The sequence below is a fragment of the Gossypium hirsutum genome, chromosome D05 (assembly GCF_007990345.1).
Source record: "Gossypium hirsutum isolate 1008001.06 chromosome D05, Gossypium_hirsutum_v2.1, whole genome shotgun sequence".
Taxonomy (NCBI): Eukaryota; Viridiplantae; Streptophyta; class Magnoliopsida; order Malvales; family Malvaceae; genus Gossypium; species Gossypium hirsutum.
The window spans coordinates 36,840,725-36,912,813 of NC_053441.1; the positions used below are offsets into that span (position 1 = coordinate 36,840,725).

A 72,089-nucleotide genomic window follows, 5' to 3' on the forward strand; every position below is an offset into this window, starting at 1 on the left:
CTTCTACAATATCAACTTCACCGGAATTTTCTGGTTGTTTTCCCTTTTGATTTGTAGTCTCCCTTTAGATCTTGTTCTGTAGCTTATAGCACTCAAATTTAATGTGCCCTTTTTTCTTGCAGAAGTTACAAGTTTTACCTCTATTTGAGGACTTTGATCTACTCTTAGATTTACCACGAGGATTCTATTTCTGTGTCCTTCCACAATCATCATCAACATTTTTTTCTTTTCTCTCTCGAATAATGAGACTCTCTCCCTTAGAGTCGGGTTTAACCATAAGATGTTTCATCTTATCATACGAGGTCAAAGAATCATAAACCTCATCAATTGTGAGAGACTCGCGGCTATATAAAATCGTGTCTCTAAAGGTTGAATAAGACAGGGGCAACGAATAAAGTAGAATCAACCCTAGATCTTCGTTATCATACTGAACCTCTATGGCCTCCAAGTTTGAGAGAATTTCTTTAAACACTGTTAAGTGTTCATGCATAGACGCACCTTCCTCCAAACGATGAGCATAAAGACGCTGCTTCATATGCAACTTGATGGTTAGAGTTTTCGACATACATATTTGTTCCAGCCTCTTCCATAATGCAGCAGCAATCTTCTCATCCATCACATCCTGCAAAATTTCGTTATACAAATGCAGATGTAATTGTGTTAATGCCTTTCGATCCTTACACTTCTTCTCTTCATCTGTTAATGTCGAAGGCATCTTATCTATCCCTAGCAGGGCATCCTCTAGATTCATCTACGCAAGAACTGTTTGCATCTTAATCTTCAACAATGCAAATTTGGTGTTGCGATCCAATAGCGAAATTCTATACTTCAAATACGTCAATATCGTGATCGAGATGAACAACCCGGATGCTATGATACCAATTTGTAAAAATAGAACGTCGGTAATGAAAATATATTGCAAAGAAAAGATAAATAAAAATAAAGAACACAGATTTTTACGTGGAAAACCCTTTCGGGAAAAAAACCACGGGAAGAGGAGAAGAAAATTCACTATTTCGAATTTGAATGATTACAAGAGGAGTTTCGACTACATCTATTTATAGGTTGAAAAAACCTAATTCTAATCAAAGTCAAATATATTATGCTAATAAATGCTAAATATATTATACTCATAAATACTAAATCCTCTAGAAAGAAGATATATTTTGTTTAACTTGACTTGCGAGCATTCTCTTAGAGTTCGGGTCACACAAATCTAACATATAATTTGGCCCCTCATCAAATTATAAATACAACTTATGGTACCTACACATTATTTCTATGATACTTTAATACCTATGACACTTATAACATAATTGGCCACTTAATTTTGTATCACACTTTATAATAACATTATACATTATACATACGTGCCCATAATTGAGAATTTTAATCTAACATTATATTCATAAGTATTACGCAAATGTATCACTCCATCTTTTTTTAATTATTTATATAATTCATTTATGATCAATAAAATATAAAAAAATTACTACTGACATTGTTTGAGAGTATGTATCTAATATATTCAAATATACTAATTATACAAAATGCATATAATAAAACAATAAAAGGTGTTTGGAAAGGTTCAAGCATTAATCAATTTATTTGCTCAAGCAAACCTTAACATTAGAAAACAAAACCTTGTTTCAAATGGATTAATAAAAATACTTGTTACGCATATTGGGTTGTGCTATTAAGAGCTCTCTTTAATTGTTAATTTCATGTATAAAATTTGAAAAAAAAAATTGATGTATGGTTTTATTAAAATAATAATAATTTTTTAAGATATCAAATGATGTAACTAATTATATTATTACATAAAATAAAAATTATGATGTTCATGCATCATAAAATAATACATATCACAAAAAATTATTACAATGACGACTTTTATTATGGTGAATGATGGATTCAACATGAATCATGACCGTGTGCTCCATATCCTTAATGCATCCAATTAATTGTGAAAATTGAGAAAATAGAAAAAACCTGAGATGGTCGAGAAGATGTAACATGATCATTACCTTCTTTCATCGTCAAGAATTTTAGTAAGCCTCCAAATTCATACTTCAACCCTCCTTCCTGTTAAATATTTAACATTAATTTTATTAAATTAAAAAATAAATTATATATAATTATTGTTATTATGATTAAGTTTAAAATATTTTCAATTACTAAATCTTAGCTTTAGCCAACCTATTGGCTTAACTAACTATTTCAAAAATATAAAATATATTTACATTAAAAATTTCATATTTAAATAAAAATTCAGGACAAGTTATCTAAAATTTGTGAAAGATATTATTCATGGCCTAGCACGTATTCGTCAAGCCTATTGAACTAGGTAGGTCGTGTGAGCTTGCCTTTAAAGTGCTAATAAAGTCAATCGAGTCAACACTTAAAAATTCTTATGCAAGTTTAGACTCAAATTGGGTAATCATATCGGAGAGATAGTTTGATACTTAAATATATCTAATCGTAATATAAAAAAATGAAGTTAATATATATAACTAAATGAGTAAACATAAAACCTTGTTTCTAAAACTCCATGTTTCCTCTTTTGTTAACTTAATGTTTAACTCCTCAGCCAACGTTTTCATATGTTGTAAGGTTCCCACTGTCAGTATTATACCATCTTGATCTCCACTATAACATTATAATCATATTAAAAAAATAAAAATAGAAAAAAATCAATCAAATGGCATGGAAATTTTTTTTCAAAATTGTTCATTTTGATTCTTCATACATATTTAACTTATTTCAAGAAAGTATAGGAAAACAGTAAGGCATACAAATACAATACCAACCTGAATATTGTAATGGGAACATATTGTTGAAGAAGTTTTTAAGCGTAGGAAGCATGTCAAGGTCCTTATCAGCTTCGTTGTATTTAAAATTAGCTCTTAATAAATAAGAGTGACGTATAATTAAAATTTTAAGGTTAACCATTTTTACACAACATTCACCTCAATAAACAAGTAATTTATTTATTTTTCTTAAGAAAGAGGTGACAATATGGAGTCTTAAAACTTGAATTTAAAATAATTTCTAAAAAGTAATTATATGAACATATCGGGAAAAAAGTTCATTTTGTTTCAAATTTTAGGGGAAAACTTATGTGAAACAATTCTTCCATCTATATGACAAGTTGGTTCGATTCCCGTGGAAAGCCTTTTGAACTTTCGGGAGATTAAATTAAAATTGCACCTTTAATGGGAGGCACGTGTCTACTTTTGTGCTAACTATAGGAACCTGGACCAAAAAATAAATTTTTATGCTTTTGATATAACCAATAAAAGAAAAATAACACAAAATTAATTTTACTCAATTTATTAGTTAACTCGATTCTGTAGGAACTTATGTTATTTGTAGCTTCAAATTGAAGTAAGGTAAAAGGAATGTAAAGAAAGAAATGAAAACATATTTTCCTAAGTTCATATCTAGCTCATTTTCAGCACAAGGAGGGCGAAAGACATCAAAGAGCTTCTGTGGGGGGTAATTATCAGCATTGGTCTTGAAAGTAGCCAAATCAGCCTCAAACACAAGGTTTTTTCATTTTGCACTCCAAGTGGTTTTGATACTAGAAAAGTAATTATTTTCATCAATAGCATTGCATTCTTTCTTGATTTCATTATACAACGAGCTATTTATCATCTCCTGAGAGAAAATAAATCAATTTTTGCAATATCATCTATCTTTTTATGAACCAAATCAATTTTTGCAATATCATCTAACTTTTTATGAAGCATTGGGTTTCCCAACAGTTCAAAAATAGTTGCAATTTAAAAAATAAAATAAAGTTCACAATAAAATCTTTAAATTAATATTGAATTGAACCTAAACATGTTTCTTGGAGAGTTGAGCTGCAACACACTTTACTTTTGTTCTATCTAGGCCCAATAAAATTCCTAAAAATATTTCAAGATAATTTTAAATTTTTTATGTTAGTGTTGATACTTAATTTAAATTTAAATTTATTGTCTATGATGTAAGTAGTGAACAATAATCGAAGTCACAATGATTTTCCAAAACATAGAAGTTGGTATCCTAATCCAATCTAATAAATTTAAGCCTTGTTGGATTAGGCAAGTTACTCAACCATGAAAATTTCTAACTAATCCTTCTATGCAAATATATATATTAAAGTTACAATCAAATTTGATTAATTAGATACAATTTTACTAACAACCAATCCTTTGAGGTTAAATTTAGATTGCTTGGATTGCTTGTTGTCATCAAGCAAAGCATTAGCAAGATTTGGTACGAAGTGTCCTAAAAATAAAAATCCACAAATTTAATTGAAGTAATGAACATGTTATATTGTTTCTATTGTTGCATAGACTTATCCATAACTGGTATTAAGTCGAGACCATTTGATTGTTATATTTCTATTCAATAATTAAATTGACATATTCAATTCAAGAGGTATGTTACAAAAAATAATTTATGAAATAATTTATATATTTTAAAATTTTTTAAATTGTTAATTTAATAAGAAATTTGATTATTGATTTGGCTTTGAATCTAAAAAATAATGTTGCAACCTTGATATGTAAATAATAAAGTACAATATATATTAAAGAAAAAAAAACTATATGCTAAAGATCACATATTTTGTTTAGTTAGTCATTAAGCATATCTTGGTGTATTAGAAATATGTTGATATACAACCAAATGAGAGAAAAAAAAAAGAAGAAATTGTTCACCTGCAAAACTTGATCCAACTATATATAGATCTTTGGACTTGAAGACAAGTTGTTTTTTATACCATTTTTGCATGAATGTAAGTAATATTTTATCTGTACAAAAACAAACAATTGAAAAATATCAATATATATAAAGACAAAAAAAACATCAAAGCTAAATTAAATATCCTTCAACCCAAGGTCTCGAAACATAAGGGTTAGTATCTCGAAAAATTTATGTCTCGAGACATGGTCTTATTGTCTCGAGACTTCAAACTTCAAAGAAAAAATAGACATTCAAGGGAGGCATCTCTCGATACATAGCATCACTATCTCAAAACATTGTCCTTCATTTATCCATTTTAACTCAAGATTCGTAAGTTGGCCCCATTTTTTTTACTGTCTTTGACCTCGATTTATTGTATATGGGATTTTTTTTTTTGCATTTATGCACCTGTGCCTCAATCAAACCAAGAGCATGTCGACATATCTCGAGACCATAAGAACATTTTTAAACATTTCATGCATTTCTTGGTAGAGATATTGAGACATACTAGGCTTTTCTTGAGACATAGAGTGTCAAGTCTCTCTCGACACATGGTCTCCTTGTCTTGAGACAAAAAAAAATCATCAAAGCTAAATTAATGATCCTTCAACCCAAGGTCTTGAGACATAGGGGTTAGTATCTCAAAAAATCTATGTCTCGAGACATAAGGGTTAGTATTTCAAAAAATATATGTCTCGAGACATGGTCCAATTGTCTTGAGACTTCAAACTTTGAAGCAAAAATAGACATTCAAAAGAGGCATGTCTCAAGGCATAGCTTCACTATCTCAAGACATTGTCCTTCATTTAGCCATTTTGACTCAAGATTCGTAAGTTAGCCCTATTTTTTACTGTCTTTGACCCTGATTTATTGTATATGGGATTGTTTTAGTTTGTTACACATGTATAACATGTTTTAATAGAAAAACTTAATATTCTTTAGCTTCATTAGTTATTTGTTTTTTTTAGTTGCTCGAGCAATAAAAGCTTCATTACTTAATTGACTTTTTTTGTTTTAGTTGCTCGGGCAACGAATGTGGCATCTTGCATATGGATCCTTTGATTAGGTCGAGTGTAGGGTGTTACATCGAAGGTTTGTAATGATCCACTGAGTTCACCAATCCTTATTGTGTTAATTTTCTTGGCTTCCTCTATAACAGTCACCTTGATTGGAAATTGTTCAGATAAAGACCTTAGGACTTTTTTGACCAGTTTAACATATTAGTACTTTTCTCCAAGAGCAAATGCTTGGTTTGTAATTCCACACAATTTGACATAGAACTCCAATAAGGACTCATTATCTAGCATTCTTAGAGTCTCAAACTTTATGGTTAATGTGTTTGAAGCTTTGATTGCTTCACAATATTTGTGCCTTCATGAGTACTCTCAAGAATGGTTAAAGCTTCTTTAGCAACAGTGCACTTGGAGATATGCTTAAACTCTTGGGGATCCACTCTATTAAAAATTGCGTTGAGGGCTTTCAAGTTAGCATTAACCAACTTGTCCTCTTTAGTAGTCTATGTAGTTTTTAGCTTAAGAGTCTTTATACCACTTTCATCCACTAAAGAAGGCTTAGTCAATATAAAAACCCATGTTCTCTCATTGATGGGCTTCATAAAATCTTTCATTTGTTCCTTCTAGTACGCATAATTTGAGTCATCCAAGGGGTCTTGAGAATGATGTTCCTTCCACCTCTTTTACAATAAAATGATAGGATCTTTACTTAGTTTGTCAAATATCTATCTTTGATGCCAATTGAAATTTAATTGAATCTTTTTATCAATTGCACATTCAATTACAACTGGCTTTACTAACTGAAAGAGTAAAATAAAAGCACACAAATTTTGTTTATGTGGTACGAAAAAACTTCTTCTATCTATAAGGCATTGCCTAAATAGTAATCCACTATCACTCTACAATACACGATGTGATTTAAGTTCAACATACTTAACAAGTTTTAACCTCACTCTTATACATTAACTAGATCAATTTTCCCACTAAGACTTTCCTTTTGAAAGCTTTCTTACAAACTAACAAAAAAGAATAGTTTGTTTACAACAAGTTGCACCAAAATAAATTCCTCACAAGGAACAAGATAAGTACTCTCAATCTCGTACTAATTACTATAACAAACCTTCTTTTAAATAGGCATATATTGGCTTGTCAAATCTTTAATCAACATGAACTTCAAACTCCTTCAAAATAGCTCAAGTAGGTCTTTAGTAAAGGAACAAATATTAAAGATTTTATAGGAGTAGTCTTCTTTTAGAAAAAAGATCTCTATGTTAGAGTTGTGTGACCCGAATCCTTGTTAAATAAATACAATGGTAAAATAGGGAGATCTATGTAATTAAAATAGAATAAGGTTTTTAAATTTAGTTTTTAAATTTAGTGAATTTCTCCTCCTTTCCCCGTGGTTTTTTTCCCAAAAAGGTTTCCACGTAAAATCTGTGTGTTTTATTTTTCATTTCTTTTTGCTTTGCGATCGTTCTATATTTCCATTATCGATGATAGATTTAAAAACTAGTATCAAAGCTTTTTGGGTTGCTTGTCTCAATTACGGTAATGGCAAAATGAAGTATGATATTCCGCTGTTGGATCACAACACCTGATTCGCGTTGTGGCAGGTAAAGATGCAGGCAATTCTTGCCCTGCTATGATCAGATAAGATGTCTTTGTCATTAACAGAGGAGGAGAAAAAGCGTAAAAATTGAAAGACTTAAACACAATTACCTCTACATTTGTCAAATGAAATTCTATAGGTCGTGTTGAAGGAGAAGACCACAACTGCATTATAGGCAAAGTTGCAGTAGCTATGCATGTCGAAAACCCTAACTAGCAAGTTCCATATGAAGTAGTGTCTTTATGCTCATCGTTTGGAAGAAGGTGCATCTGTGCACAAACACTTAATTATGTTTAAAGAAATTCTCTCAGACCTAGAGGCTATGGAGGTTCAGTATGATAAAGAAGATTTAGAGTTAATTCTACTTTGTTTGTTACCCCCGTCTTATTCAACATTTAGAGATATGATTTTGTATAGCAATGAATCTTTCACAGTTGATGAAGTCTATGCTTCCTTAACCTCGTATGACAAGATGAAGCATATTGTGGCTAGATCCGACTCTCAAGGAGAGGGTCTCATTGTTCGTTTGAGAGAAGAACAAAATAATGATGATAATCGTGAGAGAACACAAGAATGAAATCCTTATAGTAAATCTAAGGGTAGATTGAGATCTTTAAACAGAGTTAAAACCTGTAACTTCTGCAAGAAGAAAGGGCACATTATTCTATTGTCAATCGAGGTAAGTCTGAGTTTTATAAGTTGCAGAATAAGATCAAAAGGGAAGTAGCGAATCAAAAGGAAAAACAACCAGAACAATCTGGTGAAACTGATGTTGTAGAAGACTACAGTGATGGTGAACTCCTAGTTGCTTCTACGTACAAATCGAAAATGGGGGAGGAGTGGATCCTTGATTCTGGTTACACCTTCGATATGCGTCCCAATCAAGATTGGTTTACAACATATGAAACAGTGTCTGAATGTGTAGTTTTCATGGGAAATAATATTTCATGTAGAATCGCAGGTATTGGCACAATCAAAATTAAAATGTTTGATGGAGTCATTAGAACACTTAGTGCCATACGAAATGTACCAGAATTGAAGAGAAATTTAATTTTGGTGAGTACTCTTGATTCGAAAAGGTACAAGTACATAGCTGAAAGTGGGGTTCTAAATGTTACAACCTATTTTTCAATGGTTTTGGGACCACAATTTCAGTTAGTGAGTTTATTTGTATTATTTAATTTAATAGAAATGGTCACATGAAAGTCATATAAAAATCTGGTTAAGAAATTTTAATGTTTAGAAAATTAATTAAGTAAAAAAGACTAAATTATAATGGTTGTAAAAGTTAGTTGTATTAGTGAAATGAGTTAAATAGTTATGGAAATAAAAACTAATGAACTAAAATGGCAATTAGACACATTTGAATTGGGTAGATAGTTATGACTTTTTTTTACGGGAATTTGATTAATTATCAAAGGTTAATTTAGTAATAAAAAAATAAACTTGAATTAAAACAAAAGTAAAGGAACATCATCATGTTCCTTAGGGTTTTGACCGAAAGGAAGAAAGAAAAATTTTAGCTTTGAGAAGTTTAATATTCGGCTAATTAAGGGGTTGCATATTAAGAATCAAGTAGTTCAGAAGATAAACACGGGAAAGGAAAAGCAGTTGAGTAGATGTTGTTGGATACTGGTTGTCACTACACAGGTAAGCTAGTATGATATTGAATTATGTTCTAATTAAATTCCCTAATATTTGTTGTACATTAATATATGTAGTGTTTATAATTATCAGATGTTGATTTGTGGAGATTAATGATGAAATTGAGTTGTACTAGATATATATTACCGGACCAAAACTCTAGCAGGTTTAGTACCGGTGAATTGAATCAGGCCATTAAGCATAGCAGGCTTAGTGTCAATGGAATGAATTAGGGTTTGAGCCTAGAAGGCTTCATGCTGATGAATTATAACAGGCCTCGAGCCTAGCAAGTTTTGAGCCAGTGTAACCGTATCAGGTAACTTGTATGGAAAATACTATTTCAAGTAACTGGAAAATTTAAGAATGTTTACAACCTTATAATCTTATATATGGTGTATCAGTTCATGGCTTGGTGATTTTTAAACGATGTGGATTTTATAGATTAAACTATCTTGGTTGTTTGAGATAAGGAATCATGATACGTGGTTACATTAATGTACTTAAATTTATGAGTATAATAACTTAACTTCAAGAACTTACTAAGCTTTCCTTGAGCTTACTTTGTTTGATTTAATTTTGTAGGTCCTTTGGAATTTTGAAGTCGATTGGATCAACTAAGAAGATCTCACACTATCCACTATATTTCCAGTAGTCATTTTGATCATTCTGAGGTTCGTTTGAAGTGGCATGTAAATAGGGTATCTAGATATATATGTTTTAAACTTTAGTCGATAAACAACTTTTGTTGAATCAGTAACTTGTATATGTTATTTTGGTGCTTGTTGGATGTGGTTGATGTTTTGCAATGGTTATATGTAGTTAGCATTAAGTATCATAACGAGATGGAAATGGTTATTATATGTATGAGTAATATGGTATTGGTTGATAGAATAGATGTAAAAAAGTTGGTATGTTTAAGCTAGTACAAGGTATGTGAACATGGTAGCTGTTATGTTTTGAACTGGCCTTTGAATTGTGGTGCCAATTAAAGCATATTGGTTAAGCACATAGGTTGTCGTGATTTGGCATAATTTGGTTGTTTTGAATGTGTTTAAATAGGGTGAAAGTGTCTTGAATTGATTTGGATTGGTACCCAAGCAATTGAGTTGAAATGGCTTGTTTTAGGGGTTATTTAGGGAGCACACGGCCTGGAACACGGGCTGTCACATGGTTGTGTGCCACACATGGTCACACGACACAGTCGTGTGAATCAACATTGAATGTACACATGGTTTATGACACGACCATGTAGCCCTTTTTCAAATACCCACATGGGCTGGGACAAGGCCATGTGTCCAGTCTTCAAATGCACACATGGTTTGGGCTATGTCACACCCCTGTTTGTGAAATTCTCAACTTTATCCTGAATTTTCTATTTTGTTTCGAAATGACCCCTGGATGTTTTCAAACTATTTTTAGGGCCTTATAAACTCGATTTAAGGCTCGTGAATGTGCTTTTGCTATAATTAACATATGTTATTGAATGTTATCAATTAATTGGTAAAATTGCTTCTAGTGTAATTTAAATATTATATTTGTACTATAATGCTCCATAACTCTAACCCATCTCTGTCATCGAATTAAGGCTACAGAGCATTACTGAATAATTGAAACATTTAGACATAATATATACTTTAATAATTTAATCATATCATAAGCCGTTCATATACAAGCATATTGTCTCTAAATTGAGCCCTCGAGGACCTAAAACTAGCTTAGAAGCAATTCAAGACCAATTTGAAACAAAATAGAAGTTTAGGAAAAAGATGCAAAATTTGCAAAACAGGAGCCATACGGCCGTGTGGCAAAGCTGTGTGACTCACACGGCTGAGACAGACGCCTATGTCTCAGACCGTGTAACCTTCAAACTAGGGACACACGGCTGTATCGCCAAGCCGCATCTCTCACCGGCTGTGTCACCGGGTCGTGTCTCACACGGCTGAGTCACACGCTCATGTTTTAGGCCGTGTGGACCCAAAATGTACCTAAAATCAAACTGTTACAAGACCATTTTAATCCTTTTCACTTAAACCATATAGGCACACATAAAAGGGTTTCAAACACCAATCAAACATATGTAAACATGCCATTTCATTCATCTTAAATCACCTAACCAATGTACCACTCATAAGCACCACAATTTCATCAAACATCATTTACTAAATCAAGTTAACCTTACCTCATTTCTTGCAGAAAGACCTAATTCAAATAAGTGCCAAAACGCACCACAAATGACCATTAACAAGCCATTCAAACATACCAAAATAACCTTATTTACAAGCCTTAACAAATGACCAAAATGACATAGCTTAGCAAAGATTACCAATCCATCAACCAAACATAATCTTTAAGCAAAACATGCCAAATCACCATTACATAACATCCTATACATGTCATTATAAACCTTGGCCAAAAAGGCTCAAAAACTATTGAATTAACTGATGGATAGTGTGATAGATCTCTAACAAGCTTCCAACCAAATCCAGCTTTCCAATGATCTACAAGAAAAGAAAACAACTAACGTTAGCAATAAGACTTAGTAAGTTCGTATAAAGGCAACTTAACTACTGAATATATTAGAATAAACAATTAAGCATAATTTTCATCATATCTTAAGCTAACTTTCATTTTCTATTCACTACACCTCTCAAGGATAATTGGTGTAGTCTTGCATATACATACATGTATTTTGCCTTATAAGCATTTCATTTAAACATTTCTTCTTACCATAACACTTACACACCTAACATATAATCATTCTGTAATTCATCTTTCATCTCAAAATTTAATATAAACATATCATCCCGGAATCACTTACTTTCACTAAACAATGTGAAAACTAAATAAATATTAATCATACATATTAACCATTTACGAAGATCTTATAAGATTAGTACTAAAAATGGTTCATTGTATGCTTCCTATACTATAATAATTCAATCCAAACTCATTCATATGTGTATAAATGTCTATCTTTAACCGTATAATAATCAATATAATTATACTCAAATATGATCAAGTAATTCATCGAATATTTAACATTTACTAATATCTTGACTATACATTAGCCTTTAAGCACATAAATAATTTTATAAATTCCATTAACATTCAGCCTGATGAACTAGTAACTTGACTCGGATACTCGGGTAACTACACCACACTAGAGGCATCGCAAATGCATACAAAGAGTACCGAAGTGCAGACAGGGACACAAATGTGAAAATAGGGGCACCGTAGTGCGAATAGGGACACTGAAGTGTATACAGGGGCACCGAAGTGCAAATCTCGTACAAGCGCGCATACTAACCCTATTAGCAAGCCAATCGTATCCTAATCATTTACTATGTCCAAACTGGCATTTTAACAAAATTATAACTTTCATGAATCAGAGGCACTTCCATATTTGTCAATACACATGTTGTAGCAATTCATAATCATTCCAAAATCACATATAACATATTTCATAAAGATTCAGTAGCTTGCAAATAAATCCTTTCTCACCTTATATTCAGTTATAGTATTTCGATTTCCAACTCACATATTAAACATAATATATATATACATTCGTAAATCAACAGTAACATTATGTATATAAGAATATGCACAAATCAATACCTACGAACTTACCTGGCTAAATTGCTGCAATGACTAAGTATAGGGGCTATTTGAAAATTTTCTCTTCTCCTTGATTTTCCACTCGTTCTTGATCTAAATTAATAATTTCATTAAATTCATTAATTCAAGTAGTAAAACCAATTCATTTTATGCAAATTATTCCCTTTTTATAATTTTGTACCCTTAACTTTTCATTTTTATTCAATTTAGTCCTTATGTCCTAATTATGCACATAAACCAATTTTATTGAAAATCTATACCACCTGAATGTTAATAGCTTCCATTACAACCCATATTTCTAACAATTTCACTTCAAGTCCTTGAATTAGTACTACTTTAGCAATTTAATCTCTAAACATTTAAATCATTAAAATTACTTTACAAATTAATCAAATTTAAAAACAAATCTTTATAATCCTCCATAAATAATAATAATAAAACTCAAATCTTCAATTGCAAAAATTTTAAAGTTTAACAGGTTTACGAATTGATCCTCGAGTTAGCTAGACCTAGTTACAACGATCTTAAAAACATAAAAATTACTAAAAATGAACCTTAATAGCACAACCATGCAAGGAAAGAAAACCTGCCGAAACTCCATGGCTCCTTCAATGGTGTTTCTTCCTTCTCTTTTCGGTGAAGGAACAAAATAATATAATATTATCCATTTTACTTTTGTTTTAATGTTTTAATACTTTAAACATTAATTAATAAAACAACTCAAATAAAAACTTAATAATCAACCACATTGACATCCACTATCACCAATTATCATTAATTTTCCATATTAAACCATCCATTTATATTCATTAAGTCATTTAGTCATTCAAATCTAATAGTGATCAAGTTTTACATTCTTTACGATTTAGTCTTGTTTTAATTAATTTACTATCTAAACACTAAAATTTTTTAACGAAACTTTAATATGACATTAATAACTCTCCATAAATATTTAATAAAATACTTATGGCTCGATTTATAGAAATGAGGTCCCGATACCTCATTTTCTAAAACAATTTGACTTTAAGGTCATACCACTTGAACCTAATTGTTCCCTCAAATAGCATAAATTACCAATTCAACATTTATTTTAATACCATATTTGATTAGAAAATATTAAATAATAATATTTACAAACTCGCTCATCAGATTTGTGCCCCTGAAACCACTGTTTCCAACACCACTAAAAATGGGTTGTTACAACTCTCCCCCTTACAAAAATTTCGTCCTTGAAATTTCTCACCTGATAATGGTTATTCAGATCAAGTCTTTCTTTCACCTTTTCAAGAGTAGTCCAATAACAAAATCTATCATAACCCATTTCCAGTCAGACTTCATACAAAAATTTGATACTATACCTTAACTTATAGACATAACAGATATCTCCAAATTAAATTTGAAATTTATCTTTCTAATCATGTATACTAGTAACCTTCTCTCAAAACGTTATACACTTTTGTCGTTGTCTAATGTAAAAATAAATAAACTATGAACTACCTCATATAAGATGTATCATACATCCTAGAATTATTCGGTGCACAAATTTGAATATTTTTCCCTGCATCTTAAAATTCTCTAAAGAATTAACGATTCTTCATGATATTCAACCCACCTTAATTCAAAATCATCTGAATGAAACGTTACTATAAAGAACAAATTCTTCTCTAGTAGGGGCTGAAGTAGATACTGACTTAATTGAACAACTTTTATGTTTTCCTGTCATAACTTTACCATTAGTAGTATAACTACCGAGAAATTCACAATAATCATCTGCCGAAGCATAACCAAAAAAAACCTAGATCATTAGATTCCAGATACATTAGACAATTCATAGTGTTTAGCTAAAGTTTGTAATTTTCATAACAAACTCTAACTGATGTTTCTGATACATCTGCATCTGTAACCCATAATAATATTTCCCAATTATCACTGATCTGGTTGATATATTCCTGTATCATGTCTTTTAGAATATAAATTTCTCGTTTTGACTGTCTGTCTATTTACCAGTGAATTCACAAAAAAAAAATTTATTCTCGAACCTAGGGATAAACTCAAATGCATACAACTCAATTGACTTTTCAAGTGAATAATCTATTCTGACTAAAACAAATGAGTCAATCTTATCAACTTGATAATAACAATTCAGAATAATTCTTTCTTTTTGTTGTCAAGATAACCTGGACATACAATCTATTGTAATTCCCTCAGAATACCAACCAAAGATCACCACAAACTGTATTAACTCATATGAAATATGACATCCAGTTTTGACTTGTTGATATAATTCGAGATTACCTGAGTAATGAGAACCAATATACGGGATTAAGCTCGATCTTCCATCATCTATAATTTTTTTATTATTTATCCCCTTCATGAAAGCTAGAAATAGGATAATTAACAAAACTATTTCAATTATTATCATCGAACCGGAGCCACAACCATCAGATGAATTAGAAGGATTATTTTACTTCTTTCACGAATACTTTCCCTCAGATGGACCACAATGTTCTAATAAGACTGGCATTATAACCATATAAATAGAACAATACTTCAAATATCAATAGTGCACTCCGAAACAAAAGAGAAATAAAACCGAATAAAGTTCCAGTAACAACCAGTGTAGCAACACAACCTCTATAAATCTGATATTTGTATCAACATGCTCCCATGATCCAGCCAAGAATTATAACCATAATAGATATAATAATCCCAAGTTAATGTATTCTTTGCAGATAGACCATATTTGATAGAATAGATAATAAGAACAATAAGAAAGCCAAAATAATGAAGTCCAAGATGTAAAGCTCTACTGAATTTTTGAGAATATAACACATATTGATTGTTAAAGAGATCAATGATACCCTAAAGAAAATCCAGAAGGAGAATATCACTCAGACGCACTGGAACCATCTGTGACAAACAACACCAATTTCATATGTATAAAGCAAAATAACAACCAGTAGAAGTAGAAAAATAATAACTTATGAATTTTGTCATCGAGTCCTCTACCAAAATATAATGGAATAGAATGCCAAAAAAAAATAGAGCAATGTGATCATTAATCAACAGATTAACAATATCTCTGCCTAACTTTATGATTAGCAACCATTCCCATATGATAAGAACCACATTTGAAAATAAACAATCGCATATATCTCTGAAGATAAAAGAGCACATAGAATACCCAGAGAAGATCGCTGTAAGATACTCGACTATAACAGTAACATTCAGATATTTTACAGTTTGAACACTACCCAGTTGACTACTAAAGTTATCGGTGATCCCACATTATACTAATCCGCTAAAGTAATCAATTTAGAAGAAATCTTGGCTAACCCGTTTTTTAGATACCATGGAAGTTAAAGTCAATTAGCGGTGAATAATTTCTTCTTTCCACAATGATGTTGTGCATCCCAAATAATCTTTAGTAGGACTTAATATCTCAACTAGAACTCTATTTTCTAACCAACCTTTAACTCTAGCCATGTTATTACTCATTCAACCACAAACTCTTCAGCTTCAAACTTGTGGGTTTTCCACAATAGAAATACTATAGACATTTCGTGATATAAAATTTTGAAGACGAGGGGGTAGAGATCGTATTGCCACAAAATTTAATTCTCATGTATACACATCAAACATAACATTCATTATTAACATAAACACTATAAATATCTACTCTAACCTTTATAAATTATGCACATCATTTAAAACTTTTTTGATCGTAGGCTTGAATATTACTTTAAGCATCATCAAAATTAGCTTGATTGAAAGACATCTTTATCTATATGAAAACATAATTCATTTTGAGTGAGGAGATATCATACTATCATAGGTCATATAATGGCATGTATTCCTAAAATCTATATATGCTACATTCAGTCCTAGAACCGACTAAATCGTAGCTTTGATACCATTAAACCCTAAACTCTAAACCCTAATACCACTAAATCTAACACCCCTAACCCGTCTCCATCGCCTGATTAAGGTTACAGAGCATTACTGAATAATCAGAACATTTAGATATAATATCATTCAATAATTTAATCACATCATAAACAGTTCATATAAATGCATTTTGTCCCTAAATTGAGCCCTCAAGGCCCAAAAAATAGCTTAGAAGCAATTCGGGACCAATTTGAAATAAATCAAAAGTTTAGGAAAAGGATGTAAAATTTCAAAAATAGGGGTCACACGGCCGTGTGAATCACACGCCCGTGTCTCAGACCATCTAACCTTCATACTAGGGACACACGACTATGTCACCAGGCCATATGTCTCACACGGCTGTGTCGCCAGGCCATGTGTCTCACACGGTTGAGTCAAACGCCCGTGTCTCAGGCCGTGTGGACTCAAAATGTACTTAAAATCAAACTGTTACAAGACCATTTCAATCATATTCATTTAAAGCCTATACGCACACATTAAAGGGTTTCAAACACCAATCAAACATATGTAAACATGACATTTCATTCATCTTAAATTATCTAACCAATGTACCATTCATAGGCACCATAATTTCATCAAATATCATTAACTAAATCAAGCTAACCTTACCTCATTTCTTGCATAAAGACCTAGTTCAAATAAGTGCCAAAACACACCACAAATGACCATTAACAAGCCATTTCAAACGTACCAAAATAACCTTATTTACAAGCCTTAACAAATGACCAAAATGACATAGCTTAGCAAAGATTTCCAATCCATCAACCAAACATAATCTTCAAGCAAAACATACAAAATCACCATTACATAACATCCTATATATGCCATTATAAACCTTAGCCAAAAAGGCTCAAAAACTACCGAATTAACTGTTGGATAGTGTGATAGGTCTCCGACAAGCTTCCAACCAAATCGAGCATTTTGATGATCTATAAGAAAAGAAAGCAACTAACATAAGCAATCATGCTTAGTAAGTTCGTATAAAACCAATCTATTTTACGCAATTTAGTCCTTTTTGACATTTTTATAAAATTACCCTAAACTTTTCATTTTTATTCAATTTAGTCCCTATGTCCTAATCATGCAAATAAACTAATTTTATTGAAAACCCATACCACAAGAAAGTTAATAGCTTCCATTACAGCCCACATTTGTAACAATTTCACTTCAATTCCTTGAATTATTATTACTTTAGCAATTTAATCCCTAAACATTTAAATCATTAAAAATTACTTTACAAATTAATCAAATTTAACGACAAATCTTCATAATCCTCCATAAATAATAAAAAAACTCAAATCTTCAATGGAAAAAATTTAAATTTTAATATTTTTACGAATTGATCCTCGGGTTCACTGGACCTAATTGCAACGATCTCAAAAACATAAAAATTACTAAAAATGAACCTCAATAGCACAACAATGAAAGGAAAGAAAACTTGCCAAAACTCCATGGCTCCTTCAATGGTGTTTCATCCTTCTCTTTTCTGTGAAGGAAAAAAATAAGATCCATTTTCACTTTTGTTTTAATGTTTTAATACTTTAAACATTAATTAATAAAAAAATTCAAATAATAACTTAATAATCAACCACATTGTCGTTCACTATCACCAATTATCATTAATTTTACATATTAAACCATCCATTTATATTAATTAAGTCATTTAATCATTCAAATCTAATTATGATCAAGTTTTACATTCTTTACGATTTAGTCCTTTTTAATTAATTAACTATCTAAACACTAAAATTTCTTAATGAAACTTTAATACGACCTTAATAACACTCCATAAATATTTAATAAAATACTTACAACTCGATTTATAGAAATAAGGTCCAAATACTTCATTTTCTAAAACCACTTGACTTTAAGGTCATGCCACTTGAACCTAATTGTTCCCTCAAATAGCATAAATTACCAATTCAACATTTATTTTAATACCATATTTGGCTTGTGAATATTTAAATAATAGTGATTTTTGGGGACCAGCTAGAGTGTCTTTGAAGGGTGGCACTAATTATATGTTGATGATCATTAATGAATTGTGCAAATTAGAAGAGATCGTGAGACACTTGACAATTCGCCATACTCCACAGTAAAATGACTTTGCAGAATGGATGAATAAAACAATCATGGAAAAGGTTCGATGTATGTTGTCGAATGCTTGTTTACCAAATTCGTTTTGGGCTGAAGCAGCCTTTACTACATGATTTCTGATTAATCGGTCTCCATTTGTTGCCATCAAGAAAAGGACTCTACAAGAGGTATAGTCTGGTAATCTTGTTGATTATTCTAATTTGAAGATTTCTAGGTGTCCTGTGTATGCTCATGTTGATAATGGATAATTGGAACCTAGATACATTAAATGTATTTTTCTTGGTTATAAGGTTGGTGTTTAAGGGTATTAGTTATGGTGTCCTAAAACAAGGAAAGTTGTAATTACCAGAGATGTTATTTTTTTACGAAACTGTTATGTTGTCTAATTTATCTCTTAAAGACCAATAAAGACCAACAAAGTTGAAACACACATGTGAAGCAGGTAGAGCTTCAGATTGATCTAAGATCTACAACGAAGCCTACTCCTCAAGTTAGTACAGAAACTTAGAGTAGAGTTGCTTCTTCACCATAATATTCTATTGCCAAGAACAACCTAGAAGAGAAATTGAACGTCCAAAGAGGTTCGCCGAAGTTGATCTAGCTGCTTATGCTTTAAACGTGGCTGAAGATATAAATGTAAATTAAGAGCTATCTATTTATTTTGAGGCAGTTAGTTGTGAAGATTCAGGAAAGTGGATGTTTTCCATGCAAGAAGAGATGGAATCGCTCTATAAGAATAAAACATGGGACCTAGTGAAGCTTCCTAAGGGTAAAAAGGTTGTTCATTGTAAATGAGTGTTTAATAAGAAAGAAGGGACTCTAGGAGTTGAAGAACGCAGATATAAAGCAAGGCTAGTTGCAAAAGGTTACAATCAGATTCCAAATGTAGACTTCACAGATGTGTTTTCTCCAGTTGTGAAGCATAATTCGATTCAAGCCTTACATGGAATTGTGGTCATGTAGATTTTGGAGCTTGAGTAGTTAGATGTAAAAACAACATACTTACATAAAGAACTTGAGGAAGATATTTACATGCAACAACCAGAGGGTTTTTTAGTCTTAGAAAAAAATGACTATGTTTGCTTGCTAAAAGAGTCTATTTATTGGCTGACACAGTCATCAAGCCAGTGGTATAAGAGGTTTGATTCATTTATGACTACTCGTGATTTCAAAAGAAGCAGCTTTGACAGTTGTGTTTATTTTAAGAAAAACAGTGATGGTTCATTTGTATATCTACTCCTTTATGCTGATGACATGTTGATAGCAGCCAAAAATAAATAAGAGATAAGAAAGGTAAAAGCCCAGCATAGTAAAGAATTTGACATGAAATATTTGGGAGCAGCAAAGAAGATATTTGGGATGGAGATTCGCAAAGACAGAAAAACATGTAAATTAGATGATGAGATTGACTAAATGCCACGTGTTCCATATTCTAGTACAGTGGGATCTCTCATGCATGCTATGGTTTGCTCACGTCCAAATTTATCATATGCAGTTATTGCAGTTAGTAGATACATGGTGAATCTCGGTAAAGAACAATGGAAAGTAGTTCAATGGATTTTTCGATACTTACGAGGTACTACTGATGTTTGCTTACAGTTTGGAAGAACTAGAGAGATGGATTCATTAGGTACGTTGATTCTGGTTTTGCCGAAGACCTTGATTAAAGAAGATCTCTCACAATGTATGTCTTTACTATTGGGAGTTGCGCAATCAATTAGAAAGCCACTTTGCAGACTACAATTGATTTGTCTACTACTGAAGCCGAGTACATGGCGATTACTGAGGCCTGTAAAGAAGCTATTTGGTTAAAGAGACTCTTTAGTGAAATCAGTAAAGACCTTCAAATCAGTATGGTATTTTGTGTTAGTCAGAGTGTCATTTTCCTCACGAATGATCAAATGTTTTATAAGAGAACAAAGCACATTGATGTTCGATATCATTTTGTGTTTGATATTATTGCTCGTGGTGATATTGTTGTGAGCAAAGTTAGTACTCATGATAATCCTGCAGATATGATGACTAAGTCACTTCCTATAACTAGCATTGCTTGGGCTTGGTTGGTGTTTATTATTGAATAATACCCTTTTAGGGGTTTTGTGGAAGAGGTGGAGAACTTGTTCATTGAGAGTTTATGGTGAAGAACTTATTCGTTGAGAATCCGTGTCAAGATGGAGATTGTTATAGTTGTCTGACCCAAATCCTTGTTAAATAAATATAGTGGTAAAACAAGGGGATCTGTGTAATTAAAATAGAATAAGGTTTTTCAACCTTTAAATAGATGTAGTTGAAACTCCTCTTGTATCATTCAGTTTTCAACATTAGTGAATTTCTCCTCCTCTACCCATGGTTTTTTCCCGAAAAGGTTTCTACATAAAATCTGTGTGTTTTATTTTTCTTTTCTTTTTGATTTGCGATCGTTCTATATTGTCATTATTGATGTTAGATTTAACACTTTATAATCAAGGAAACTCGATCTCGTTAAAGGTATTCGAAAGAGTCGTTGCTTGACTTTAAATTCAACATAGTCCAATCTAATAAAGTGTTGTTAAAATCTTCTAAAATATATATGAAAAAATTCAAAATATTTTTTTAAAAAAAGATGTCAACAAATATGACAAGATTCATAGTAATTCAATTATAAAGCAAGTTGCAACTAACATTACATCTGAAATATGGAACTGACACTAACAAAGTTAATATAAAAAAACATTCACCTCTTACAACATTCCTCTTGCCTACTTGAAAAGCTCTTGTGAACCACCACTACTTATAGATTGAAGAGCATTCCAAAGTCTACACCTTTGATTGCTTACATATTGAAATACACCTTGAAACCCAAATCAAGCACTATTTCGATCTCCTCTATGCTTTGTAGGTCAAACCAAATCTTTTCTTATCAATTTCATTAGTTTAATCTCCTTCCAACAGATAATGCATATAATATTCGATAAATAATTAACTTATTTCTTTATCAAGCTAGATAAAAGAAGAGGAACAAAATTTTGAATGACATAATAAAATAAAGTTTTCTTTTTCTAATTTTAGGATATTCTGTATTTTAATTAATATACAAAATCAGGAGAGATCAATCATGGAAGGCTTACCAAAATTCAGGCAGAAAATAAAGTCTTCTCTAGGAATGACTAGAAAGACTTCTTGTACGTCACTAATCCTTGCTTCTTTGACCTTTAGAAAAGCTGCCACAAAGGTAACAGTGATAATCAGGTTTAAAATTAGCTTGGTTGTTTATGAATATATCATATAAAAATAGATTACTAAATATCAAATATGAAAATTAACAAATATTATTTTTTAAAGTTTATAAGAAGTAAATGAACTTAATCAAAGATTGTAGTTTCTAGTTGGTTGTCGATTAAATTCAAGTTTTACTTAATCATTCAAATAATATATTTTTCCTGTATTTATTTATTTGATAACTTTAAATAGACATATTATAGGTATCAATATTATAAAAATAGTTAAAATACAATATAGAGTGATACTATATGATATAATTTTTTTATATTTTAAAAATTTAATGCATTAATTATATTTTGTATATATCACCTTAATTATTTTAATAAAAATAATATCAAATTTAGCCTTCGACATTTATATCATTTTTCAATTTGATCCTTATTCCTCTTTTTTAGTTAAATTTGACTCTTAACCTTTTAAAAAGTGTCAAATTTAATCATTAAATTTTTTTTTAAAAAATCAAGTTGTTGTTTTCTTTAATGAAGATATAGACTAAAATATTACATTTTTAAAAATTTCAATTGCAATATTACAATCCACATGTATTCCATGCTATTTTTAAAATTTTAATGAACATTTTATTTTTTGAATATTTTTATAATTTTCAAATTATTTATTGACGTGATATATAAAACAAATAGTATCATATCAACATAAAGTATATATGGACTGTCACATAGGTTACCTTTCCAATATGGTTAAAAAATAATGCTTTCATTAGCAATTCTATTTTTTTTTCAAAAAAACGAATTGATTTTTTTTTTAAAATTAATTATTAAATTTAACTCAAAAAAATAAAAGTTAAATTCACAAATATATAAATAATGAAGGTTAACTAAAAATTTTTATTACGAACAAACAGATTACATAACTAAAGCATAATATGAACATAATGCGAATGGAATACATAGAAATAGAAGCAAAGAAGAGATCACGTGAGGAAGGGATGGGATCAGGTGGGTGTGGTCTGCATTGCCTGAATATATAATAAATACATGCAAAATTACTGTGAGAATATGAAATAATGGATGTTTTGTTTTCATGTAGAAGGGATGTTCTTTTGTTTCTGTCCCATGCCCTGTGCGAGGGTTTCCATTATAAGTTCGTATAGTATTTGTAAATTCTAACTTATTAATACTCTTATCATATTTTATATTATTTTTATTATAATATACGGAATTTTATATAGTATAATCGTATCCAAAGTTTTATAACACCTGCCTCAAGCCCTCTCGACCATACCTGCTAATGGTGGGGGTCAATGAAACACAAAAATACCAGTAAAAATCAAAAGAAGGATTGCAGAAAGCAAAAGCTTTTCATCTTCTTCTTTTCTTCTAAATATAAGCTTTTTTTCTTCTTTATGTCCTTTGTGTTTATCAAAAGCTGAAATTTGAAGCCTTTTTTCCTTTCCCTCACTATTCCAAGCTTTCCACCATTTTTACACCTCCCAAAACCTTTGATGAGCTTGGTTAAACAATCTCCAATTAACATAAATAGTCTTTTTTCAAGCAAACAATATGTTGGGTTACACCACAAGTGCTTCTGCACTTCCATCTTCTTCATCTGATCCACTCAGTCCTTTAGAAAATGGGGACACTCAGAAAAGAAAAAGAAAGCCAGCAGGCACCCCTGGTATAAACAAACTTTACCTAATATTACAATTACAAACATAAATATAAACAATACCCTTTTTCTTAATTGAATTGATTTTTTTTGTATGTTTGTTAATTAACATAGATCCAGATGCGGAAGTGGTTTCTTTGTCTCCAAAAACATTGTTGGAATCTGACAGGTATGTGTGTGAGATCTGTAGCCAAGGGTTCCAAAGAGACCAGAACCTTCAAATGCATAGGAGAAGGCACAAGGTGCCATGGAAGTTGCTGAAGAGGGAGAACCAAGAGGTGAAAAAGAGAGTATTTGTTTGCCCTGAGCCAAGCTGTTTGCACCATGATCCTTGCCATGCTTTGGGAGATCTGGTTGGGATAAAGAAGCATTTCAGAAGGAAACACAGTAAGCAAAAACAGTGGGTTTGTGATAAGTGCCGCAAAGGGTATGCTGTCCAGTCTGATTTCAAAGCTCATCTCAAAACCTGTGGCACCCGTGGCCATTCTTGTGACTGTGGCCGTGTTTTTTCCAGGTCAGTTTGGCTATGAAAGCCTCCCCACAATTTCCCTCTTTTTCATTAACAACAAGCTACATGTTTTTTTCAAGTAATTATGATTAGTTTTTGTTTTTCTTATTCAAACCCTACATATTCTCTTGTTCTTGTTGGATTTCTAAAAGTTTCAGTTTTTGTTCGGCTTAATTAAAACCCAATTACCAAAACAGTTATTGTGTGAATTTTAGTCACGTAGTCCATATATATTTATGTACTTAAATCAATTTCATATTGCTTTGTTTTTTCCCTTCTAACCCTACATCATGAAGAAGCTTTGATATCTTCCTTGACTTGGTTAGTTTCAGCATTTGATACTATATTATGGTCTCTTTTTAACTCAATTTTTCGTTTCAGAGTGGAGAGTTTCATTGAGCACCAAGATTCTTGCAGTGCTCGGCCAATTCAACCGGAATTACTGACGGCGGTGATGCCTTCCTGCTCTTCTCGAACAGCTCCAAGTACTAGTCCATCAAGTGATACCAACTTAAACTTTAGCATAGCCCCGACGGGGACGCCGTTGCCTGGATTGCCAATGCCAAGGTCAACTGAGCCTGTTTTCTTGTACAGTCAGGCGCCTACTCTCGACTACCACCGGCACCACCGCCTTCTGCAACATGATCTTGAACTTCAACTTCTGCCATCCTCAAGCGCTCACTCAACATGGTGGAATTCAGATGAGAATGAGAACCGCGCAACTAATTTGAAGCTATCGATAGGGTCAAGCGAGAGTGTTGAGAAGATTGAAGCAAACAAGCTTGCTAATGCTACAGAAACAGCATTGGAAGCTTTGAAAGAGTTGGCCATTGCGGAGAAGACTTACGCCGAAAAGGCTAGAATAGAAGCAAAGAGGCAAATCGAGATGGCGGAGCTGGAGTTTTCAAGTGCAAAGAGGATAAGGCAACAAGCGCAAAGTGAACTAGAGAAAGCTCAAGCCTTGAAAGATGAAGCAACAAAGAAGATAAATGCTATAATCATGCAGATCACTTGCGGAGCTTGCAAGCATCAACTCCGAGCAGCCACAGCTGATGATGAGACCTCACTTGCAATGAGTTACATGTCTTCAGCCACAACTGAAGGGGAAGGAGAGTGACCGCAACTCCATCATAGAATTATTTCCCCAGTCAAACAAAACCAACTTTTATTTTCACGGTTTACAAGAATCAAATCCTCAAATTTTATTTTAAGGGTTCTAATCCTCATTTGTAAATCTCCTTATTTTTGAACTGCATGATGAGTTTCTTTTTGGTATAAAAGTCTTTGTAAGCGGTTTAATATGATTTTAATATACCCTTATTTGATGAATAGAAAATGGAAAAAGCAATTTAAGTTCTTTTATATCTTTCAAGTCACACATAACAGCACATATATTGAGGATGATGAGTTGAAAACCTTTTACCAATAAACTCAATGCTGAGTTTCATGATTCAATTTAATTAAAATGCAATGAAGTTCAGTATCTCAATTTCCCATTGCAAAATCATGCCATGTGTGTGATTGTTTTTTTTTTTAATATTAAGGTGGGATGAAAGTGATGATTCGAATAAATTTTAAAAACGAATGTAAACATTGATATACTCAAAATTTAAGGTTAGAAGGCAGGCACTTGGCCGAACCATATTTCAACCGCTATTTATTTATTTATTTATTTTAGTTTTTTTTATATAATACAATTAAATTAAGTATAGATGTATGATTAAGTAACCACTAAATATAAAATTAAATGATTGCTGTAAAACTAAATTACGAATTTGAACAATTCTTAATTGCACTAAAACATATACTGGACAATATAGTTCATAGTGAAATTTGAATATCCACACATTCAATTCATATTGTGGATATCGGATTTTCTAACTTTTATCTTTCCTATTTTAGGCCTGAGGATACTTTTACCTTCTGTCACGACCATCAAAACAGTGAGGTGAAAACAATAGGAAGATGTAGATTATTCCAAGGAAGACGTACATTTCTTGGGGCCTCTTTTAGCTAGAAAATAGGAAGAACAGTTGAAAGATGCAGGACCTATGGAATTCATCCCCAAATTCAATGTTTGGAGAGAAGAAATTTTAAATCCAAAAGGAAAAAATAATTTAAGGGGAAAGTGGACAGAAATGTCGTTATCATAGCATTTGTAACACTTTAAATGGTTATAAAAACACCATATTTTTCAGTGCCAAGGTTTTGAAACCATAGTCCCATCTCAAACATAAACAATATACATACACACATGCATTTTACATAGATTCATATTAAAAGCACAATCTCTCTCTCTTTAACAGACACACACCCTTTTTCAGAAGAGGTTGCAGTTGCAGTGTTAGCAGAGGGAGGGACACAGTGCCTTTTTTATTAAATTTCTTTTATCCAAAAATAAATGACTACCAGTTGAACAAACAACTAATATATACCCTTTCTTTTGTTTCCTTTTTCCTACTATATACTTAAGAAAAAATATATTTAATTTATATTAATATGCTAGAAAAAAAGTTATTCGAGAAATTAGGTTAAAATTTTAAAAATTTATTGATTTACGTTATTTTTAGAGAGAGACAAAAAAACACGTCTTGTAAGACGTGTTTTTACTATCACATAAGTGAATTTCTTCAACGTTACTATTCCAACGGCTACTAGGGCCTAACAGACATAAAAATTCTTATAACCCTTCAAGCATTCATTCCTTTCACCCAAATACTCCACATTTTTTATTCCTAAATTCTCAATTTTCAATCTCCAATTTTCAATTTTATATTTTCAATCTTCAAATTTAAATTTTTAATTTTCAATCCTCAATCCTCAATCCTCAATCTACAAATATTTTTTAAATTCTTTTTGTTGAATTTTATTCTCTTATATTTTATTCTTTTCTTATAAAATTTTAAATGGCAAATCAACTTATTCGTTTGGATGACAAGCATATCTCCAGTGTTCAATTACAAATGGTAAGTAAATTTATTAAATTATTTAAATTTAAATAATTAATTATTATGTTGTTTAGATTATTAAAGATTTGTCAATTTATGCTATTTTTGAAAAGAGAAAGGACAATATGTCCTATAGAGCACGTTTTCACTGCCACATCAGTGAAAACGCGCCATGTAGAATGTGTTTTCAGGAGAGAGAACAAAAGCGCATCCTACAGGATGCGTTTTCATTGCCACGTAAGTGAAAATGCGCTGCAAGACACGTTTTCCTTCAACAGTAACTTTTCCAACGGCTACTAGGGTCCGACAGCCATAAAAATTCCTATATAAACCCCTCAAACATTCATTCTTTTCACCCAAATATTCCATACTCATTCTTTCTTCCTAAATTCACAATCTTCAATCTTCAATCTTCAATCCCCAATCCCCAATTTCCAATTTTTAATTTTTAATTTCAATCCTCAATCCTCAAATATTTTTTTAAATTCTTTTTTTGAATTTTATTATCTTCGATTTTTTTTCTTATAAAATTTTAAATGGCAAATCAACTTATTCGTTCGGACGACAAGCATATCTCTGGCGTTCAATTACAATTGATAAGTAAATTTATTAAATTATTTAAATTTAAATAGTTAATTATTATGTTGTTTAGATTATTAATTTTTTATGTTTATATACTCAGCCCGAAGATCGAATTTTAGAGACGTACATAAATAACTTAAACAAAGATACACCGGAGGTCGTTCATGGACACTTGTGAGATGCAGTCTTTTTATTCGCAGCTCGCATGCTCAGGGGGACTAAATTGGATCCCCAGCTCATCAATGCTTTCACTAAGAGATAGAGACTGAAGACACACACGTTCCATCTCCCCTACGGTGAGTGTACAATTACACTCGATGACGTCAGTTTACAACTAGGTCTACTGATCGGTGGGGATGTCGTTACGGGGCTAGTTGTTAGTGTTGATTGGAGTGCAACATGCGAGCAACTATTAGGGAAGGTGCTGAACAAATTTAAGGGTAGCTGGATCGAGATGAGATGATTGGAGGACAACTTCCAAACTATCAAGGCTTTAGTGAGTGACATCAAAAAGGAACAATTTACACGCACATTCATCTTGAGGTTGATTGGGGGTTTGCTAATGTCAGATAAATCTCACAATCTAGTGCATTTAAGGTGGCTACTAGTTCTAGCCGACTTGAGGGAATCGAGAGTTAGGGGTCAGCGGTGCTGCGACATTGTACCAAGAAATGTGTTGAGCCACGATATAGAATTAAGCCAAAATCAGCGGTCGTATGCTCCTTCTCCAATCGTAGGCATGGTATCGGTTACCATTTTTACACCCCCGAATGCAACTCCCTTATAAATTCCTACTTGTCATATGGTAAAAATTCATTCCACAAAATCATTACCATTTTTATTTTTCATTTCTGTAATTTTAAAATAACATATTATTTGAATAGGTGGAACAACCCCGCAAGACGCAAAGGTATACCAACCGACCTCGAGGATATCTGACTAGATCTAGATTAAGAAATCGAAGACGAGGTTAGTTTATGGATTTCAAAGTTATATAATATGTATCTTAGCACTTGAAATTAAATATTACACACATACTAAAAATTATAAATTCATAATGCAGTTTGTATGGATGCCATATGTGAATATGAGAATTCAAGAATGCGTCCCAAACGAATTTTTGGTTAATCGCAATATCTGGAACGTCAAAGTGTCATTGGTAGTTTTTACAATGGTTAAAATGCACGAATCCAACCGAGTTATGCGGTAGTTTGGGTGTATGCAACGTATTCGGCCGTCACCCCAAGAGCTCAATGAGCTAAACAAGATCAACTTGTGGGGGAGACTCGAGGAAGATTGGTCGTCCTTCTACAAGAAGTATATCGAGATGTAGGAGCGTAGGTACAAGTTCTTGCCAACGCGTGAACCATTTCTCACACCAAAGTTAGCAATGTCTCTAGATTAGATGGGTTGGTTCAGGCTTAACGCAAGTTGTATCTACTATTGGATTTGGAGAGGAGTAGGCAATATCGACGTAGAAAGCCAAGACGAGGGCCTATCAATCCTAGGTCATGAGATGAAGATGCGGCAGAATCGACATCTACTCCATCTGCATCAGAGGGCCCGATTGTCATACAACCTCTCAGCCAATGTGGTTCATTTATTTTTACTTCTAACCCAGTTTTTTTGTTACAACCATCACAATACATACACTCATTCCCCACATCATCACATTTAGTTCTAGTTTATTTTACACAACCACCACAACACTCAACACCAGTTTATTTTACGCAAGCACCATAGCATGCCCCACCATTCCCTACATCAACACCTTCTCCAGGGATATACTATGCACGACTGTCACCCACCGTGCCATATTACATGCCAATCTCGCCAACAATACCGACGCAGCTAGTATCACCTTCAATTCCCACCTTCTATCCTTATGCAGGCCAGACAACACCATATAGTAGCCCATCAATAGTGTCGCAAACACTCCTAGCATCGTTGTTCTACTTAGGTAAGTCATCCTCGCAACCACAGACTCAGCCCAAGGGGATCCATGATAAGCAGCTAGGACACGATCGAGTTCAACCACAAAGGAAGGAGGCGAAGTCAGCGATCAACCCCGACATCCATGTCAATGTGAAGCCAAAGTCGATGAGCAGTCACCAAACCAAATAGTGCGGCAAAACCCTAGACAATTTATTAAATTTGTTTGAGTTGTATGCAATCAAGTTGTGAGTTTAAAATTTACAATTCGAGTTGAATTTTACAATTTTAATAAATAAAATAATTCAAATAGCAGATTTTATATGTAAAATTATTAAAAAAAATCTTAAAAAATTCTAAAAAATATACAAAGAAAGTTTAAAAAAATCAAAAACTTTCTAAAATAATAATTTTGGGTGATCTAACTTAGTTAATTAACGATTCAAGATTATCATACTAAAGTATTTTTTTATTTTTCTTTAAAAAAGTTTTCAAATATATATGGTTTCAAATTTATGTACTCTAACATGTAATTAGCTATACTAGCACAAGTTTTTAACTTGACATGTTGAATTTTTTAATTTAACTCGAACACTTTCACTCGATTTGATTCGAGTCGACTCAAACTTCATTTCACTTTACTTGATTCAGAAAATTTTCATGTCGAGTTAGGATGATAAACTAGGACTCGTCGGCTCGATTGACTCAAATTTTTTTCACGCAATTCAATCGAGTTAGGATGATAAAATAGGACACGTGCGATTTCTACATTTTCCTCGATCAAGATGATCCCAGGTTGCAGAGGCTGAGAAGCAATCAAGTTGTATGGTTGAAATGGCCAAAGAGAAAACACTCCTTACATTGGACGTTTTCATCTAATATGGCAGTGGAAACGCTTCCTACAAGAAGCGTTTTCAAGCCACATATCTGACATGTTAGAGGAAAACACCCCATGCAGGAAGCATTTTGTAATGCCCCTAACCCGGATCTGTTGTTGAAACAGGGTTACGGAGCATTATCGGAGTTTGCAAATCAAACAGACAAAAAATGCAAACATTTCATATCATATGCCATTCATGTCCAAAACCAATTAAAATCATACACATTGTCCTTTATACGAGCCCTCGATGCCCAAATTAAGCATTAGAAACAAATCGGGACTATATCGAAAACTCAGAGATTTTTTTTAAAAAATATCAAAATTTTTCAAAGGTGCAGGGGACACATGCCTGTGTGGCTAGGCCGTGTGCCTTACACGGTCAAGAGACATGCCCATGTCTCAAGCTGTGTGGGCATTCAAAATAGGGACACACGGCCGTGTCCTAGCTCGTGTCCAAAATTATGAGCTCTTTGACTTAGGTCACAGGGCCAAACCACACGCACGTGTGCCAAGCCATGTGAATATACTGACTTGTATTCTTTAAAAGATACAGGGGACACACGGCCGTGTCACCTGGCCGGGTGTCACACACGGCTGAGACACACGCCCGTGTCTCTACCCATGTGGACAGAAATAGGCTATTTATAAGCCATTTTTCTCTCCCAACAAGGCATGTACCTATAGTTATCATCATACATATAAACAAGCCATAATATAGTATCCAAAACAAGTAAAAATCAAGCGTTAAATATATAATATCTTCACATACAACCAATATTCCAAATTCCTTTAGGCACCTTAGATGACAGATTATAACATGTGTGTTCATGTATTCAATATATTCATATGTACAACTAACGTATATGCATAATTGTACCCAAGGTTTACCAAGCTAATTTGCATTATTTCAAACCAAGTCACTTACCTACCAAAACATACCATATGGTGCCAAAATGTATTTTAAATACTAATATATTTAAATATATTTATACATTATATGTTAAGGTACCGGTTCCTAATCAATTCATCACATCCCAAAACTCATGTATATACCTTTTTACCATACAATTATAAACAAAATCACAAATCAATCATATAAGGCAAATATGCACCAAACCCAAAATATGCCAACACACAAGCCAAATAAGTAACTAATTTTAACAAAACACATATAGGCCAACATTAACCAGAATACATATACATGTCATTATAACCAAAATCAAAACATACGAAAGTAATGATAGAACCGATGGATAGTGTGATATATCTCCGACAAGCTTCCAACCTGATCGAGCTTCCGATAATCTAGAAAGTAAAGGAAAGCAATTATGTAAGCAATGGATGCTTAGTAAGCTCATATAAAATTTAATCATATCAATTTATTTCAAATATGAAATTTATACATATCAAGAATAATCCAATATTGACACAACAATACTCGTGAAGTTATATTCAATAACTCACAAGGTGAATAAATCCACAACATCACTTATACATATTATTCCTAGCATAGTAGGATTTTAAACAACTTTAATTCTTCTAAATTTCTATATTTTCATTTGCATTTCTTTACTTTTCACACTCATTCCAGTCATAATCACATCATTCGACCATAGCCACAAACTAGTGCATTTAAACATAGCCTTTTTCGAATTAATCACATGATAAGTCATTTCATAAGAAATTGCAAAACTTAAACCTTACCACTCTTTCATGAGCACTAGCATATTTTCATTTGAGTACTTACCCTTTCGATGCATCATATAAATAAACATATTACCCTTTTTCAAAAAAAAAAACATATTACCATTTAACCAATAGCTTGGTACTTGCCTAATCATCAAACAACAACACTTATTAGTGTACTTGAACATATTTCATATAAATTCAACATTGATAAACTTATTTTCTCAACATGTCACACTTGAGTTTATTACTCATCTCAACTTACATAATTTCCATGTATCAACATATCAAAGATATTCACATATGTACATGTCATGATACATATCATTCTCTTTTCGTTTCTTCATATACATATATCATCCATTTCAATATATCAATATATCATGTAATATCATTTCCATATATTTCAGATTTATTCGAGTAATAGTTCATTTCAAACCCATATCATCTCATATTAGAACTTTGCTTGTTGAACCATTTAAAATATCGATGGATACATGGGTAGTACACACGAAGTGTACAAAACTGTAAATTGTCAATTCGTGTATTATATGCCAATACATATTCAGGAATGCTCATACGAGTACATAACGGGAAGCTCTTTTGAGCCATATAACGGGAAGATCATGTGAGTCATGTAATGGGAAGCTCAAGAGAGCCAAATTCAGAAAGCTCATGCGAGCCAATATCGGGAAGTTCAAGCGAGCCAATATCGGGAAGCTCCGAAAAGCCATTAACCGAGAAGCTCTTAAGAGCCAGTTATCAAGAAGCTCCTAAGAGCCAATGTTCAGGAACTTTCGAAGAGCCACAAACGGAAAGTTCAAATGAGCCATTAATCGAGAAGCTCGCAAGAACCATATAACGGGAAGCTCATAAGAGCCAAATATCGGGACGCTCGTAAGAGCTGCGGTGTGTCCGCAACACATGCAGGATCACAACCAATCGGGATGCTCGTAAGAGCTATTAATAGAACGCTCATACGAGCTGTGGTGTGTCTGCAACATGTGCAGGACCACAACCAATTCAGGAACCCTGTATCCATCGCATTTCATTTATTCAAACGGGACTTAGCACACGTTAGGCATTATCAGATATATGATTCATACTTATACATGACAATTTTATACATTTCACATACATAGCATTCAATTCAAACATATAATATACAATTTAATTACACAAACTTACTTGGCTAAATTACAGCAATACTAAAGTTTAGGGGTATTTTGGTAATTTTTCTATTTTCTCGATTTTTCATCCGATCTCGATCTAAATTAATAATTTCATTCAATATATTAATTTAGACGATAAAAACATTCATTTCATGAAATTTAGTCATTTTCTACATTTTTATAAAATTTCCCTTAAAGTTTAACTTTTATTCAATTTAGTCCCTGAACTCAAAACATGTAAATTAACCATTTTTAATACAAATACAAGCTAGCTTAATGTTCATGGAATTTAATACAGTCTATTTTTGCAATAATTTCACAAAAAACCCTTGTGTTTTTACTATTTCAACAATTTAATCCCTAATCGGGAAATTCATCAAAATTACTTAACAAAATACTTATAAATATCAACCAATATCTCAAATTCATCATTTAACATCTAAAATTATATAGATTCATCAATGGAAACATTCAAAATCTTTAACAATTTTAAAATCGAAACTACGGGTTAATTAAACCTATTTATAACGATCTCAAAAATATAAAAATTATTGAAAACGGGTCTAAATTGAACTTACTTGCAGCAAAAATATGAAAGCCAGCTTAATTCTCTCCCTCCATGTCGGTTTAAGCAGAAGTTAGAAGATGAATTGCATAGAAACATTAAAATTCAATTTGTTTGTTTTAATTTCAAACAATTTACCACTTTGCCATTAAGTCCTTTTATTTTATTATTTTCCATACTTATACCGCCTCATCATTTTAGTTTAGGTATATTTGCTTCTTAAGTCCTTCCTCTTTTATTAATCAAACCATTTAATCGCTTAAATATTATAATTAGCAAGTTTTGCACCTTTTTTAATTTAGTTTTTTTTAATTAATTAACTATCGAAACGTTAAAATTTTTTAACGTAACTTTAATATCATCTTATTGACACTCCGTAAATATTTATAAAAATATTTACCACTCGGTTTATAGAAATGAGGTCCCGATACCTCATTTTTCAAAACCACTTGAACTAGGTTTTATCACTCAAATCTAATAATTCATTATAAGACATAAATTATTAATTCAAAAATATTTTTAAAACCATATTTGACTCGTAAATATTAAATAATAAAATTTACGAGCTTACTCGCCAGATTTGGTGGTCTCGAACCACTATTTCCAACACCACTGAAAAACAGGTTGTTTTTCACTGCCATGTCAGATGAAAATGTCCCCTACATGAAGTGTTTTCTCTGTGGCCATTTCAATCACCGTCAACTAGGACCTTGAGTTGCAACGCGATCCAACTTCCTAGAAGATGGCACCATACTCACATGGCAGATGAAATTTGCAAGTCACCCAGCTCCACGACACCACCGTAAATTCAGACATTGTTTAAAACTATAATCGCGTCTATCTCAAACATGAATAAAAATAAATCTACAAACTTCTAATTTCCAAACAAAAGAAAAAAATCATTTTTAGCAAAATGAAAGCACGCCCTACATGGAGCGTTTTCGTTGCCACATCAGTAAAAATGCATCCTATGTGACGCGTTTTCACTGATGTGATGTTTCCTGTATCCTATGTGACGCGTTTTCACTGATGTGATGTTTCCTGTAGGATGTGTTTTCATTTCTCTCTTTAAAAACAACATAAATCAATAAATTTATAAAATTTCAGTACAATTTCTAAAGTAATTTTTTTCAGCATATTCTAATAAATTATATATATATAAGAAAACAATTATAATAAAATGACACTCTAGCGGTTTAGTTTTGGTCTCACAAGTTATGGGTAAAGAAAGAGTGAACCAATGGCTTTTCATTCTCTCTCATTGATTTTAGTTGATTAATAATTACACATTAAAAGGGTGAAGAAAAAATGTAAAACGATATATAAAATCAACATCAATGACTGAAACTACATTTAAAAAAAAAAGTTAATCTTTCGTCTTAACCAATCATTCATTTTGAGATCTATTTTAAAATTATAGTATTAATGAATGTACTTTTAAGTAGTTAATTATTAAAAGATATAAATATCATTATAATAAAATTTATTCTTTTAAGAATTTAATTTTTTAATATTTTTTAATTAAGTTGATGTTGAATTAATTTCTTGAATAAAAAATTTATAAATATTCAAATTCTTACTTGTAATTAATGAGTTACATGCAAACTCTCAATTTTATATGAAAAATAATATCATCAATCTAAATATATATATTTATTAATTATTTTATTTTACTATTAAAATACTAAAATTTCGAACTGAAAACATGAGGTTGGATATATTTTAACCTCCATGTATAATTTTCTTAATATTGGGTTTTCAAGGCAGGCGGTCCTTGATATTTTTGGATCATAGGCAAAACAATAAAATGATGTTTTAGGTTCCTTAAAAGTTGGTAAAAAAAATTTTGGGCCCTTAAAAACTAAAAAAAATTTTTGGGGCCCCTTAAAAACTGAAAAATAATATTTCGAACCCCTTTCAGCCTTAAACCCTAGGCGGCCACACCTTCAGACGACCCCTAGGCCTAGGCCTATTTCAAGGTTAGTCTTTGGCAATACTTGGGTTGGGACCGCAACCACTTCCTCCTCTTCACTCTTAGCCCCACCTTTTAATGGAGGATTTTTTGGGTAAATATATATTTTGGTATCTAATTTTATTTCAAGGTTCAAATTGGTATTTAAGGGGTTTTTGTCCAATTAAGTACCTAAATCTTTTTCGTTTTTGACCACATTGAACGTTAAAATCAACTAACAAAACAGTCAAAAGGCAACATGTGGTATTCCCTATTTTAATCTTTCATTTTTCTAATAAAAAATCATAAAAAAATAAATAATGTTAAAATTTTATAAAAATATTAAAAATTTTATATAAACTTATAAAAATTTATAAATATGTATAAAATTATAAAAAAATTATAAAACATCCTAAAAATTATAAAAAAAAGTTAAAATTTATAAATTTATAAAAAAATAGAAAAAAAATCATAAAAACTTATAATGAATTATAAAAAATTATAAAAAATTATAATTTTTAAAAATATAAAATATTAACATATATATAAATTATTAAAAAATTCATTTATTGATTCCTTATTTTGAAAATTAAACCCCTAAAATCAGAATGAACACGTGGCATTAAACTAATCGTTGGATAATGAGAATAGTTGTCAAAATATTTCATGTTGATACTAACAAATAGTTGGGTGCAATGGTAAAACACATTGCACTCTCAAGGGAAAATGGGGTTCGAACCTCAGAGACAATATTGTTGAGAGGGACAACCATAAACCTTAAATATGGACAGTAAAATGGATTTGGAAAGTACCAAAGGTGTTGATTTTGATTTGGGAGGTTAATTTCTAAAATGAGGAAGTAATAAATGACATTTTTATAGTTTTATAAATATTTTTATAATTTATTAGAGCTTTTTGTACTTTTATAGTATTTATAAGTTTTTATGATTTTATATAATTTTTATAAGTTTATATTTTTTAAATATTTTTAATATATTTTATTATTTTCATAATTTATTATAAGTTTTTTATAATTTTATAAGCTTTATGTTTGTTATAACTTTTATAATTTTATATAAGTTTTTAATATGAACCTTAAACATGAATCGTAAAATGGACTTGGAATGTACCGAAAAAATATGTTTATTTTCATTTGAAAGGTTTAATTTCTAAAATGAGGAAGAAATAAATGTCTTTTTTTTATAGTTTTGTAAAAAAAATTAAAATTTAATAGAGATTTTTTTATACTTTTATAATATTTATAAGTTTTTATGATTTTATATATCTTTTATAAGTTTATATTTTTAAATATTTTTAATATGTTTTATTATTTTTATAATTTATTAGAATTTATTATAAGTTTTTATAATATTTATAAGTTTTATATTTTTTATAAATTTATATAAGTTTTTAATATTTTTATGATTTTTATGATTTTTATTAGAAAATAAAATATTAAAGTAGAGGTTGCTACATGTCGCCATCTGATTGGTGTATTAATTGATTTTAACTATTAACATGACCAAATATCAAATCCGTTAAAGAGGGCCCTTAATTGATTTTTTAGGTTAACAACAGTACCTTAATTGGGTGTGAATTAAGTCAAGGGGCCTAATTATTTATTTTGGTTTTTTATTAAGAGCATTTTTTATCTATAAGTCAAATTTTTTAATAAAATATCAGGTAATTTATACTATTATTTTGAAATTAAAAAATATATAATTTAAAAAAAACTAAAATATATAAATTAATAAAAAGTATAAAAGAGTTTTCACATCTAGAATGACCCTAGACAAATGGTTGTATTTAGTAATTATATATATTTATTATAAATTTTTATATTTGTTTCAAAATATTATATCTTTTTATATTTTATAATTTTATAATTTATATATTTTTCAAAATAACAATAACTTGATATTTAAAAAATAAAAAATATATAAAATTACTAAAACCACATCATGAATCTAGATGAATTATTGTCATGATTCATTCTTGATGTGATTTTTTTTATTCATTTAAATATTTTCAAAGTTTTTTTTATTTATGTTTATCATATGACATGTGGAGAGGTCATCACGTGTCACCATCTGACTGGATATTAGTGACACATCAATACAAACCAACTACATACAAATGAACAAGTTTAGGAGGTAAAATATATATTAATTGAAATAATTAAGTACTAATTTAAAAAAAACCCTAAATTACCAATTTAAACCTTGAAATTGAAATAAAAATGAAAGAAGAATATTAAGGGTATATTAGAATCCAGCTTTCACTTAAACTATTAGATCTTATAATTTTGAAATGCATTAAATACTAATCAATGGGGAAAGTTGTATATTAGACGTTTATTGAAACTTATATTTACTTCCATTTGCCTAACTACGTTCATCAAATTCACTTTTTCATCTTTAATTATGGTTTTTCATTAAATTAAAATACTGCTTTCATCATTAATTATTGTTGCTTATATAGTCTCTAACACCCAATTAGTTAACTTGTTAAGGGTTAAATTATAACTGTCTAAATTAAAAAGTTCACCCGAAATTTGAAAAAATATTGATAAAAAGTAATTACTCAAAAACAATAAACCCATTTAGTATAGTTTGAGCTTTAATCATTGTTTTAAGAAAGTTCGGAATATTATATTTATTAAATTATTTATATATATTATATAAAAATTAAATCTAGTAGTACGATAATACTATAAATATTAGAAAAACGTCAAATTACCTAAATTAAAAATAATATAAATATTTAACAAAAATTTTAAAAAATAATATATACCAACCTAAAATAAATTTGCTATCTAAATCTGTTTTATTTCTGTAATTACAAAATTCATATACCTAATCATGTTAATTAAAATCAAGGCAAATAATAACCAGGTTCATTAGAACAGTATCTATCTGACGGACCGTTCCAGGTTTTCCTTCTCTTTTTTACATAAACTGTAGGGAAATAATAATTATTTTACAGTAAAATTAAAGTAGTTGATAAAAAAGAAAACTAGATTTTGAATCATCAAGAAAAAAAAAAGGATCAATTTTATATGATAAAGTATAAAAATAACAGCATCCTAAACAAATCTGTCTCATGGTGTTTATATAGAACCCAAATATTAATAAATAGATGATGCCTAAAACTTAATCCAAGGCCCTCTGCCACCCATATGCATCAACTATTTGCTAGCTGTCAATTTAAGGCACTTCTCCAATTCCTGCTAAATATCTAACAAAAATCATAGAATATTTTCTATGACAGAATGGAAGGAAATGAAAAATAACCTGTCACTCGCATTTGATAGACCTGTATATGTGACGGACAAAGAGTAGCGAGGCACGGAAACCAACTGTCCCGAGCATGAGGAAGAATCCGTAGCAGATGCAGGCCATATAACCAAAGAAGAACGAGGTTTGCATAAATCCAGACATGTCTGATCGAGCGTAGTAATAATACAAGCAGTAGGCGTAGATAAAGATACCGGTTGATCCACCACAGAGGAAAGACCTGTAACAAATCAAGCACTCGGATGGGTAAAAATGAAATAATGTAACACTTGGATCTCATTATAGACTAAAAGTTTCAACAGAACAAACTTGTGATCAAACAGATTTAACAACCAAACGCCATAAAGTGGAAGTACAAATGAAACCAACCCCAAAGGTAGCATGAGTCTAACCAGCATTCAATTTTCTGTAAACAGTTCTTAAATTGCACAACATTCATCAAATGGCATGAAAATTTAATTGTCGTGAACGACAAACTGGAAGAGAAGCGGGTGAGAATAATGCTATCAAATTGCAAATTTTCTAATACTTTCAAAGTGCAAGCATAGAAAACAATGGGGAGGTAAATGCAGAATTAGAGAAATTATGTACCTCCACCACCATTCATGATCTTCAGCAGCGAGTTGGAAGTATGTCAAAGCCACAGTTATAAAAGCAGTGACAATCAGAAGGATGATGAAGACAATAAACAAGATGCTGTATATAGTATAGATCCTGTGGCCCCAAACGCTGGCGAATATGTAGTAAAGCTCAATGTAGATGGCACTAAAAGGAAGAAATCCAGCCATTGCCATCTGAGGAATGGCACTCCTGTACCATGGCAATGGTGGAATCTCTCGAGGATACTTTGTGGTGCGGCAAGGAGCTTGGAACTCAGCCTTGCTATTTTTGCCAGCAATTCCACCCAGAACAAGCAATGGAGATGTCACTAGTGTCCATATAAGGACTATTACTACAATAGTTCCAAAAGGCAGTGCAGCAGTTGCACTGTATACAATAGCAACCGTGTTAAGGAAGCAGAATGTGAGAAACAACGGGCCACAGAAAAGACAGCCAGTCAATAAGAGATTCCTAACCTGTCATTCCATGAAATAAATAGATTAGCACACTTACAGGCCTAAATTTTAGAAGCATCACTTTTAACATTTCAATACTAGCAGACAGACTCCATCTATACGTACCCAGTTGTTTCCTTCAAGCTGACAATAGAAAGAAGTTGCAGTATATCCTGCAATTCCTGATGTAAGTGCATATATGACCACAAGGGCAGTGAATAGAGCTCCTCGATTGTACGGATAAAAGACACCAACCAATGCAAGCATAAAAATGAAAACGGTTCTGGCAGTCATTCAAAGATTCAAAAGAAATTAGAGAAGACAAACATCTATATGTGACATATAGATCACAATATAATTACTCAAGTTCACAAATCTGAAAGAATCACAAATACCAAATCAATGGGATCCTTACAAAGTAAACAGCTGAGTTCCAGATCCAAGAGCAGCAGCAAACAAAGATTTGTACTTTGGGAACCGGAATACATCTCCGTGAATATATTTCCATCCAGTTTCTTCTTGGTCATCAGCTGCTTCTTCATCTTGACCATACCTTTCATAAGAAATCAAACATTCACAGCAACCAATGACCAAAAAGAAATAACAAAAATATGAGAAAATGTACAAATAGATTTGAATAGATCTCACTTGATGAAATCATTCTTCAAAACCCGCAGGAGAATCGTTGCAAGGAAACCAGTCAAAAGGAGAACTGTGACGCAAGAGTTGATAATCGAAAACCAATGAATCTCCAAATGATGTGGCAAAGAAGAAGACATTGAGTACTTGTCCATCCTTTTCTCAAAAGGAGTTTCAGTTTCCTTCCATTTCGCGGAATACATGAACTCAGCATCAACTTCCTTATCCTCAGTCAAGTCCACAAGCGAGTGAGGATCCATCCTTGCATTAACCTCAATAACACGGTCCTTGTTATAAAGGACATCGAACTGGATATGCTTGAAAAGGAAATATTTGTACTCGCTCGGATCAGTTTTTCCTTCCTTATCAACTTTTCCGATAAAACCCCAGATTGGCAAATCATCATAGTACATTTGGAAATAATAGTCCTTGTCAACAGCCTTTCGGAAAAAGGCAACCTCATCTTTTGAAAGCTTCTTCTTACAAACAACAGAAGAATCTTTTTCCTCTTTAAAATTCAATTTATAAGGAGCACTCACGAGTCGATCTCCATTCAAAACCTCACCTAAAGCTTCTCTCTTCTCCGTTACATGATCTAAATTCCATGGAAAATTATATAACATTTTATTGAAATTGAAGCATAATTGGTTAAGATGTAAAATTTAACACAAAATTAAAAACCAAAAAAAGAACCTGGAGAACAGAAGGGTAGATCGAAGTAGCGATAGGTTTCACTGGAATCAAACAAACCAAATTAAAAACAGCTAATTCAACAATAAACTTAAAGCAAAAAGATTTGAATTAAGTTTAATTTAATTTAAATGTTCCAAACACGATCCTATGAAATGGAAAAAAGAGCGTTGATTTGGGACCCGAAAGATATACAACTTCCAGATCTAAAATCAGATTTATTAAACAGAAACCTGAAATGATAGGATTACCTGGGGTTGTGAAAGGGGCCAACCTTATTGGCGTAAAGAGGTACAGCGTCACCGTCCTTGTAACGGTGATCGGAAGCGTCGGATCTAACATAGGAAAGACAACTGAAGATCAAAAGTGCGACGACTAGAAACGTCGGAAAGTCGCCCATGTTTTTCATTTTCCGGTGAGAAAGGAAAGGAAATCTGAAAATTTGGAGTGTCGAAAAACCAGAATGAAAAGGATTAGTTCTTAGTAGCGGTGAAATTAAAAAATAAAAATAAAAACAATTATTTATTTATATTATTTTAAAGCGAAATAACTTTTTTTCTATTTTTGTGTTAGATGTAAACGACAGTTTCGGCATTTTTTTTAAGGTTTTTAAATTAGTGATATAGAAAGTTTTTGGAGAGATTATATATAGTAATATATATATATATATGACCACAATTGTTATCTTATATGTAATGAAATATAATCTAAAAGTTTAAAATTAAATCATTTGTTACACAAAACTAAATTTACAATTAATATCAACCACACTTTTACTTTATCTGTATTTCTCTCACACCATTACCTCACTTTAGGAAAACAACATCAATGATAATGGTTTGATAGGAATGATAACACATGGCAAAAATTTTAATTTAACTTATAATTTTTTTTCTGTAGCTTATTGGTTTTATTTCAAATTTAGAGTTTTCATTTTTGTTTTCAAGTGCTCATTAATGTTAATCAACCATTAGACCCCTTTCTTCTAATATCAATATTTCTCTTTTTAGGATTGTAAGTTTTGTTTTCCTTCTTTTCTCATAGTCAGGGTCAGTCTAAGATCATTTGGAGCCACGGCCTCTTAGGGTTCAAAGCTAAAAAGAGTCCAAAATATTATTTTCTAATTTTTAAAAGGTCTAAAAAAAACTTTTTAATTTTTAAAGGGCCTCAAAAGTTGCTTTAACTTTTAAGGGTCCAAAATTTTTTTTACTAACTTTTAAGGAACTTAAAAGAGTTTTTTCTTAATTTTTAAAAAACCTAAAACCTCATTTTATTGTTTTACTTATGACCCCAAAAGTATGAATGGGTTTGTATATAGTTCTATAAATTTAAATATTTTATTCATCATAAAATATATTTTTTTTGAAAAACCTTTATACAAAAGAAAGAAAAGTTAGTGAGAAGATCAGAGTAAGTTGGACTTACAATTTGATTTTTAGCAATATGTGTTTTTCTTCTTCTTCTTCTTTTTTATGATTTGTCGGTTATTGTTGGCATGTTCTCCAAATGGCAAAAGAAAATCTGAACAATGTTCTGTTATTAATTTTTAATTCAAAAAATTTTAAAATAAGGCAATTTTTATTAAATTGCCATCTTCTTAAAATTTATCTACCATATATATAGTCAAATTTTTTACTTTTTTATTTTATTTTTCTTAATATTTTTTATCCATTATATGAATATTTATAATATATTAGACTTATAGTAGTAGTGTAATAGATATATAATATATTATTAATTTTAGTTAATCAATAATTGGTTAATCATTTGATTTTGAATCGAATTAATCGATAATTGAAATTTCAAAAATCTTTTTACTAATTTCCTCCGATTGAATTAAATTTAGACTAATTAATTAAATAAACTAATTCGGTTCACTCAATTAATTCAATTTTAAAAGTTTGAACACCTCTAATATCAATGATTGGCTATCACCTCTTCAGATATATTTTGTGAAAATTTTCTTCAATCATCTTATTTGTCAAGTTTGCATCAAAATAAAATTCTAAAAACATAAAAAATGTAAAATAAATTATAAAAAAAAACTAAATTAAAAAGGTGAAGGGAGAAATCATCTATTGTAAAGAATCCTTTATCGGTCTCCTAGACTCTAGTAGCTTCCCTCTGTTCCTACATCCTTCCTTTTATGATAATGAGATTCTAATGTCACATGCAATGTATTCAATTTTACATGTTTAATTTTTAATTAGTTTTTAAATAATATATTTTTTATTCCTATAATTAAAAGATGTTTGCAATGACTGAAAGTTTTTACTTTCCAAAGAATTTAATTAGTTGGAATATGATTACAACCTTGGGTATTAAAAAATTAGTTTACTTTCTTGGGAATATAACATTTCTTTAGGAGTTATTTTATTATAATCAACGAAAAGTGAAAAATAAATGTGAAGACAAAATTAACATTTCTTTTGTTTGGGTTTAGCATGTTAACTTATATTCATCGTAAAAAAACAAAAAACATAATCGCTTCTATTCTCTTCTCTTGTTCACTTATATCTACGACTTCAATTCAATGTTTCCATTTTTGGTATTATTCTTATGGATTTTTTAATCTACATTTTTTTTTCATTAGTTTGTGTTGTAGATGGGTAGTGCTATATTTTTTACCACACTATGAACGTTGAGCAGAGAATCAACACAAAATATTAGGAATTAAAGCGACTTGACTACAAGTGTGAGAGGTCAGATGTAATATTTTAAGTGTTACAATAGAACACTTAGACATTCCAAGGATCAAACCCAAGAGAGATCGGGTGACAAGGTGAATAACAATGATAATGCATGTAATTAAGAAGTCTAGCTAACTAATCACTAAGTACTATATTACGACAAGTCATCATTCAAAGTTAATTACATTAAACAACACCCAGGATGACTAAATTGAATAACAATAAAAAGTACACAAATATCATTTCAATGAGATAAAGTGGTTGATTGATATCCATGTTGCTAGTTAATTCTTGGATTAGGGACATGAATTGCTCAAACTTCTAATTGGTTTAATTTTACCTTTCGGTAACTATTTTACCCAATTAGACAATTTAGTTTAGTTATCTCTCAACCTCACTAAACTAGATTGGGAAAATCAAATTGGTTGGCGATAGGTTCCCCTCTCGATCTCACCTATCTAAATGTTCACTTAGAGATGTCAATTCTAGGATTTGAAGTCTATTCGATTTAATCTAATTTTTATGATTTAGTCTCTTGACCCCAAAATTAACCATGCAACATTTCAATTAACCAACCACAATAAGATTTATTGCCTATTCATCTTTAACATACAAATATCAGTCAAATTCATGCTTGGATGATTCATCAAAGAAAACATAAAAAAGACAAGATTTAGAAGTTCTTAGTGATTCTTGAAGGAGTCTTTTGTTGAAGATGATAGCAGCAAGAAAAGTGATGAAACCACAGCCAAAGATGATATTTTTGCTTTTCTGAAGTTAACAAGAATAAAATCTATTGAATTCTTTGAAGAGAACTCAAAATAACAAGAGAAAGTTTTGTATCTAATTGCAAGGAAACTAAAACTATAGTAAAAATTAAGAAACTAACAACCACTAACTAACTAAGCTAAGAAAGAAAAACCTAAAAATGGTGAAATGAATAAAAGAGAAGACCAAAAAGATGATAAAAGAACCTCTCTCTTTTTTTTTTAGTGTCATATAGCCTTTAATACAAAAAATTCTATAGCATTAACATTTGACAAAAATGCCCTTGGAGAAAAGGATTTGACTTAAATTGATGTTGGACACAAAATTACCCCTATAGTTTTTTTCACCTCGTCAAACTTTAGTGTCTTGACACCTAAGCTTTGGTGTCGCAACATTTTTGGCAGTAGGCGTAATTAGGGTTTTTGATGTTGCATGGCCGTGTGTCACACACGGCTGAGACACACGCCCGTGTCCCTAGCCGTGTGGATAAAAATAGGTAATTTCCAAGCCATTTTTCTCACCCAATCATGCACACACCTACAACAAATTTTCCATATGCAAACAAGCATTCAAAATCCACCAAATAATGTATCAACAAGCTAAATCAATAAGGTATATGTTCATACAACCAATATGCCCAAAAGACACCTCAATCACAACAATTAAACATGCATAACCATATGCATAGTTTAGCCAAAACTTACCATTTTGTTCACATATCAAATCCACACTCAAACTACCAAATTGACCATTTAACATTTAGCACCATTAGCCATATATGTCAACTACATTCCATATACCAAAATGACCACATTTAACCATGTCAAAGAACATACCATTACATACTTTTTAAATACCATTTCAACTTCCATCATTTAAGTATCATAAAGACTACAAAATTAACCATCATAAGGCCACATATATATATACACCTAAAAACCATTTCAATAACTCAAAATACCATAATTACAAGCCAAAACATAATGGCTATAATATCAACCAAAACACTTACACATGTGCATATTTAAACAATTTTCACTTAACTTGTTTTCATGCCAAAACATAACATAACTGATACATAACAACCATACCAATTTTGGTCATTTCAAAACATACACCAATTTGACCATATTAACCACAACCAACAAGATATCAATTGTACCTTAAGTACCTCAAACCCAATGCAACATTTCACGCCATAATTATCAACCAAGATGACATATATATACCAAACTTATCAATTAAACATTAGACATAGTCCACCTATACATGTCATTATAACCTTAACCAAGACATCAAAATCTACCAATACAATCGCTGGATAGTGTGATGATCTCCGACAAGCTTCCAACCTGATCGAGCTTCCGATAATCTGAAAAGTAAAAGACAAACAACTACATAAGCAATGAATGCTTAGTAAGCTCATATAAACTTTAGTCATATCAATCCATTTCAAATATGAAATTTATACATGTCAAGAATGATCTTATACCAATACCGCAAGATTCATGAAACCATATACAACAACTCACAAAGTGAATAAATCCACAACATCATATATACATATCATCCCTAACATCATGGGATTTTATAAAACTTTAAACCCTTTCCAAATTTTCTTACTTTCATTTGCATTTTATTACTTTCCATTGCATTTACTTTCTTTAACTTAAATAACAACATCGATTCAACTAATCATTCCCTTTTTCATCATTTTACGCTTCATGTATGAACTTACTTTTTCATTACCTTTCCACACTCGTTTCATATGCATAACACACAAGACATAAGCATATCATCAACCATAGCCACAAGCTAGTGCATTTTAAACATAGCTATTTTGGAATTAACCACATGATAAACCATTTCATAAGAAATTACATAATTTAAACCTTACCACTCTTTCATGAACACAAGCATATTTCCATTTGGGTACTTACCATTTCAATGCATAAATTTATAAGTAAACATAATACAATCCAACCAATAGCTTGGCACATGCCTAAGCATCAAACAAAAACACTTGTTAGCATACTTGAACATATTTCATATGAATTCAACATGAATAACCATTATACTTGAATATGATTCAATTGGATATAACATCCTTCATAACATAACATGCTTTCCATATATCTCATCATTTCAATGTATTTCATATATACATGTATTTGTTTGTATTGAACATTTACCGTTGGATACCCGGGATAGCTCATGTAACACCCCGAACCCGAGACCGTCACCGGAGTCGAACACGAGGTGTTAACAGACTTTAAACCACTTATAAAAAAATTTCCCAGACACTGCCAATCTGCGTACTAGTCAATTAAAAAATCATATCTTGAGTTCAGAAACTCAGAATCCAGTTCCGTAAATTTTCCCTGAAACTAGACTCAAATACCCATCTACATATTTTTTTCTAGAATTTTTGGTTGGGCCAATTAGTACAGTTTATTAGTCAAAGTCTCCCATGTTACAGGGATCGACTACACTGACCTTTGCGCATTACGACTTGGATATCTCCCTGTACAAGGCTTCAATACTGATGTCGTTTGTTTCTATAGAAACTAGACTCAAAGAGGAATCTATACATATATGGAATGACTCCTAATTATCTCCGGTTAATTTATAATGAATTTCCAAAGTCAAAACAGGGAATCCAGAAACCGTTCTGGCCCTGCCTTACGAGAACCTGAATATCTCTTAACATACTGTCCATATGATCGTTTCGTTACTTTCCTATGAAAATAGATTCATCAAGGTTCGTTTACATAATTTATTCACTATTTAATTCCCTTCTTAATATTTTTAGTGATTTTCCAAATCTACATCACTGCTGCTGTCAGCATCTGCCTTTAAGGTAGACTTTACCTGTTTCATAGTTTCCATGATTCAACTAGCCCTTTTAGCATAAATAGCACAAATTATGATAGTGATTAACCATTCCCATGGCCAATCCTTGTTAAGCATATCCACACCTCTCAATAACCATATCCATACCAAATGATTATAACATTATACTCAAACATATATAAGCCATTTTCGCATGGCTATCCAAAATTATACAAGTCCAAAGGGTCCATGACCCCCAACAAAAAGGGTAGTCCTATACATGCCATTTCGAAGTTCAACCAAAATTGTACCAAAAGGGCGGGCTTTGATAGTGTGGGCGACTTCGACTTCAAAATCCCGAGTCCGATAGCTGGAGAACCAAAATCTATAAAACAGAGAATCAAGGAGACGGAGTAAGCAATTTATGCTTAGTAAGTTTTGAGCAAGGGATTCCAGCACAACAAAAGTATAGCATTCATGTAGCTAAACGGATAATTTCATATGCACAATTTTTCAATATCATACTTACTTCACATTACCAACCCTTTTATTCATACACAAAGATCAACTTAGCCAAAGGCCGGTAGCTCATTTATCAACTGAGCGAATACTTATTTGTAAGGGCTCAACTAATTCAAAGCACATACGAAACATACCTTAATGTTGGGATGTTTCAAGCGTATTAACTGAAAATTTTACAGCAAGATCATTCATTCCCAAATCACGTACCTTCGGAATTTAATCGGATATAGCTACTCGTTCAAATGCCTTCGGGACATAGCCCGGTTATAGTAACTCGCACAAATGCCTTCGGGACTTAACCCGGATTTAGTAACTCGCACAAATGCCTTCGGGACTTAACCCGGATTTAGTAACTCGCACAAATGCCTTCGGATCTTAGTCCGGATTTAGTAACTCGTACAAATGCCTTCGGATCTTAGTCCGGATATGGTCACCTAGCACAAAGCCTTCGGGACTTAGCCCGGACATCATTCAAATAACCATGCACATTTAACAATAAATCATGGCACATTCGTATTTCGTTTTCGTTAGCAAAACTCAAACACAAGACACTTATCATTCTTGCAATTTCGGCTCAATAGCCACACACAAAGAGCATGATTTTGATTTGCTTAAAACATGATCTAATCAAATCATAATTTAAGCTCTTTTACTCAAGAACTTACCTCGGATGTTGTCGAACGATTCCGATAGCTATTCGACCACTTTTTCCTTCCCTTTATCGTATTTAGTTCCCCTTTGCTCTTGAGCTTAATTAAACAAATAAATTGATTTAATCATTTGAGCATCGAAAAGAGGAACACAAGGCACTTAGCCCATATTTATACATTAGACATTAAAGTCACATATGTACGGAATCATGAATCAAACTCAACATTTTAGCTAATTTTCCCCCTTGGCCGAATTTTCTAAGCCAAGACAAAAGCATCAATATGCTTGCCTCTAACCGAATACATGCAACACCAATCTCCTTCCTATGGCCGAATATGCATGTCTATGTTGGGGCCGATTGCAACACTTAATACATTCTACAAGTATGGTCACTTGTATTGACTAAACACCATTTTGTTTCAAGTTCAAAACTTGGCTAATACACACATATATACACTAGTAAAGCATCCTCTCCCTTTCCATCAATTTAACACATGCATTACTCATTAATATACAAAAATTATATTCGGCCTTAGCACACAACTTGCTAGCCGATTCTTCTCCATCTAGCAACTAATGCACATATGTGCTCACTCAAAAATGCTAAAAAGAAGATTCAAGAATCATCAATCCACCATCACATGCATCATTAACAAGCTTCATATTTAGCATGCAATGGCATTAACACAAAATCCACCTAGGCCGAATATCATCCCCATGACATAGCAAAGATTTGAACCATGGGCTAATTAGAACTCAAGCTAGCAACTAAAAACATGCATGAATCTCATGGCACAACCTCAAACATACCTTGATCTAGATACAAGTATGGCCAAACCTCCTCCTAATCCTCTTCCAAACCAAACATGAAGCAAGAACTCCTTCCTCCTTCCTTAGAATTTTCGGCCAAAAGAAGATGAAAAAGGATGAACAAAATTTTTCTTTTCTTTTCTTTTACTCACGGCAATGGGGGGCATGGATGAGACCATTCTTTTTTTTTTCATCACTCCTCCCTTTCATTATTTAATTACCATGCTCATTATTTTATTGTTTCCACCCATGATGCACCAACACAACATGTCTATGACATGTCTTGCCCATCACACTTGGTCTACCATACTTGTCATGGCCGGCCACTACTAATAGAGGGGGGGAAATTGACATGCAAGTCCCCCCTTTTTCAACATGCACTAATAGGTCCTTATGCTTTGACCTATCACATTTCAAAATTTTCTCACATAAGTCCTATTTACTAAAACTCACATGCAATCGACTAAATCGAAGCTTGAAATTTTCACACATTCCTAATTACATATTCTAGACAATAAATATCACATTCGAACATTTCGGTGACTCGGTTTAGCGGTCCCGAAACCACTTCCCGACTAGGGTCAATTTTGGGCTGTCACAACTCTCCCCCACTTAAGAAATTTTTGTCCCCGAAAATCTTACCGGTAAATAGGTTTGGGTATCGTTCTTTCATCGAGCTCTCGGTTTCCCAAGTAGCTTCCTCGATCCCGTGTTTGAGCCATAACACCTTAACTAACGGAACCCTTTTGTTTCGCAACTCTTTCACTTCACGAGCTAGGATACGAATCGGTTCTTCTTCATAACTCAAGTCAGATTGAATTTCAACTTCTGAGGGATTAATCACATGTGACGGATCGGATCTATAACGTCGAAGCATCGAAACATGAAAGACATCGTGAATCTTTTCAAGTTCAGGGGGCAAAATCAATCTATACGCAACCGGACCAACTCGTTCGGAGATTTCGTACGGCCCAATGAATCTCGGGCTCAACTTGCCCTTACGGCAAAATCTGAGTACCTTTTTCCAAGGCGAAACTTTAAGAAACACTTTATCTCCCACCTGATATTCAATGTCTTTTCGTTTCAAATCCGCATACGATTTTTGACGATCTGTGGCTGCCTTCAGACTTTCACGGATTACCTTTACTTTCTGTTCGGCATCTTTAATCAAATCAACTCCGAAAATTTTACTTTCACCGAGCTCGGTCCAAAACAATGGTGTACGGCATTTACGACCGTACAAAGCCTCCTAAGGTGCCATCTTAATACTTGATTGAAAACTATTGTTGTAAGCGAATTCAATCAAAGGTAAATACCGTTCCCATGAACTACTGAACTCGAGGATGCAACATCTCAACATATCCTCAAGTATCTGAATTATCCGCTCAGATTGACCATCGGTTTGGGGGTGAAAAGCAGTGCTAAAATGCAACTTGGTACCCAAAGCTTCTTGCAATTTCCTCCAAAATCGTGAGGTGAATCTCGGATCTCTATTCGACACGATAGAAATAGGTACCCCGTGTAATCTCACAATCTGAGAAACGTACAATTCAGCTAGTTTATCCAATGAAAAATCCGTACGCACGGGGATAAAGTGAGCCGACTTAGTCAGTCTATCGACAACAACCCAAATCGCATCTTTCTTACTTGCTGACAATGGCAGTCCGGACACAAAGTCCATTGTGACTCGATCCCATTTCCACTCGGGTATCATGATCGGCTGAAGTAATCCTGAAGGCACTTGATGTTCTGCTTTCACTTGTTGACATATTAAACATCTCGAAACAAAGTCGGAGATGTCTCGTTTCATACCATGCCACCAAAACCGACATTTCAAATCGTTGTACATTTTCGTACTCCCCGGGTGAATTGACATTCGGCTACAATGGGCTTCGTTCAGAATCATCGAAATGAGTTCCGAATTCCTTGGAACACACAAACGACTTCTGAACCTCAAACAATCATCATCATCAATTTGAAACTCCGATTCCTTGTTCGGAACACACTCAGCCCGTTTTGCAACCAATTCATCATCAACTTTCTGGGCTTCACGAATTTGATGAATCAATAATGGTTTGGCTTTTAATTCAGGTACTAACACATTGTCGGGTAGAACAGACAAGTGCACATTCATCGCTCGTAAAGCAAACAATGATTTCTGGCTTAAGGCGTCCGCAACCACATTAGCCTTTCCCGGGTGGTAATCAATGACAAGCTCGTAATCTTTCAACAACTCAAGCCAATGTCTTTGTCGCAGATTTAAGTCTCTTTGAGTCATCAAATATTTGAGACTTTTGTGATCCGAAAATACATGGCACTTTTCACCAAATAAGTAATGTCGCCATATTTTTAAAGCAAATACGATGGCAGCTAGTTCAAGATCATGGGTCGGATAATTTTTCTCATGTGGCTTTAATTGTCTCGACGCATAGGCCACCACTCGACCTTCTTGCATCAATACGCAACCCAACCCAAGTAGGGATGCATCATTATAAATGACAAACTCTTTGCCTGATTCGGGTTGCACTAAAATTGGAGCTTCAGTCAAATAAGTTTTCAGTTGATCGAAACTGTTCTGACATTTCTCCATCCATTCGAACTTAACATCCTTTTGAAGTAGCTTCGTCATTGGTGTGGCTATCATCGAGAAACCTTTTACAAATTGTCGGTAATAACCGGCGAGCCCCAGGAAGCTCCGAACTTCGGTAATATTTCTTGGAGGCTTCTAGTTAAGTATGGCTGAAATTTTGCTCGGGTCAACTCGAATACCCGATGCGGATACCACGTGACCCAAGAAGCTAACCTCTCTTAACCAGAACTCACACTTACTGAACTTAGCATATAACTGCTTATCCCGCAAAATTTGCAACACTAATCTCAGGTGCTCAGCATGTTCGGTTTCATCTCTTGAATAGACCAAGATGTCATCAATGAACACAACTACGAACCGATCCAAATATGGTCTGAAGATCCGATTCATCAAATCCATAAATACCGCAGGGGCATTAGTGAGCCCAAACGGCATCACTAAGAATTCGTAGTGACCATATCTCGTTCTGAAGGCAGTTTTGGGTATGTCCGAATCTCGAATTCGCAACTGATAATAGCCCGATCTCAAATCTATTTTTGAGAACACTGAGGCTCCCTTCAGTTGGTCGAACAAATCATCGATACGCGGTAACGGATATTTGTTCTTTATTGTCACTTTATTCAGCTGACGATAGTCAATGCACAACCTCATGGTTCCGTCCTTCTTTTTCACGAACAATACTGGTGCACCCCAAGGTGAGAAACTTGGTCGAGCGAAACCTCTATCCGTCAATTCTTGCAACTGAGCTTTCAACTCTTTTAACTCGGTTGGTGCCATACGATACGGAGCTATCGAAATCGGCGTAGTCCCAGGTACAAGCTCAATACCAAACTCTATCTCCCGAACATGTGGTAAACCCGGTAATTCTTCAGGAAAAACATCCGGGTATTCACAAACCACCGGCACAGATTCGGGTTTCTTTTCTAATTCTTTGTCATCAAGTACATACGCAAGGTATGCTTCGCACCCTTTTCTTACATATTTCTGGGCCAACATTGAGGATATTACAGCTGACAACCCCTTTAAGTCCGTAGACTCAACTCGGATCATCTCGTTATTTGCGCACCTCAAATCAATAGTCTTGCTTTTGCAATTCACAACCGCATCATGCGCGGTCAACCAATCAAAACCAAGAATAACATCAAATTCATCAAACGGCAAAAGCATCAAGTCCGCCGGAAAACAGGAACCTCGAATTACTAGGGGACATTTCTTACACACTTTGTCGACAAGCACGTAACGACCCAAGGGATTTGACACCCGAATTACGAACTCAGTAGACTCAATAGGTAAAGTCTTACTGGATGCTAAGGTTTCACATATGTAAGAATGAGTAGAACCGGGGTCAATCAAAGCAATTACATTAGTATCAAAGAGAGTAAAAGTACCGGTAATAACATCAGGCGAAGAAGCATCCTCGCGGGCACGTATAGCATAAGCTCTAGCAGGCGCACGAGCCTCGGATCTGGTCGTAGCATCTCTAGATCCTCTTGACCACCACTAGCATTGCCCGTATTTCCAGATGGTCTACCTCGAGCAGTGGTAGCACCCGGTTTCCCACTCTGATTTACATTCTGTTCAGACAACCTCGGGCAATCTTTAATGAAGTGGTCAACTGATCCGCACTTGTAACAGGAGCGGTCAGGGAATCTACAACTCCCCGAATGCCATTTACCGCAATATCACATTTCGTTCTGTCTCGACGTTCATTCCCAACACTGGCGACCGAAGTGCCTCGTGTACCCACAGGGGGTCGATCACGATCTCGTCTAAAAAGGCCCGAAGTGCCTCTAGACCGGCCCACATCATCTCGAAATTTCTTCGATGCCTGTTGAAGAGACTTTCCCGAGGATCTTTTACGAAACTCTCCAGTTCCCACATCAACTTTTTGTTTTTCTTTTCTAAGCTCTTCGGCTTTACAAGCTCGCTCGACAAGTACTACGAACTCTCGTATTTCAAGAATGCCCACGAACATTTTTATATCTTCATTCAGCCCATCCTCGAAGCGTTTACACATGATAGCCTCGGACGAAACACATTCCCGAGCATACCTACTAAGTCTAACAAATTTTCGCTCGTAATCAGTAACTGACATAGAACCTTGCTTAAGCTCAAGAAATTCCTTCCGTTTTTTATCAACAAATCTCTGACTAATATACTTTTTCCGAAACTCAGTTTGGAAAAACTCCCAAGTTACTTGCTCTCGGGGCACAACAGAAGTCAGAGTACTCCACCAATAGTAGGCAGAATCGCGTAGCAAGGAGATAGTACACTTTAGGCATTCATCGGGTGTACAAGATAGCTCATCGAGTACCCGGATAGTGTTGTCCAACCAAAATTCAGCTTGCTCGGCATCGTCGCTATCCGTAGCTTTAAATTCAGTAGCCCCATGTTTTCGGATTCTGTCAACTGGGGGCTTATTTGACCTTATTTGGTCAGTTTCCGGAGGTATTGTAGGTACGGGGGTGGTATTAGTCGGGAATGGAGGTTGTGGAACAGCCGTATTAGTTCGAATGTATTGGTTGAACCAATCATTCATCACGCTATAGAAAGCTTGTCTAGCTTCATCATTCGGGTTACTAGCATTAGGTTGAGAGTCCGCCGGCGCTGTCCCTTGTGCGGGAGCAGGCGCTACACTCTCAAGATCATCAGCTACCGCTCGGTCGGGATCGGGATCCATTACTATAAATAAACACATTTACAATTGTCAGAAATCACCACACTATCAAATAATCACATAAAATGGCATGTATAGCTAGACCCAACGCATTACGGTAGTCCTAGAATCGACTAAACCGTAGCTCGGATACCAATCAAATGTAACACCCCAAACCCGAGACCGTCACCGGAGTCGAACACGAGGTGTTAACAGACTTTAAACCACTTATAAAAAAATTTCCCAGACACTGCCAATCTGCGTACTAGTCGCTTAAAAAATCATATCTTGAGTTCAGAAACTCGGAATCTAGTTCCGTAAATTTTCCCTGAAACTAGACTCATATTCCCATCTACATATTTTTTTCTAGAATTTTTGGTTGGGCCAATTAGTACAGTTTATTAGTCAAAGTCTCCCATGTTACAGGGATCGACTACACTGACCTTTGCGCATTACGACTTGGATATCTCCCTGTACAGGGCTTCAATACTGATGTCGTTTGTTTCTGTAGAAACTAGACTCAAAGAGGAATCTATACATATATGGAATGACTCCTAATTATCTCCGGTTAATTTATAATGAATTTCCAAAGTCGAAACAGGGATTCCAGAAACCGTTCTGGCCCTGTCTTACGAGAACCTGAATATCTCTTAACATACTGTCCATATGATCGTTTCGTTACTTTCCTATGAAAATAGATTCATCAAGTTTCGTTTACATAATTTATTCACTATTTAATTCCCTTCCTAATATTTTTAGTGATTTTCCAAATCTACATCACTGCTGCTGTCAGCATCTGCCTTTAAGGTAGACTTTACCTATTTCATAGTTTCCATGATTCAACTAGCCCTTTTAGCATAAATAGCACAAATTATGTTAGTGATTAACCATTCCCATGGCCAATTCTTGTTAAGCATATCCACACCTCTCAATAACCATATCCATACCAAATGATTATAACATTATACTCAAACATATATAAGCCATTTTCGCATGGCTATCCAAAATTATACAAGTCCAAAGGGTCCATGACCCCCAACAAAAAGGGTAGTCCTATACATGCCATTTCGAAGTTCAACCAAAATTGTACCAAAAGGGGGGGCTTTGATAGTGTGGGCGACTTCGACTTCAAAATCCCGAGTCCGATAGCTGGAGAACCAAAATCTATAAAACAGAGAATCAAGGAGACGGAGTAAGCAATTTATGCTTAGTAAGTTTTGAGCAAGGGATTCCAGCATAACAAAAGTATAGCATTCATGTAGCTAAACGGATAATTTCATATGCACAATTTTTCAATATCATACTTACTTCACATTACCAACCCTTTTATTCATACACAAAGATCAACTTAGCCAAAGGCCGGTAGCTCATTTATCAACTGAGCGAATACTTATTTGTAAGGGCTCAACTAATTCAAAGCACATACGAAACATACCTTAATGTTGGGATGTTTCAAGCGTATTAACTGAAAATTTTACAGCAAGATCATTCATTCCCAAATCACGTACCTTCGGAATTTAACCGGATATAGCTACTCGTTCAAATGCCTTCGGGACATAGCCCGGTTATAGTAACTCGCACAAATGCCTTCGGGACTTAACCCGGATTTAGTAACTCGCACAAATGCCTTCGGGACTTAACCCGGATTTAGTAACTCGCACAAATGCCTTCGGATCTTAGTCCGGATTTAGTAACTCGTACAAATGCCTTCGGATCTTAGTCCGGATATGGTCACCTAGCACAAAGCCTTCGGGACTTAGCCCGGACATCATTCAAATAACCATGCACATTTAACAATAAATCATGGCACATTCGTATTTCGTTTTCGTTAGCAAAACTCAAACACAAGACACTTATCATTCTTGCAATTTCGGCTAAATAGCCACACACAAAGAGCATGATTTTGATTTGCTTAAAACATGATCTAATCAAATCATAATTTAAGCTCTTTTACTCAAGAACTTACCTCGGATGTTGTCGAACGATTCCGATAGCTATTCGACCACTTTTTCCTTCCCTTTATCGTATTTAGTTCCCCTTTGCTCTTGAGCTTAATTAAACAAATAAATTGATTTAATCATTTGAGCATCGAAAAGAGGAACACAAGGCACTTAACCCATATTTATACATTAGACATTAAAGTCACATATGTACGGAATCATGAATCAAACTCAACATTTTAGCTAATTTTCCCCCTTGGCCGAATTTTCTAAGCCAAGACAAAAGCATCAATATGCTTGCCTCTAACCGAATACATGCAACACCAATCTCCTTCCTATGGCCGAATATGCATGTCTATGTTGGGGCCGATTGCAACACTTAATACATTCTACAAGTATGGTCACTTGTATTGACTAAACACCATTTTGTTTCAAGTTCAAAACTTGGCTAATACACACATATATACACTAGTAAAGCATCCTCTCCCTTTCCATCAATTTAACACATGCATTACTCATTAATATACAAAAATTATATTATGCCTTAGCACACAACTTGCTAGCCGATTCTTCTCCATCTAGCAACTAATGCACATATGTGCTCACTCAAAAATGCTAAAAAGAAGATTCAAGAATCATCAATCCACCATCACATGCATCATTAACAAGCTTCATATTTAGCATGCAATGGCATTAACACAAAATCCACCTAGGCCGAATATCATCCCCATGACATAGCAAAGATTTGAACCATGGGCTAATTAGAACTCAAGCTAGCAACTAAAAACATGCATGAATCTCATGGCACAACCTCAAACATACCTTGATCTAGATACAAGTATGGCCAAACCTCCTCCTAATCCTCTTCCAAACCAAACATGAAGCAAGAACTCCTTCCTCCTTCCTTAGAATTTTCGGCCAAAAGAAGATGAAAAAGGATTAACAAAATTTTTCTTTTCTTTTCTTTTACTCACGGCAATGGGGGGCATGGATGAGACCATTCTTTTTTTTCATCACTCCTCCCTTTCATTATTTAATTACCATGCTCATTATTTTATTGTTTCCACCCATGATGCACCAACACAACATGTCTATGACATGTCTTGCCCATCACACTTGGTCTACCATACTTGTCATGGCCGGCCACTACTAATAGAGGGGGGAAATTGACATGCAAGTCCCCCCTTTTTCAACATGCACTAATAGGTCCTTATGCTTTGACCTATCACATTTCAAAATTTTCTCACATAAGTCCTATTTACTAAAACTCACATGCAATCGACTAAATCGGAGCTTGAAATTTTCACACATTCCTAATTACATATTCTAGACAATAAATATCACATTCGAACATTTCAGTGACTCGGTTTAGCGGTCCCGAAACCACTTCCCGACTAGGGTCAATTTTGGGCTGTCACAGCTCACACAAAGTGTGCTAACTCATATAACTGTAATCCATCAATTCCTGTACATATATGCTCACATGAGCTGTGAATAAGTATGCTCACACGAGCTGTGGAGTATCCGCAACACTTGCCGAACCTCAACCATTGGTAGGACATTCAAGACCAGCACCCAAATCATGTAAACCCTAATGACATGTCATTTTTATCCTATGAATTCCTAAGGTTCAAACGGGACTCGGAAGTCGTTGTACGTCGTTGAATTTCTATCATTTCATGACATAATAAATTGCATAATAAAATCTATATATTAATTCATTTACAATAGAATAGCACATTAAACAATCAATTTACCTCACATTTAAGTGTTTATAGTTGATACAATCTTACCTGGCTAAATTACAGAAATGTCAAAGTATAGGGGAATTTTGGTAATTTTTTATTCTCATTGATTTTCCACCCAATCTTGATCTAAATTAATAATTCCATTCAATTTACTTATTTAGACAATAAAATAATGTAATTTATACAATTTAGTCATTTTTACAAAATTACCCTTAAAATTTTACTTTTATTCAATTTAATCCCTGAGCCCAAAACATGCAAATTAACCATTTTTAATGCCAAATTATAACAACTGAATATTCATGGCACCCATATCAGCCCACATTTGCAACAATTTCACCTTAAATCCTTGAAATTTTATTATTTCAACAAATTAGTCCTTGATCGGTAAATTCATCAAAAATCACGTAACAAAATACTTTTAATTATCAATCAACATTCCAAAGTCATCATCTAACATAAAAAATACAAGATTCATCAATGGCAACATTCAAAGTCTTTAACAGTTTCGAAATCGAAGGTACAAGCTAGCTGGACCTAATTCAACGATCTCAAAAACATAAAAATTACTAGAAACGAGCTAAAACAGACTTACATGCAACCTGTGAATCTTGGTTGAAGCTTGAAGTACTTTCAATGGCTTTCTTCTTTCTCAAATTCGGCAAAACAATAAAAGGAAAAAGATGATATCTTTAATTTTATTTTACTACCTTTTAATATGTTTTATTTTAATTAATAAAACATACATATTTTTATAATAAGACAAAGCCAACTACCCACTCATATGTAATATGGTATATTTACCATATTAGTCCATATACTTTCATTCATTAAGCCATCTAATCACTCAAATTAAATAGCGGTCAAATTTTACATCTTTTACAATTTAGTCATTTTTAATTAATTAACTATCGAAACGTTACAATTTTCAACAAAACTTGAATACCACCTTAATGAAACTCTACAAATATCTATAAAAATATTTATGGCTTAATTTATAGAAACGAGGTCCCGATACCTCATTTTCTAAAACCACTTAACCTTAGGGTTAAACCACTTGAACTTAATAAATCGCTTATATAACAAAAATCACTATATCAAAAACCTTTCTAAAACCATGTTTGACTCGTAAATATTAAATAATAATATTAACAAACTTACTCGTCAGATTTGGTGGCACCGAAACCACTGTTTTCGATACCTCTTAAAAACGAGTTGTTACAGTGTAAGGTAGTTTGGCCTGGGAGATCTACCAATACCTTGGTTTGATCTATCAATACAACTAGAGTTATACAAATACCTTGAGGACTTCTACCAAAACAAGTCAAAATAGTAGCCAAAGTTCAGCACCTCCTGCACTTCTATCGATACTATGCTGGGTTCTATTGATACTAGTTGAAATCACTAGAGTTTTACTACTAATTTGAGGATTTCTACCAAAACTAGTCAAAACAGTAGCCAAATTTCAACTTCCCCTGCACTTTTACCGATACTCTGATGGGTTTTACCGATACCAAATGAAACCCTCAGGGTTCTACTGATATAGGAGAACTTATACCGATAGAACGAGCTCAACAGTCATATTTTGGAAAGACTTCTACCGATACAATTTTTTTTATCGGTACAATGAAGTTGGATACTACATTTAATGTTAGTTTTTATGGCTGCAACGACTCTAATTTGTTTCTAACGGCTACAAACGTCCACAAGGTTGTTAGAGGACTTAAATACAAGGTCAAGGCTCCCTATTGAAGTCAAACAAAAGACAAGAAACAAGTGTCTAACTTTCAAGAACTCAATTTTCCAATCTTTCTCAATCTTTTACAAAATATTTCTTGTACACACTTGTGGGTTAAGTTTTCTATATTCTTTCAAGTGTTGTAAATTTGTGTGAGAATGCTTAATTGTTAATTATCTACCTTTTAGAGGTATCATCTTTTTCATCATTATTTTTCTCTCATTTGTGAGGTGTTACTTAAGGTTTTGGAAAGAAAACCTTAAGGGGAAGTGGTTCTATCTTAAGTTTGAAAAGATAGAGATTTGTAAGGTTAAACCTTGTCATTAAATGTTCAACTTTAGTGAATTTGGGAAATCCTTAGTTGAGGAAAGCTAAGGTAGTGGATGTAGGCAATTGAGGCCGAACCACTATAATTTCTTGAGTTTTTTGATTTTTTTCATTTCTTGAAAACCTTTTAAAACACCAATTCACCGCTATCTTGGTGTATTTCGATCTAAAAAATTAGCATCAGAGCTAGAACTCTAGAGATGATTTTATAACCAAGAGAAAAGATCCTCAAGTTATCCAAGATGGAATCCACAAGTCAAGAAGTTTGTTTCATTGCATTGGAGCAAAATTCCATCATATTGAGAGAAGGCCATTCCACCATGAGGCCTCCCTTATTCAATGGCACCAACTACTCATATTGGAGAACAAGAATGAAGTTATTCATCCAAGCTAACGACTATGAAGTTTTGAGGATAATTACAAATGAATTATCTATTCCAATAAAGAGGGTTGAAGGTGTTATTGTCCCAAAGAAAAAGAGTGAATGGGATGATAATGATATCAAGAAGGTGCAATTAAATGCAAAAGCTACGCACACTCTATTTTGTGCTCTTGGTCCAAATGAGTACAATAGAGTCTCTTTGTGTGACAATGCAAAAGAGATATAGGACAAGCTTGAAGTCAGCCATGAAGGGACAATAAGAGTTAAGGAGTCCAAGATAAGCCTTCTCACCCTTGATTATGAGTTGTTTAAGGAAAAACTGGAAGAAAGAATCAAGGAGATGTCTGATTGCTTAACCCACATCATCAATGGTCACAAAACCCTTGGGGAAAATCTATCCCAATAAGGAAATGGTGAAGAAGACGTTGAATAGTCTCCCAACATCTTGAGAAGCTGAAGTGACTACAATAAAAGAATCAAAGGATCGCAACTCACTCTTCGTTAATGAGCTCATCGATTCCTTGTTGACATATGAAATAAAGATCAACCACAATGCGCAAGAAATTAAAAAAAGCTTCAAAGAAAGTGGGAGTTGCCTTCAAATTAACAACTTGTGAAAAAGATGAAGACTCTAGTAATGATGATGATGATGAGGAGATGACTATGTTTGTAAACAAATTCAAAAATTTCATGAAATTCAACAAAGTCAAAAGATTCCCAAGAAGAGACATCATCAAGGGTAAACCAAGTAAGAAGGAAAATGACCCAAAAATTTGCTATGAGTGCAAAAAACTGGGTCACATTAGATTTGATTGCTTACAATTGAAGAAGAAAGGGGCATTGAAATAAAAGAAGAAAGCCATTATGGCAACTTGGAGTGATAACGATTCATCCGATAGTGATGAGGACAATAACGTTGCCAACCTATGTCTTATGGCTATTAAAGAACCAAAGGTAATCCTAAATTCTAGCGAATTAAATGAATATACATTTGAAGAATTAGAAGATGCATTTGATGAATTAGCTATAGATTTTAAGACTATGAACTCCAAATATAAGAAAATGATTTCAAAATTAAAGGAAGAAAATAAGTCTTTAATAATAGCTAAAGAGGAAATAGAAAAGAAATTTAATGATATGCAAGCTCAAATTGATTATTTGCTTTTAAAGATTAAGAACTTGCATAATTACTTTTCTATGTTTCATATGGGGCAACAAAAATTAAATGATATGTTTAAATCTAAAAGAGCCTTATTTGACAAAAGTGGCTTAGGTTTTCTACATTTACAAAAGGAAAAAAAATTAAAAATTTCTTTAAGAAACCAAGCTATATTTATGATGCCTCGCTCTCATGCACACAATGTCACAAAAAAGGGCATGATAGGCAAGTATGTCCTTTAAGGAAGCTCACATCTAGAAACAAACTCACTAAGAATGTGTGGATTCCAAAAGAATTAAACACATGTTAAAATAAGGATACTTTAAAGAAGTGGATTCCTAAGGGGAAACATTTATTAAGAATAATGCTAATAGACCTGAGAAAGTTTGGGTACCAAAATTCAAACTTTAACTTTATGTTTACAGGAGGAAAAACACTGCTTCAAGGTAAGCAACTCTAAGAAGAACTCATGGTACCTTGATAGCAGATGCTCTAGAAACATGATTAGTGACAAAAGCCATTTCATAGAACTAATGCCAAAAATGGAGGAGAAGTTTCATTTGGTGATAACTCCAAAGGGCTTATTGAAGGTATGGTTCTATAGGTATAAATTCTTCCACTCTCATTAAAAATGTTCTTCATATCAATGGTTTTAAGCATAACCTCCTTAGCATTAGTCAACTTTGTGACAAGGGATTCAAAGTAATATTTGAGTCTAATGGGTGAAAAGTTGTAGATATTGTAAATAATAGGATTCTTTTTGTAGGACATAGGGTAGGTAATATTTTTATGGTGCATCTTAATGACATATCTTCCTCTAATTTTTTCTTTATGACTAATAATGAAAATGTATGTCAGGTAAGGTAGGCCTGTGATCTCACAGGACATCCCATTTTGATGAAAGTGTCAACCAGAAGGCTATTCGACTCAATTTAGATCTTATTGATGAGGTTAGGGAGACAGTAGAAATAAAAAATGTTGCGTGAGCTCAACAAGTTGCTCGATACCATAATTCTAGAGTGAAGAACAAGCAGTTTCAAGTGGGCAATTTAGTTTTGAGAAACACTGAATCCAGTTTCCCAGTGTCACAGCAAGAAAAATAGCCCCCTATAAAGTTGTTGAAAAAATAGGCTATAAAGCTTATAAAACGCAAAAATGGATGGCCTTATTCTACCTCGTACATGGAATACACGCCATCTGAAGAAATGTTATGTATGAATAATCTACCCCTTTTTTCAATAAAGATACACTATTTGAAAATGTTGTTTAGTTTAACTAACATGAATTTTTTTCTTAGAGTTAGCTAATTTACTATCGCTACTCTAAACAACTCACTGATTTAATATCACAGCTGATATTGTTAAGGCTCGCTAATTTAAGATCATAGCCTAAGTTTATTCAATTTAACATCATGAACAATCTTATCTGAGTTAGTTGATTTAACATCGTTGCTCCAAATGGCTCGCTTATTTAAGATCTCAACCTAAGTTCATCAATTTAACATCATGAACAACTTTCTTTAAGTTAACTGATTTAACATCGTTGGTCCAAATGGCTCAATGATTTAAGATCATAGCCTAAGTTTATTTGATTTAACATCATAAAAAATATTCTCTGAGTTAGTTGATTTAACATCACTGCTCCAAACAGCTCATTGATTTAAGATCGCAGCCTGTGTTCATTCGATTTAACATCATGAACAATTTTCTCTAAGTTAGCTAATTTAACATCGTTGCACCAAACAGCTTACTGATTTAAGATCACAATCTAAGTTCATTTGGTTTAACATATTGAATAATTTTCTCTGAGTTAGCTAATTTGTCATCACTACTCTAAATGGCTCGCTGATTTAATATTGCAACTGATATTGTCAAAGCTCGTTGATTCAAGATTACAGCCCAGATTCATTCGATTTAACATCATGAACAATCTCATCTGTGTTAGTTGATTTCCTAATCACTAGTTAAATTATATTTGTTAATTAATTTTTGGTAACAACATGGTTATGCAGTTCGCTCAAATAATTTTACAATCAAACACCACACCGTTTCAATGCAAAACAAACATAGATTTTCCATTTGAAAAATAGAGAGAAACAAGTACAATGAAAATAATGAAATCATGAATTAGCACTGGTAGCCTAGGGTTCGACAAGCTCTTCATCTTCTCATTCATTCTTTTCGTCGTTTCCATCTCATTCACACCCAACAATAGGAGCTACACTGGTCTTAACTAGATTATCATCGAAGTAAAGCCCGTTGGAGTTCTTCTATTCTTCTACAATTTTTTTCCAAGTAGCTCCAGAAGGAAAATGCACATCGAAGTCCAACTGGGCACCTATGAGGTTGTTGAGAGCATTGAAGTTTACCTTGAGGGCATCAAAGGAACCACCAATTAATTGAGCGTGCAACAAGAAGTTAGATTTCAAATCTAGCAAATAATCTTGAAAGCTTTACACAGTATCAATCTTATGCTTACCAAAACATCTTCATGACTCTTCGCCAAATTAGTCATTGTAAGATTATGCCGTTCTTTCATGCTTTTCACGGTTGCCTCCAAAACAACAATATTAGCTCACTCACTTGCAATCTCTCCATACAATTTATCAATATCTTTTTCAACGAACAAGAGACAATCTTGTAACCTCTTATTTTGCTCCACTAATTTTCTATTTTCCTCATCTAGCTGCTTATGTAACCCGTAAGCCTTCTCTAGAGCCCCCATGGTGGATTGGTGAACATTTTCAAATTCTACCTTCTTTAACTTCTTTTTATTAATTCCTTCAGCGATCCCCACACTTACCATACTAGCTTCGGCCAAAGCCACCTGGAGAGATAGTTTTAGCTCTTTTATCGATGGTTTATTCACAGAGTTGGATGATGTAGTGGGACAAACATGTTCCTTCGCTTCTTGGGGCATAAATGTCTTCACCGCTTGTTTACCTCAACAGGGAAATAGGGAAATTTTTGCATACTTAGGTGCTCATGCCACGAGAACAACATCTGTGTCTCACCACTAGTAGACATAAATCTCATTAAACCTTCAAGAGGACCATGATAAAAAATTGAACCAAAAGTATCTCATGTAGGTGGTCTTGATGCAGAAGGTGATCCAAGAAGAGAACCAAGGAGAGAATGAATCACAGCAGAGACTGTAACAATGTTGGCCAGATCACCAGATGTTGCAGCTCGGTCTTTCCCTTTCTTTCAACATAGCTCCTTTAAAGGACTACCCTCATCTTCGCTGCTTAAAACAATATTGGCAACTCCAACAGTAGTTTTTTTTTTTATTTTTACTACTTGCATTTCCTTCCCTAGTAAAAGTATCAGAGGGATCACCTCGCACATTTTGCATGAAGGATCAAACATTCATGTATTTGTTGATCTCCTTGGATAAACTTATGGATTTTTTGAGTTGTCTTCAACAACGCAAACTGTACCTGCATCACTAACAAGTGTATTATCAGTACCAACAGTTATCATAAAAGGGTTCGCACCAGTTTCTGAATCCCCTATAGGTTTAGAGGACCACGAACGAGGCTTTAATTTACAAAAGGTATAAAAATAATTCTTAGGCTCTTCTTTCTTTCCTAAGAAAATAAGCCCTAAATCATTAGTGGCTTCATCTAGCCATGCAAACTGCGCGGGCAACACAGTCATGGTGTCTGCACCATTGTTATCATTAATTGATCATCATCCATTAAGACTTGGATTTAAGTGACAGTGCTAAAATACATTTCTGACAGTTAGCACTTCCTCTAAATCTAACATGCGACCCTTGTGAAGCCTATAATATTGACCCCATCCTATTTCAGATATGTCTCATTTTCGCAGGTACATGTTCTTACTAGGTATCGACCATTTGACTGGAAAATCAAAACCAGTTCCAAACTTTCCCTTAACCCGTATGTATTTACAGTAGTTTAAGCAAAGGTTTGAAGACCAATTGGAGATAATTGATTCCACCCTTTCGTGAAGAGAAAAATAAAATAGGCCCATCGAACTTCCTCGATTACGCACTTTATTGATAGAAAAATTAGAAAATGACGATCAATGGCATTTCCTCCCGCTGACTACATTCGATGAAATAAGCCACTACAACCTTGTAACGCCTTAGAATTTTTATTTTTGTTCTTACAAAGGTGTAACACAACTGTGTATCTGCTTCAGTGGTTAAGTGTTCTGGGTGTGTGAGAGGTCCCAAGTTCAAGCCAGGACTTAGGCAAATTTTGGTATTTTTATATATAAGCCTTATCTTTGGTCAGTAGGCTTTTAAGTAAAAGTTGACAAATAATTAACAGAATGGGCCTGCTGGTCTGGTGGATAAGTGGAGTGTTGGTGTGAAGGAGGTTCTGTGTTCAATTCTTTGTGATGGCGTAGAGATAGTATTTTTTGTCTAATTTCGGCTAAGAGTTGTGTTGGGGCAAAATTCTGAGTAATGTTTTAGTGGGTTAATAGAGAGTGATTTTAGGAGATAATGGGGGAGAGGTTATCAGAAAATAATCTGATTATCTTTTTGCTGCAGAAAAAAAGTAGAGTTTCGATTTTCTCTCCAGTCACCCAAACTTTTTCTGACATTTTCTCCTTTTTCTCTTTCCCTCCTCTACCAATTCTTTCCCCTAGTTGCTGCCGAAATTTCCATTATTTTTTCCCTTCCGTTTCTTTCTTTATTTTCCAATTGATTTGGTTGTCCATCGTTAGTTGCGTGTGTTCGGTAAGTAATAATTTTTTCTATTGTTAATCGTTCTTGGTTAATCTCTAAAAGGGGGATTCCTTTTTGGTGTTTATGAGTTAATCAAGGGGCTGGTGGTTTTGAATTGACACTGTGATTGTGCGAAGTCGTGGTTACTCAAGCGATGTAAGGGTTTTGTTAGGTTTTTAGTCAAGTTACTTCCAAAATTGGTTGGTTAAAAACGAATTAAGTGATTAATTTGGAGATTATTGGTCGATTTTTAGGTTCTGGAGGCTTAGGAGTGCTTACGCATCAGAAACGATACCAGGTGTGTACCCAAAATGCAGAAAATCGGATTCGGCGAAAAGCCAAAGTTACTTTCTGTCGAGAAATAAGAGAAAATGATGCGAAAAATTTTAGAGAAAGGAAATAAGGGTATTATAGACTTGGAAATCAACATTCTGCCCTAAAATAGTGTTGGACAATAGCAGTAGTCTAATTTTGAAAAATCATCAAAAATAGTGAAAATTGAGTTAGAAGTTAAATAAAATATAAATTAAATTTTATTGAGTCTAGTTTTTCATGGAAGAAACAGTGTAAGCAATGAAATTCTAAGTTATGAGATATAATGAGTTTTGTGAGACAAGGTCAGAATGGGTTCGGGTTCTCCTATTCTGACTTTGGAAAAATCATCGAAAATTGTAAAAAAATAATTAGGGGCTTAAATTTATATGTTTAAATCCTTAACGAGTCTATTTTCAAGAGAAACAAACAGAAACATCATCCGAATTCCGTACTAAGAGAAACTATAAAATCTAAAAATTTTATGGTAGAAAGGTATTTGAGTCTAGTTTCGAAAACATCAAGCGGATCTTAATTTGGAATTCTGTAACTCAAGATAAAAATAATTTAGTGGCAATAACTCAAGTTGACAGCTTTGGATGAACATATAAGTAAATAGTGTAAACATATATGAATATTTAGCTAGCACGGGTTACATTAAAAATGGATCACACGGCCAATGCCAATTTGGGCCGAGTGGGCCACACAAGCACACATGGACGTGTGAGCCCATTTTTTACCGAAATGTTTCTAAGGTTACATGGGTCGCCCAAGTCGACTGTGAACCTACAATAAGGTCGGTAAGCGCTACTAAGACCCCTAAATATGTGAAATTGACTGAATGATATCTATACTGAGCATGTTAATATCTGAACTGAATATATGTACTGGAATTGCATAATAGCATATCATCCATTGTATGTTGTATTGCATTGGGTTGGGGATTGTTATTCGGAGGAAGTGTACTAAAAGGCTTTAAGCCTAAGTTACCGGTAGCTCAGCTGCAAACATTATTTTGTGCCGCATTCGGTACTACTTGGAGTGTAGGGATGGGTGGGTTGATTATATCCCTACATGGAGTGTAAGGTTGGACGGAGATAGGGTGTAAAAGTTGGATGGGTAGGATTTTGCTACTGCATAACTATTACTGCTACTGATACTATAATGGGCTAAGGCCCTACCGCATTTATGACACTGTATTGAGATGGGCTAAGGCCCAAACTATTACTGTTACTAAAAATGGCTTAGGCCCAAGACTGTTCAACTGTGCACTGTGAATTCTGATTGTTTGTTTGTTTCTACAGTATTACACACTGAGTTTACGTAAACTCACCCTTTTGTTTAATGTGCACAGGTAATCCCCAGACTTAGACGGATCGATGCGACGGAGGACTTAGCGGTGACCACAGTAATTTTTAGACTTCATGGTTTTCAATTTACGTTTTATGATTTAATTATTTTTTATTATTTGGGTTGTAATTTAAGGACCCTCTGGGACTTTGGTTTTAAATTTTGAGTTTTTATTTATTTATTTTACTTTATGGATTTATACCTGCTGGTCGTAGGAAATTTGGTTTTCAAAAAGTTAAAGTATTTTTCTAAACGCATGATCACTTAGACTGTTTTATTAAAGCTTCTGCAACGAGGGATGTTTCAAAACAAATGTTTTAAATGAATAAAGATAACTTCCTAAGTTCTAACAAAGGTTTACTAAAGATAATAACATGAAATGTTTTCATCGTAACAACGAGGTTTAAAAAACACTATCGTGTGACATTGCCGGATACGGCCATAACGTCTAGGCGGGGTTTAGGGTGTTACAGACCCACTACGAGAAATTGGATAATTATCCCGAGGTTATCCTGTATTCGTCGAGAAGATGGGTGAAGAAGGGGTGGAGTGGTAGATGGAAACTCGCTTTTAAAATGTGCAATGAAAGTAGAAAACTCCTATCGATGGTGTCACTTAATCAGTTCGACCCTTCAACGATTGAGAAGTCATAGGAAAAATTGGGTATTTGAATTCCTCAAGCAATCAAAACACGACTCATTTCTTACTCTTTGGTGGTGCAAACATAAGCTTTTGCCTCCACCAGAGCATTTACTTCGTGGCGTTGTGAAGAGACGCCTTGAATAATACAACCACTTCCTCCGTCCTAACCATTGTACTTGAATAAACCCAGAAAACCCACAAAAGCAAGTGGGAAATTTCAAGAAAATTACCTCTAAAATGCGATTATTCTCCTCAACAACAATCCTTCTCAAAATTTCAAGTTCAAATGGTTTGATTTTTAGGGTTCATGTAACCTCCTTTTAAAAGAGTTTTGCACTTTAACGGTTCATGTATCCGAGAAGAAATGCACAATCAGTTGTATACAACTGTACCACTCTCTAACACATGGTGAAGTGTATGTGACACTTTAAAGTAAAAACGTACTCGATAAGCTCCTCCTTCAGCAATCTTTAGCCTCGCGAATTCAAGTTCTCCGAAGAGTCACTTTGTAACTCTTCTTTGAACTAGGTGAGGGACAAATTGTTATGATACTTGCTAGTGCCGACCTGCTACCCGATTACTCGATTGGGTCCTGACCCGTACTCTTCGTGGTTTGTACTTTGAGTCCGCACGTCGGGTGTTCGCATACTTTATGAAACGACGCGATGTTGGTTTGCACCACCATATAGGCAAACCCCTATCAAGAAAACACATCTTAACCCTAGAGTAGGGTACGTGTTGGCATGCATGGGGACCTACCTACGACATCATGTTCATATACAGTAACCATATCGTATAAATAAACAATTTAACCATTTTGAAGATGACATATACTCAAAAACACTCCAACAATTTTAGTTTTTATTACACTTAAATTTTAACATAATGAAAACTCAATATAAAGACATTTAGGCTTAAATGCTTTTGGAAAGAAAAGAAATAATTAGAAATTAATTTAAAAGAAATTAGACTTTTTTAAACGAAGTTACAGAGCCCTAATTAGAGAGTCCATTACGGGTTTTAAGTTTAGCTAAATAGTCCAAAGTAAGTCCATTTAAAAGCCAGTTTTCGGTCCAAATATAGGATCTAAAGTCAGTCCCAATATCAATATAATCTAAGGTCAATTTCAGCCCATTTTATGGCCTAGTTATAGCCCAATTTCAAAAGCCCATCCGGGGTCGTTTTGTAGCCCAACAGTGAAGTCCATTTGTTACCATTTTTATTATGGTTTTGAACCCTTTGGAATCATTGCCGCTGCTTAGTAAACATTTTTTTTTCTATATACTAATTTTTATTGCATGAAATGTACTAGTTAATTGTATTTATTAATAAAAGTATATTATATTTTCTTTTAATGGTGCATATAATATGCATATAGTGGCATTAAAATTGAGGGGTGAAACTAAAATTAAAAAAAAAATTAAAAATTTTAATGAAAATTTCGGAACAACACCCCCAAATCTTAATGACCACCCACCTCTGGTAATATCATAAAGAAATTTAAACATAATAATTGACAAATAATAAAAAAACTAATTACTAAATATTTGAAATTCATATTTATCAAATATATTTAAACTTAAATGTTTATTAAAATTTATAAAACGGTTTTCAGAAAAAATTATAATCGGGTAGCTTGAGACCTTTGTTTTATTTCTTTAACCACAAAAAAAATATAAATGCATAAAAATGTCATTTACGTTAAAAATTGTTTATTTTGTTATAAAATAAAGAGAGATAGGGAGAATAAAAAATAAAAAATATGAAAGCAATAGAGAATGCACTTTTTTTATCAAAAGAAATGATTATAATACTTTATTAGAGTTTCTATTTATAGGCATAAGAAGTATAAAAGAAGTAGAGATCTAATTCTAATAATTATTAGAATTTAAAGTACATTAAAACTTTATCTTGATAAATGATGAACATCCACTTAATAAAATATTCATAACACTCCCTCTTGGATGTCCATTGGTAGATAATATGCCTCGTTAAAACCTTATTAGGAAAAACTCTGTGGGATAAAAATCTAATCAAGGAAAAAGAGTACACAATCTATAGGACGCATAATATACTACATCATTAAAAACTTTACCAGGAAAACCCAATGGGACAAAACCTCAGTTAAGGAAAAAGGAGTGCAACGCGTATTTACTCCCTCTCATGAAAACATCACATATTTTCTCATATTCTACGTATTCAATCTTGAATACTAGTTTTTCAAATGACTATTTGAATGTTTTTGCTAAGCATTAATATTACCATTCTAGGGAAATTTGGGGAAATATATTTTGATCTTTTCAGGAGATTCAATAATAATCATAACAAACTTTAATCATGATTCTTTTATAAAATCACAAATAGGTATTTTGGATCATTTTATAATCCTCCTTCAACTACTATTCACTAAGTCAAATTTACCACATATGTTCAAATTATTTCAATTCAAATAAATGAACAATTTCTCGAGAATTTCAATATACTTCTAGCATCCTAAATCCTTCAAAGATTTTAATATAAACTTTACTATATAATGATTCATAAAAGGTTGTAACGACAACCATTAGACGCAAGTTAAACCTTTTATAAATTGTCAAAATAATATGTCTAAAGGTTATTGCATCCACTACAAAAGAATATTATATCTTTTCATAATCAATGTCAGTACTTAGTGAAAAACTTCATATTTTTATTCTGCTTTTGCAAAGCTACTTCATTTGCACTCTCGCTGGCTTTATACCTTTAGATATTTGGGCTACTGGTCCAAAAACTCCACGAATTTAATTGTATTTGAGTTGCGTCTTTCTATTTTGATAAATT

At 33.1% G+C, this 72,089-nt stretch overlaps 2 protein-coding genes across 2 annotated transcripts; one reads left to right on the forward strand and one right to left on the reverse strand.

Moving 5' to 3' along the window:
- The first annotated feature begins 22,931 nt into the window (after positions 1-22,931).
- On the forward strand, positions 22,932-25,417 carry LOC107903906 (zinc finger protein SHOOT GRAVITROPISM 5). The gene is made up of 3 exons (XM_016830108.2): positions 22,932-23,556; positions 23,662-24,061; positions 24,437-25,417. Exons 1-3 carry the CDS (start codon positions 23,442-23,444, stop codon positions 25,170-25,172), a joined length of 1,251 nt encoding a protein of 416 aa, XP_016685597.1. The 5' UTR covers positions 22,932-23,441; the 3' UTR covers positions 25,173-25,417.
- A 13,389-nt stretch (positions 25,418-38,806) lies between these two features.
- LOC107903905 (transmembrane 9 superfamily member 3) lies at positions 38,807-42,127 on the reverse strand. The gene is made up of 7 exons (XM_016830107.2): positions 41,703-42,127; positions 41,455-41,495; positions 40,771-41,356; positions 40,538-40,675; positions 40,249-40,405; positions 39,659-40,143; positions 38,807-39,287 (listed from the first exon to the last, which is right to left on the reverse strand). The coding sequence occupies exons 1-7, from the start codon at positions 41,858-41,860 to the stop codon at positions 39,068-39,070; spliced, it is 1,785 nt and encodes a 594-aa protein (XP_016685596.1). The 5' UTR covers positions 41,861-42,127; the 3' UTR covers positions 38,807-39,067.
- Positions 42,128-72,089: the final 29,962 nt, after the last annotated feature.

What these genes read in the sequence shown, in the direction of transcription:
- LOC107903905 (XM_016830107.2), bottom strand. Translation starts at nt 41,860, where the DNA reads ATGAAAAACATGGGCGACTTTCCGACGTTTCTAGTCGTCGCACTTTTG. An exon ending in GGCCCCTTTCACAACCCCAG is followed by an intron (nt 41,496 to 41,702) that starts GTAATCCTATCA and finishes GTTTGATTCCAG; the next exon opens with TGAAACCTATCGCTACTTCG. An exon ending in GGAACTCAGCTGTTTACTTT is followed by an intron (nt 40,406 to 40,537) that starts GTAAGGATCCCA and finishes AATGACTGCCAG; the next exon opens with AACCGTTTTCATTTTTATGC.
- LOC107903906 (XM_016830108.2), top strand. Translation starts at nt 23,442, where the DNA reads ATGTTGGGTTACACCACAAGTGCTTCTGCACTTCCATCTTCTTCATCT. An exon ending in AAAGCCAGCAGGCACCCCTG is followed by an intron (nt 23,557 to 23,661) that starts GTATAAACAAAC and finishes TAATTAACATAG; the next exon opens with ATCCAGATGCGGAAGTGGTT. An exon ending in TGTGGCCGTGTTTTTTCCAG is followed by an intron (nt 24,062 to 24,436) that starts GTCAGTTTGGCT and finishes TTTTCGTTTCAG; the next exon opens with AGTGGAGAGTTTCATTGAGC.